The 72,089-nt window shown below is 48.0% G+C and overlaps 1 protein-coding gene across 1 annotated transcript; it reads right to left on the reverse strand.

Annotated features, from left to right (window-relative positions):
* Positions 1-8,759: 8,759 nt before the first annotated feature.
* Positions 8,760-35,032, reverse strand: LOC134958847 (fibroleukin-like). The gene is made up of 4 exons (XM_063941555.1): positions 34,483-35,032; positions 20,525-20,605; positions 17,279-17,400; positions 8,760-9,356 (listed from the first exon to the last, which is right to left on the reverse strand). The coding sequence occupies exons 1-4, from the start codon at positions 35,030-35,032 to the stop codon at positions 8,760-8,762; spliced, it is 1,350 nt and encodes a 449-aa protein (XP_063797625.1).
* Between the last annotated feature and the right edge of the window lie 37,057 nt (positions 35,033-72,089).

Here is a 72,089-nt window from a genome sequence, read left to right on the forward strand (position 1 = left end):
TGCCTTTCTCCTTCAGGATCCGGCGTTCAACCGCCATGCCGTCAAACGCAGCCGCGGTAAGTCTTGGAACAGACAGGGTCCTTGCTGGAGCAGGTCCCTTCTTAGAGGTAGAGGCCACGGATCCTCCGTGAGCATCTCTTGAAGTTCCGGTTACCAAGTCCTTCTTGGTCAATCCGGAGCCACGAATATAGTGCTTACTCCTCTCCATCTTATAATTCTCAGTACCTTGGGTATGAGAGGCAGAGGAGGGAACACATACACTGACTGGTACACCCACTGTGTTACCAGAGCGTCTACAGCTATTGCCTGAGGGTCCCTTGACCTGGCGCAATACTTGTCGAGTTTTATAAACATGTGGAAGACTTCTGGGTGAAGTCCCCACTCTCCCGGGTGGGGGTCGTGTCTGCTGAGGAAGTCTGCTTCCCAGTTGTCCACTCCCGGAATGAATACTGCTGACAGTGCTATCACATGATTTTCCGCCCAGCGAAGAATCCTTGCAGCTTCTGCCTTGCCCTCCTGCTTCTTGTGTCACCCTGTCTGTTTACGTGGGTGACTGCCGTGATGTTGTCCGAATGGATCAACTCCGGGTGACCTTGAAGCAGAGGTCATGCTGAGCTTAGAGCATTGTAAACGGCCCTTAGCTTCAGGATATTTATGTGAAGTGATGTCTCCAGGCTTGACCATAAGCTCTGGAAATTCCTTCCCTGTGTGACTGCTCCCCAGCCTCGCAGGCTGGCATCCGTGGTCACCAGGACCCAGTCCTGAATGTCGAATCTGCGGCCCTCTAGAAGATGAGCACTCTGCAACCACCACAGGAGAGACACCCTTGTGCTTGGTGACAGGGTTATCCGCTGATGCATCTGAAGATGCGACCCGGACCATTTGTCCAGCAGGTCCCACTGGAAAGTTCTTGCGTGGAATCTGCCGAATGGGATTGCTTCGTAGGAAGCCACCATTTTTCCCAGAACCCTTTCATTGATGTACTGAGACTTGGCTCGGTTATAGGAGGTTCCCGACTAGCTCGGATAACTCCCTGACTTTCTCCTCCGGGAGAAACCCCTTTTTCTGGACTGTGTCCAGGATCATCCCTCGGAACAGAAGACGAGTCGTCGGAATCAGCTGCGATTTTGGAATATTGAGAATCCAATCGTGCTGCCGCAACACTACCTGAGATAGTGCTACACCGACCTCCAACTGTTCCCTGGATCTTACCCTTATCAGGGAATCGTCCAAGTAAGGGATAACTAAAATTCCCTTCCTTCGAAAGAGTATCATCATTTCGGCCATTACCTTGGTAAAGACCCGGGGTGCCGTGGACCATCCATACGGCAGCGTCTGAAACTGATAGTGACAGTTCTGTACCACAAACCTGAGGTACCCTTGGTGAGAAGGGTAAATTGGGACATGAAGGTAAGCATCCTTGATGTCCCGAGACATCATGTAGTCCCCTTCTTCCAGGTTCGCAATCACTGCTCTGAGTGACTCAATCTTGAATTTGAACCTCCGTATGTAAGTGTTCAAGATTTTAGATTTAGAATCGGTCTCACCGAGCCGTCCGGCTTCGGTACCACAACAGTGTGGAATAATACCCCGTTCCCTGTTGCAGGAGGGGTACCTTGATTATCACCTGCTGGGAATACAGCTTGTGAATGGCTTCCAAAACTGCCTCCCTGTCAGAGGGAGACATCGGTAAAGCCGACTTTAGGAAACGGCAAGGGGGAGACGTCTCGAATTCCAATTTGTACCCCTGAGATATCACCTGAAGGATCCAGGGGTCTAATTGCGAGTGAGCCCACTGCGCGCTGAAATTCATTGAGACGGGCCCTCACCGTGCCTGATTCTGCTTGTAAAGCCCCAGCGTCATACTGAGGGCTTGGCAGAGGCGGGAGAGGGCTTCTGTTCCTGGGAACTGGCTGATTTCTGCAGCCTTTTTCCTCTCCCTCTGTCACGGGGCAGAAATGAGGAACCTTTTGCCCGCTTGCCCACGAAAGGACTGCGCCTGATAATACGGCGTCTTCTTATGTTGAGAGGCGACCTGGGGTACAAACGTGGATTTCCCAGCTGTTGCCGTGGCCACCAGGTCTGAAAGACCGACCCCAAATAACTCCTCCCCTTAATAAGGCAATACTTCCAAATGCCGTTTGGAATCCGCATCACCTGACCACTGTCGTGTCCATAACCCTCTACTGGCAGAAATGGACAACGCACTTAGACTTGATGCCAGTCGGCAAATATTCCGCTGTGCATCACGCATATATAGAAATGCATCCTTTAAAATGCTCTATAGGCAATAATATACTGTCCCTATCTAGGGTATCAATATTTTCAGTCAGGGAATCCGACCACGCCAACCCAGCACTGCACATCCAGGCTGAGGCGATTGCTGGTCGCAGTATAACACCAGTATGTGTGTAAATACATTTTAGGATACCCTCCTGCTTTCTATCAGCAGGATCCTTAAGGGCGGCCATCTCAGGAGAGGGTAGAGCCCTTGTTCTTACAAGCGTGTGAGCGCTTTATCCACCCTAGGGGGTGTTTCCCAACGCACCCTAACCTCTGGCGGGAAAGGATATAATGCCAATAACATTTTAGAAATTATCAGTTGTTATCAGGGGAAACCCACGCATCATCACACACCTCATTTAATTTCTCAGATTCAGGAAAACTACAGGTAGTTTTTCCTCACCGAACATAATACCCCTTTTTGGTGGTACTCGTATTATCAGAAATGTGTAAAACATTTTTCATTGCCTCAATCATGTAACGTGTGGCCCTACTGGAAGTCACATTTGTCTCTTCACCGTTGACACTGGAGTCAGTATCCATGTCGGCGTCTATATCTGCCATCTGAGGTAATGGGCGCTTTAGAGCCCCTGACGGCCTATGAGACGTCTGGACAGGCACAAGCTGAGTAGCCGGCTGTCTCATGTCAACCACTGTCTTTTATACAGAGCTGACACTGTCACGTAATTCCTTCCAACAGTTCATCCACTCAGGTGTCGACCCCCTAGGGGGTGACATCACTATTACAGGCAATCTGCTCCGTCTCCACATCATTTTTCTCATACATGTCGACACAAACGTACCGACACACAGCACACACACAGGGAATGCTCTGATAGAGGACAGGACCCCACTAGCCCTTTGGGGAGACAGAGGGAGAGTTTGCCAGCACACACCAGAGCGCTATATATATACAGGGATAACCTTATATAAGTGTTTTTCCCCTTATAGCTGCTGTATTTTTAATACTGCGCATAATTAGTGCCCCCCTCTCTTTTTTAACCCTTTCTGTAGTGTAGTGACTGCAGGGGAGAGCCAGGGAGCTTCCCTCCAACGGAGCTGTGAGGGAAAATGGCGCCAGTGTGCTGAGGAGATAGGCTCCGCCCCCTTCTCGGCGGCCTTATCTCCCGTTTTTCTGTGTATTCTGGCAGGGGTTAAATTCATCCATATAGCCCAGGAGCTATATGTGATGCATTTTTTGCCATCCAAGGTGTTTTTATTGCGTCTCAGGGCGCCCCCCCCCAGCGCCCTGCACCCTCAGTGACCGGAGTGTGAAGTGTGCTGAGAGCAATGGCGCACAGCTGCAGTGCTGTGCGCTACCTTGTTGAAGACAGGACGTCTTCTGCCGCCGATTTTCCGGACCTCTTCTGTCTTCTAGCTCTGTAAGGGGGCCGGCGGCGCGGCTCTGGGACCTATCCATGGCTGGGCCTGTGATCGGTCCCTCTGGAGCTAATGTCCAGTAGCCTAAGAAGCCCAATCCACTCTGCACGCAGGTGAGTTCGCTTCTTCTCCCCTTAGTCCCTCGATGCAGTGAGCCTGTTGCCAGCAGGTCTCACTGAACATAAAAAACCTAAAACTAAACTTTTCACTAAGCAGCTCAGGAGAGCCACCTAGTGTGCACCCTTCTCGTTCGGGCACAAAAATCTAACTGAGGCTTGGAGGAGGGTCATAGGGGGAGGAGCCAGTGCACACCAGGTAGTTCTAAAGCTTTACTTTTGTGCCCAGTCTCCTGCGGAGCCGCTATTCCCCATGGTCCTTACGGAGTCCCCAGCATCCACTAGGACGTCAGAGAAAACACAGTATTGCGTCTGCACACCATTCGGAGTACAGCGAGTTTGGTAAAATAATATTGCCCAGATGTCATGCTCCTATAGCCGCTTTTACCATTCGTACAGGGGGCCTGATTTAGGTCCCGTGGCTCCTGCTGCTATAGGTACTTCGAGCATCTGCAGTGCGGGTCCTGCGTGGTCAGACACACTACGGCTGCAGAACTCAAGTAATTAACAGTCTGCAGCCATTTGAGGGCGGGGAGGGGGCAGCAAGGGCAGCCGTTTCACAAACGGAGGCTCAGCGAATAATGATTGTTATCTGAAATCCAAGATCCTGCTCTGGAGTTTTCCCTAAATTACATCTGGAAGCCCAACGCCCAAACAGGTGGTAACTAGGTGGCAGTAGCCCAACTTTACATTGCTGGTATAATGTGTGTCAGGGTTATGCCGGTATTACATGTGAGGGGAGGAGACACTGCTAGTATAATGTGTGTCGGGGGTGTGCCGGTATTACATGTGAGGGGTGGGGACACTGCTGGTATAATGTGTGTCAGGGCTATGCCGGTATTACATGTGAGGGAGGGGACACTGCTGGTATAATGTGTGTCAGGGCTATGCCGGTATTACATGTGAGGGGACACTGCTGGTATAATGTGTGTCAGGGCTATGCCGGTATTACATATGAGGGGACACTGCTGGTATAATGTGTGTCAGGGTTATGCCGGTATTACATGTAAGGGAGGGGACACTGCTAGTATAATGTGTGTCAGGGCTGTGCCGGTATTACATGTGAGAGAGGGGACACTACTGGTATAATGTGTATCGGGGTTATGCCGGTATTACATGTGAGGGGAGGGGACACTGCTGGTATAATGTGTGTCAGGGTTATGCCAGTATTACATGTGAGGGGAGGGGACGCTGCTGGTATAATGTGTGTCGGGGTTATGCCAGTATTACATGTGAGGGGAGGGGACTATGCTAGTATAATGTGTGTCGGGGGTGTGACGGTATTACATGTGAAGGGAGGGGACTATGCTTCTATAATGTGTGTCGGGACTATGCCGGTATAATGTGTGTCAGGGTTATGCCGGTATTACATGTGAGGGAGGGGACGCTGCTAGTATAATGTGTGTCAGGGCTGTGCCGGTATTACATGTGAGAGAGGGGACACTACTGGTATAATGTGTATCGGGGTTATGCCGGTATTACATGTGAGGGAGGGGACACTACTGGTATAATGTGTATCGGGGTTATGCCGGTATTACATGTGAGAGAGGGGACACTACTGGTATAATGTGTATCGGGGTTATAGCCGGTATTACATGTGAGAGAGGGGACACTACTGGTATAATGTGTATCGGGACTATGCCGGTATTACATGTGAGGGGAGGGGATACTGCTGGTATAATGTGTGTCAGGGCTATGCCGGTATTACATGTGAGGGAGGGGATACTGCTGGTATAATGTGTGTCAGGGCTGTGCTGGTATTACATGTGAGGGGAGGGGACACTGCTGGTATAATGTGTGTCAGGGTTATGCCAGTATTACATGTGAGGGGAGGGGACACTGCTAGTATAATGTGTGTCGGGGGTGTGACGGTATTACATGTGAGGGGAAGGGATTATGCTGGTATAATGTGTGTCAGGGTTATGCCGGTATTACATGTGAGGGAGGGGACGCTGCTAGTATAATGTGTGTCAGGGCTATGCCAGTATTACATGTGAGGGAGGGGACACTGCTGGTATAATGTGTGAGGGGAGGGGACACTGCTGGTATAATGTGTGCGAGGGCTATGCCGGTATTACATGTGAGGGGAGGGGACACTGCTGGTATAATGTGTGTCAGGGCTGTGCCGGTATTACATGTGAGGGGAGGGGACACTGCTGGTATAATGTGTGTCAGGGCTGTGCCGGTATTACATGTGAGAGAGGGGACACTACTGGTATAATGTGTATCGGGGTTATGCCGGTATTACATGTGAGGGGAGGGGACACTGCTGGTATAATGTGTGTCAGGGTTATGCCAGTATTACATGTGAGGGGAGGGGACGCTGCTGGTATAATGTGTGTCGGGGTTATGCCAGTATTACATGTGAGGGGAGGGGACTATGCTAGTATAATGTGTGTCGGGGGTGTGACGGTATTACATGTGAAGGGAGGGGACTATGCTTCTATAATGTGTGTCGGGACTATGCCGGTATAATGTGTGTCAGGGTTATGCCGGTATTACATGTGAGGGAGGGGACGCTGCTAGTATAATGTGTGTCAGGGCTGTGCCGGTATTACATGTGAGAGAGGGGACACTACTGGTATAATGTGTATCGGGGTTATGCCGGTATTACATGTGAGGGAGGGGACACTGCTGGTATAATGTGTATCGGGGTTATGCCGGTATTACATGTGAGAGAGGGGACACTACTGGTATAATGTGTATCGGGGTTATAGCCGGTATTACATGTGAGAGAGGGGACACTACTGGTATAATGTGTATCGGGACTATGCCGGTATTACATGTGAGGGGAGGGGATACTGCTGGTATAATGTGTGTCAGGGCTATGCCGGTATTACATGTGAGGGAGGGGATACTGCTGGTATAATGTGTGTCAGGGCTGTGCTGGTATTACATGTGAGGGGAGGGGACACTGCTGGTATAATGTGTGTCAGGGTTATGCCAGTATTACATGTGAGGGGAGGGGACACTGCTAGTATAATGTGTGTCGGGGGTGTGACGGTATTACATGTGAGGGGAAGGGATTATGCTGGTATAATGTGTGTCAGGGTTATGCCGGTATTACATGTGAGGGAGGGGACGCTGCTAGTATAATGTGTGTCAGGGCTATGCCAGTATTACATGTGAGGGAGGGGACACTGCTGGTATAATGTGTGAGGGGAGGGGACACTGCTGGTACAATGTGTGCGAGGGCTATGCCGGTATTACATGTGAGGGGAGGGGACACTGCTGGTATAATGTGTGTCAGGGCTGTGCCGGTATTACATGTGAGGGGAGGGGACACTGCTGGTATAATGTGTGTCAGGGCTGTGCCGGTATTACATGTGAGAGAGGGGACACTACTGGTATAATGTGTATCGGGGTTATGCCGGTATTACATGTGAGGGGAGGGGACACTGCTGGTATAATGTGTGTCAGGGCTGTGCTGGTATTACATGTGAGGGGAGGGGACACTGCTGGTATAATGTGTGTCAGGGCTGTGCCGGTATTTAATGTGAGGGGAGGGGACACTGCTGGTATAGTGTGTGTCAGGGCTGTGCCGGTATTACATGTGAGGGGAGGTGACACTGCTGGTATAATGTGTGTCAGGGCTGTGCCGGTATTTAATGTGAGGGGAGGGGACACTGCTGGTATAATGTGTATCGGGGCTGTGCCAGTATTACACATGAGGGGAGGGGACACTGCTGGTATAATGTGTCGGGGCTGTGCCAGTATTACACATGATGGGAGGAGACACTGCTAGTATAATGTGTGTCGGGCTGTGCTGGTATTACATGTGAGGGGAGGCAACACTGCTGGTATAATGTGTGTCGGGCTGTGCCAGTATTACACATGAGGGGAGGGGACAGTGCTGGTATAATGTGTGTCGGAGCTCTGCTGATATTACATGTGAGGGGACACTGCTGGTATAATGTGTGTGAGGGCTATGCCGGTATTACATGTGAGGGGAGGGGACACTGCTGGTATAATGTGTGTCGGGCTGTGCCAGTATTACACATGAGGGGAGGGGACAGTGCTGGTATAATGTGTGTCGGAGCTCTGCTGATATTACATGTGAGGGGACACTGCTGGTATAATGTGTGCGAGGGCTATGCCGGTATTACATGTGAGGGGATGGGACACTCCTGGTATAATGTGTGTCAAGGCTGTGCCGGTATTACTTGTGAGGCGAGGGGACACTGCGGGTATAATGTGTGTCAGTGCTGTGCCGGTATACATGTGAGGGGAGGGGACACTGCTGGTATAATGTGTGTCAGGGCTGTGCCGGTATTACACGTGAGGGGAGGGGACACTGCTAGTATAATGTGTGTCAGGGCTATGCCAGAACTACATGTGAGTGTAGGGGACACTGCTGGTATAATGTGTATCGGGGCTTTTCCGGTATTACATGTGAGGGGAGGGACTATGTTGGTATAATGTGTGTCGGGTCTATGCTGGTATTACATGTGACGGAAGGGACTATTCTGGTATAATGTGTATCTGACTGTGCCGGTATTACATGTGAGGAGAGGGACTGCTGGTATAATGTGTATCAGGGCTGTGGCGGTATTACATGTGAGGAGAGGGACTATTCTGGTATAATGTGTATTGGGGCTGTGACGGTATTACATGTGAGGGGAGGGACTATGCTGGTATAATGTGTGTCGGGTCTATGCTGGTATTACATGTGACGGAAGGGACTATTCTGGTATAATGTGTATTGGGGCTGTGCCGGTATTACATGTGAGGAGAGGGACTGCTGGTATAATGTGTATCGGGGCTGTGACGGTATTAGGGGAGGGGGAACTATGCTGGTAATGTGAGGGGTATTGTCTGGCAGAAAGGGATGGTGAGCTCATTTCTGCACTCTGTATATGGTTACTGGAACATTGGTCTTTTACTCTTTGATTCTTCCTGTATTGTAGTTATTATCTGTCTGCATAATGTGGTGTAAATGTATCTCTAAACGTAAGCGAGGTCCTCAGAGAAAAGTCTGTGTCACTGAGAGTTCATTATCCTTGTTTTCATCTCAACTTTCTTGAATGAGTATTTCTGATTTGTCCTCTTGTCCGTTAGAATGTACCAAGTGCCCCAGTAAATGCCGCTAGTCACCCCGCTATATCGTCCTCTGTAGTACTTTCCATTTAAATTGGCCGCCAGACAGGTATCGAACCACCAGCCGGAACCGTAGTATGAGCCACAGTTCCCGGACGGATAATTGTCATTGTCACTGTCATGAGTTGTGAAGTATTTGTGATCGTGATTGTAGTTCCGACTGTAGCTGAGGGCATTCCCGGCGTTGCCATGGTACTCCCTGGCAGTCAGCCTGTACTTGTTTTGCTCGCTGGCGACCTTGAACTTCCTGTAGTTGGCATGCCGCTTGACGCTGTACCAGTCCTCTAGCTCGATGCGTAAGGTGTGTTGTCCCAGCCTGGTGAGGCTGTGCAGGTGTTCATTACCCAACCAGTGCTCCCCTTGAAAGCTGCCAAATCCCTGCTTATATTCTTGCCACGTGCGGTTGAAGTCTACAGTGCCGTCCTGCCTCCTCTGGAACACGGTCCAGCCGCCTCCGTCAGTGACCATATCACAGTACGCCTAAAGCCAACCAGAAACATTTTCACCACAGTATTCAAAGCTGCGTTTTCCAACAATGTACATATGGCCCTGGGATTACAGGATTGATATGAAAATAAAAATACATTCAAAATGTAACTGCTATATTAAGTAACTTAAAGGACACCTACCATGTACACAATGGATGCAGTCATCTTGTGAAATGATGCAATCTGCATGGAATTGCACCCTATAAATTCAGTAAGTGACAAAAGCTGATTGTTTGTCTTCTCTCTGCTGTTTGTAAATTATTATTTCACTGAAACCACTGCTGATTGGCTGTATTCTCATGTGCTATTTGCATACTATGACCTTCCTGACACCACAGGCACCCCGTACGCTGATTGGCTGTATTCTCATGTGCTATTTGCATACTATGACCTTCCTGACACCACAGGCACCTTGTACGCTGATTGGCTGCATTCTTATGTGCTATTTGCATACTATGACCTCCCTGACACCACCGGCACCCTATACGCTGATTGGCTGTATTCTCATGTGCAATTTGCATACTATGGCCTCCCTGACACCACCAGCACCGTTACGCTGATTGGCTGTATTCTCATGTGCTATTTGCATACTATGACCTCCCTGACACCACCGGCACCCTGTACACTGATTGGCTGTACTCTCAGATGCTATTTGCATACTATGACCTTCCTGACACCACAGGCACCCTGTACGCTGATTGGCTGCATTCTTATGTGCTATTTGCATACTATGACCTCCCTAACACCACCGGCACCCTATACGCTGATTGGCTGTATTCTCATGTGCAATTTGTATACTATGACCCCCCTGACACCACCAGCACCCTATACGCTGATTGGCTGTACTCTCAGGTGCTATTTGCATACTATGATTTTCCTCACACCACCGGCATCCTGTACACTGATTGGCTGTATTCTCATCAATATTTGCAGATTATAACCACAATGATGTCCCATGTTCTTTGTGAATTTAGCTGAGAGGTTGAACTATCATCATGGCTGGATGAGCTAATCCTTAGAGCCTTTTGGCAGGGGTGAAACTGCAATGGGTGCAGGTGGTGCAATAGCTATGGGTCGTGGTCTGTTGGTTGTGACCAGGTGTAGATGCCTATGTATGCTGTGGGGCTTAAAGATGCCCCCAGTACACGAAGGGCCATCACCGGGCTCTCTGCCCAAGAGGCCAGCTGCCTTAAGTCCGTGGTGCCTATAAAGGCACTGCTGATGGAACACACCTTTGCACTAGTAAGGCACTTTGCTCTTATGTTTCTCTGACGTCCTAGTGGATGCTGGGACTCCGTAAGGACCATGGGGAATAGCGGCTCCGCAGGAGACAGGGCACAAAATAAAAGCTTAAGGATCAGGTGGTGTGCACTGGCTCCTCCCCCTATGACCCTCCTCCAAGCCTCAGTTAGATTTTTGTGCCCGGCCGAGAAGGGTGCAATCTAGGTGGCTCTCCTGAGCTGCTTAGAATAAAAGTTTAGTTAGGTTTTTTTTTATTTTCAGTGAGTCCTGCTGGCAACAGGCTCACTGCTTCGTGGGACTAAGGGGAGAAGAAACGGACTCACCTGAGTGCAGAGTGGATCGGGTTTCTTAGGCTACTGGACACTAGCTCCAGAGGGACGATCACAGGTTCAGCCTGGATGGGTCACCGGAGCCGCGCCGCCGTCCCCCTTACAGAGCCAGAAGAGACGAAGAGGTCCGGTGAAATCGGCGGCAGAAGACATCCTGTCTTCAGACTAAGGTAGCGCACAGCACCGCAGCTGTGCGCCATTGCTCTCAGCACACTTCACACTCCGGTCACTGAGGGTGCGGGGCGCTGGGGGGGAGCGCCCTGAGACGCAATATAACAGAATACCTTAGGTGGCAAAACAGAATACATCACATATAGCTCCTGGGCTATATGGATGTATTTTAATCCCCTGCCATTTTACACAAAAAAGCGGGAGATAAGGACGTCGTGAAGGGGCGGAGCCTATCTCCTCAGCACACAAGCGCCATTTTCCCTCACAGCTCCGCTGGAAGGACGGCTCCCTGACTCTCCCCTGCAGTCCTGCTTCAGAATCAGGGTAAAAAAGAGAAGGGGGGGCACGTTTGGCAGCAAATAAATATATTAACAGCAGCTATAAGGGAGTAACACTTATATAAGGTTATCCCTGTATATATATATAGCGCTGGGTGTGTGCTGGCAGACTCTCCCTCTGTCTCTCCAAAGGGCTAAGTGGGGTCCTGTCCTCTATCAGAGCATTCCCGGTGTGTGTGCTGTGTGTCGGTACGCGTGTGTCGACATGTATGAGGAGGAAAATTATATGGAGGCGGAGCAGTTGCCTGTGTTGGTGATGTCACCCCCTAGGGAGTCGACACCTGACTGGATGATTGTATTTAAACAATTAAGTGATAATGTCAGCAATTTGCAAAAAACTGTTGACGACATGAGACAGCCGGCAAATCAATTAGTGCCTGTCCAGGCGTCTCAGACACCGTCAGGGGCGCTAAAACGCCCGTTACCTCAGTGGGTCGACACAGACCCTGACACAGATACTGAGTCTAGTGTCGACGGTGACGAGACAAACGTAATGTCCAGTAGGGCCACACGTTACATGATCACGGCAATGAAAGAGGCATTGAACCTTTCTGACACTACAAGTACCACAAAGAAGGGTATTATGTGGGGTGAGAAAAAACTACCAATATTTTTTCCTGAGTCAGAGGAAATAAATGAGGTGTGTGAAAAAGCGTGGGTTTTCCCCGATAAAAAACAGCTAATTTCTAAAAAATTATTAGCATTATATCCTTTCCCGCCAGAGGTTAGGGCGCGTTGGGAAACACCCCCTAGGGTAGATAAGGCGCTCACACGTTTATCAAAACAAGTAGCGTTACCGTCTCCTGATACGGCTACCCTCAAAGAACCAGCTGATAGAAGGCTGGAAAATATCCTAAAAAGTATATACACACATACTGGTGTTATACTGCGACCAGCAATCGCCTCAGCCTGGATGTGCAGTGCTGGAGTCGCATGGTCGGATTCCCTGACCGAGAATATTGATACCCTGGATAGGGACAATATTTTGTTAACTATAGAACATTTAAAGGATGCATTACTATATATGCGCGATGCACAGAGGGATATTTGCACCCTGGCATCAAGAGTAAGTGCTATGTCCATCTCTGCCAGAAGAGCGTTATGGACGCGACAGTGGTCAGGGGATGCGGATTCCAAACGGCACATGGAAGTATTGCCGTATAAAGGGGAGGAGTTATTTGGGGCTGGTCTATCGGACCTGGTGGCCACGGCAACGGCTGGAAAATCCACCTTTTTACCCCAGGTCACTCCACATCAGCAGAAAAAGACACCGTCTTTTCAAACTCAGTCCTTTCGTTCCCATAAGTACAAGCGAGCAAAAGGCCATTCTTTTCTGCCCCGGGGCAGAGGAAGAGGAAAAAGACTGCACCATGCAGCCGCTTCACAGGAGCAGAAGCCCTCCCCTGCTTCTGCCAAGTCTTCAGCATGACGCTGGGGCTTTACAAGCAGACTCAGATATGGTGGGGGCCCGTCTCAAGAATTTCAACGCGCAGTGGGCTCACTCGCAAGTGGATCCCTGGATTCTACAGGTAGTATCGCAGGGGTACAAACTGGAATTCGAGGCGTTTCCCCCTCGTCGTTTCCTGAAGTCTGCTTTACCAAAGTCTCCCTCCGACAGGGAGGCAGTTTTGGAAGCCATTCACAAGCTGTATTCCCAGCAGGTGATAATCAAGGTACCCCTCCTGCAACAAGGAAAGGGGTATTATTCCACGCTGTTTGTGGTACCGAAGCCGGACGGCACGGTGAGACCAATTTTAAATCTGAAATCCTTGAACACTTACATAAAAAGGTTCAAATTCAAGATGGAGTCACTCAGAGCAGTGATAGCAAACCTGGAAGAAGGGGACTATATGGTGTCTCTGGACATCAAAGATGCTTATCTCCACGTCCCGATATACCCTTCTCACCAAGGGTACCTCAGGTTTGTAGTACAAAACTGTCATTATCAGTTTCAGACGCTGCCGTTTGGATTGTCCACGGCACCTCGGGTCTTTACCAAGGTAATGGCCGAAATGATGATTCTTCTACGAAGAAAAGGCATTTTAATTATCCCTTACTTGGACGATCTCCTGATAAGGGCAAGATCCAGGGAACAGTTAGAAGTCGGAGTAGCACTATCTCAGGTAGTGTTACGTCAGCACGGGTGGATTCTAAATATTCCAAAATCGCAGCTGATTCCAACGACACGTCTACTGTTCCTAGGAATGATTCTGGACACAGTCCAGAAGAAGGTGTTTCTCCCGGAGGAGAAGGCCAGGGAGTTATCCGAGCTAGTCAGGAACCTCCTAAAACCAGGACAGGTCTCAGTGCATCAGTGCACGAGGGTCCTGGGGAAAATGGTGGCTTCTTACGAAGCGATTCCATTCGGAAGATTCCATGCAAGAACATTTCAGTGGGATCTACTGGACAAATGGTCCGGATCGCATCTGCAGATGCATCAGCGGATAACCCTGTCGCCAAGGACAAGGGTGTCTCTCCTGTGGTGGCTGCAGAGTGCTCATCTACTAGAGGGCCGCAGATTTGGCATTCAGGATTGGATCCTGGTAACCACGGATGCCAGCCTGAGAGGCTGGGGAGCAGTCACACAGGGAAGGAATTTCCAGGGCCTGTGGTCAAGCTTGGAAACGTCTCTTCATATAAACATTCTGGAACTAAGGGCCATTTACAATGCCCTAAGTCAAGCAAAACCTCTGCTTCAGGGTCAGGCGGTGCTGATCCAATCGGACAACATCACGTCAGTCGCCCACGTAAACAGACAGGGCGGCACGAGAAGCAGGAGGGCAATGGCAGAAGCTGCAAGGATTCTTCGCTGGGCGGAAAATCATGTGATAGCACTGTCAGCAGTATTCATTCCGGGAGTGGACAACTGGGAAGCAGACTTCCTCAGCAGACACGACCTTCACCCGGGAGAGTGGGGACTTCACCCAGAAGTCTTCCACCTGATTGTAATCCGTTGGGAAAAACCAAAGGTGGACATGATGGCATCACGTCTAAACTAAAAACTGGACAGATATTGCGCCAGGTCAAGGGACCCTCAGGCAATAGCAGTGGACGCTCTGGTAACGCCGTGGGTGTACCAGTCAGTGTATGTGTTCCCTCCTCTGCCTCTCATACCAAAAGTACTGAGAATCATAAGAAGGAGAGGAGTAAGAACTATACTCGTGGTTCTGGATTGGCCAAGACGGACTTGGTACCCGGAACTTCAAGAGATGCTCACGGACGAACCGTGGCCTCTACCTCTAAGAAAGGACCTGCTATTGCAGGGGCCTTGTCTGTTCCAGGACTTACCGCGGCTGCGTTTGACGGCATGGCGGTTGAACGCCGGATCCTGAGGGAAAAAGGCATTCCAGAAGAAGTCATCCCTACTCTGGTCAAAGCCAGGAAGGACGTAACCGCAAAACATTATCACCGCATTTGGCGTAAATATGTTGCGTGGTGTGAGGCCAAGAAGGCCCCTACAGAGGAATTTCAACTGGGTCGTTTCCTTCATTTCCTGCAAACAGGACTGTCTATGGGCCTAAAATTAGGGTCCATTAAGGTTCAAATTTCGGCCCTGTCGATTTTCTTCCAGAAAGAACTGGCTTCAGTACCTGAAGTTCAGACATTTGTAAAAGGGGTGCTGCACATACAGCCTCCTTTTGTGCCTCCAGTGGCACCTTGGGATCTCAATGTGGTGTTGAGTTTTCTAAAGTCACATTGGTTTGAACCACTTTCCACTGTGGACTTAAAATATCTCACATGGAAGGTGTCGATGCTGTTAGCCTTGGCTTCAGCCAGGCGTGTGTCAGAATTGGCGGCTTTATCATATAAAAGCCCTTACTTAATTTTTCATTCTGACAGGGCGGAATTGAGGACTCGTCCTCAATTTCTACCTAAGGTGGTTTCTGCATTTCACATGAACCAACCTATTGTGGTACCTGCGGCTACCAGGGACTTAGAGGACTCTAAGTTGCTTGACGTTGTCAGGGCCTTGAAAATATATGTTTCCAGGACGGCTGGAGTCAGAAAATCTGACTCGCTGTTATCCTGTATGCACCCAACAAGCTGGGTGCTCCTGCTTCTAAGCAGACGATTGCTCGTTGGATTTGTAGTACAATTCAGCTTGCTCATTCTGTGGCAGGATTGCCACAGCCAAAATCAGTAAAAGCCCATTCCACAAGGAAAGTGGGCTCATCTTGGGCGGCTGCCCGAGGGGTCTCGGCTTTACAACTTTGCCGAGCAGCTACTTGGTCAGGGGCAAACACGTTTGCTAAATTCTACAAATTTGATACCCTGGCTGAGGAGGACCTGGAGTTCTCTCATTCGGTGCTGCAGAGTCATCCGCACTCTCCCGCCCGTTTGGGAGCTTTGGTATAATCCCCATGGTCCTTACGGAGTCCCAGCATCCACTAGGACGTCAGAGAAAATAAGATTTTACTTACCGATAAATCTATTTCTCGTAGTCCGTAGTGGATGCTGGGCGCCCATCCCTAGTGCGGATTGTCTGCAATACTTGTATATAGTTATTGTTACAAAGATTCGGGTTATTATTGTTGTGAGCCATCTTTTCAGAGGCTCCTTTGCGTTTATCATACTGTTAACTGGGTTCAGATCACAAGTTGTACGGTGTGATTGGTGTGGCTGGTATGAGTCTTACCCGGGATTCAATATCCTTCCTTATTATGTACGCTCGTCCGGGCACAGTATCCTAACTGAGGCTTGGAGGAGGGTCATAGGGGGAGGAGCCAGTGCACACCACCTGATCCTTAAGCTTTTATTTTGTGCCCTGTCTCCTGCGGAGCCGCTATTCCCCATGGTCCTTACGGAGTCCCAGCATCCACTACGGACTACGAGAAATAGATTTATCGGTAAGTAAAATCTTATTTTTTTCAGGAAGCACATTTTCCTTTGTCCTAGCCTTCTGCCCGAGGCAAGGATCATTTTTTATATTCCTGGACAAAAAGCTGGGACTTATTTATTTTTTACTGGAATTTTTATTTTTTGGACCTTCACCACACCTTTTTATGTTTGATTTGTGTGTCACGTTTTTGTGGGGTTTGGGTGAGACCCTTATGGGCCGCCCTCTCTCCAAGTTACCTGAGACTCTCCTTTTGGGGAGAGCTGAGGAATCTATTCCCCAGGGAGAAGCTTTGGCCATCCCTGGAGAGAAAGGGGTACCTTCTCCATTTGGTGAAGGTTCAAAGACCCAAGCCCCAGCATAGTTTTGCACCGCACTGGGTAATTAAAGCTTGCACATTGGGCTTTAAGAAAAAAATAGCTATTGTTCCTGGTTCACGTTCAGAGCCCATCTCATCTCGCCCCAGTTCACTCCCCGGGCCTCCTTCTCTTGCTGCCCACCACCGATTGAATCACTGGAGTGATCCGCAGCTGTCTCTAGAGGCATTAGAAGGCAGGGGCTGCTGCAAAATGTTGACACGGGCCCACAAAGTTCTAGTTTAAGCCTGCCTGTTGGAACATTGACTCTGATACCCGTAGTCGTTTGAGTCCACCAGTCACACCCCTGTTGCATATAAAATTATGTGGCTTTGGTGGTTCACAAAGCAAAATGTATTGAAACAATTCAGTTACTCCCTGCACAATTCATCCCCTTCTCAGGTCAACAGTCCGTTCCCCCACTCGGTTAATTTTTTTTAGACTAAAGTGCAACAAAAGGATCTAGGTCAGGAAGATGTAGATGAAGGACACGTGAATAGATGAGGACGAGAAAGGGTACTGACAACCGGTCCTGACACACAGTTCTAGTGCCTAAATGAATGCACTAAGTAATGTCCTATCACATTTAGAATCATGTGTAAGATGTTGGGAAGTTGCTCAGTAGTTATCTATTTAGGTACCTCAAACGGATGTCTCAGCGGGATGGGCTGTATGGTGTAGATGCCGTTGTCTCGGATCCCCTGCTTGTAGATGTCTGCGCAATCTCGTGGAAACAGCCTTTCTGTTCTTTCTGAAGAGTCAACTAATAATAAAGACACAACAAAGAAGTATAATTATTACCCCACTTTAATGAGTTACGGTGGAATCCGGATCCTACACAAAACAGCAAAGTCTCAAGTAGGTACAGCCTTGGTTTACACTAATGGCCCTCATTCCGAGTTGATCGCACCAAGCAACTTTTTGCTGCTGGTGCGATCAACTAATCTCTGCCTATGGGGAGTGTATTTTAGCATAGCAGGGCTGCGATCGCTTGTGCAGCCCTGCTATGCTAAAAAGTTTCACTCAAAACAAGACCAGCCCTGGACATACTTACCCTGTGCGACGGATCCAGCGATGATGGGGCCGGCTTTGACGTCACACCTCCGCCCTCCGTCCGCCTGGACACGCCTGCGTTTTACTTACCACTCCCCAAGAACGGCAGCAAACGGTAAGTTAACGCCCTCCTGCTGTCCATCTTCTTGCGGTCGCCGCTGCGACCGCTTTCTTCTCTGCTAGTGTCATTCCTCGCCGGACAACGACGCGCGTGTGCAATGTGCACACTGCACATGCGCATTCCAGACCCGTTCGCACCACAGCGAAGAACCGATGCGTGTGAACGGGTCGGAATGACCCCCAGTGAGCGGAGAGGGTTATACGGAGAGTAGTAACCCAGCTATGTGAGCCCTGTTCAATGCCCACTCCACTAAATGCTATATACTGTAGGATAGCATTCACAATATTGGAGATTACACAAGGCCGGGGAAATGTTTCAGGGCATGGACCCTTCATCAGACAACAAAACTCGTTGCTGATAGAAACCACATATAGTATCTCAAAACCAACAGGTATTTTAGGTCACATCAAAGTAAAGGCGATGGTTTCCATTACTAGGTGTCTGGGAATAAGTGGTTCGGTTTTGATTCGTTTATGTTCAGATCTGGAAATGTCATTTTATTGGCTGTCTGGATCTATAGTGTGTTAGATATGCTGGCGTTTCCAGATCCGAACTTGCTCTAAGTTGGTGAAATGAACAGAGTCAAAACCAACCTGCTCATCTCTAGTGAGAAGCTGTAAGAGGTTCTATTTGTATACTTTGGTATGTAAGCAGTCATGGGCAGGGCCCTCCATCCTCATGTTCAACCACTAGTACTACCCATGCCACCTGTGCTCCTTGTATCCATGTCCACATTGAGCGACTCTGATACTGTGCTGGTGTAAATACCAAATTGCTTTCTAACAAATATTTAAAATGCCCGCTCTAATATATATTGTAAACGCCTGCACATCTTATTACCATGTTCCATGAATGTGCGCTATACATAGCGAAACACTGCATCCCATAAGAGAAAACAATACACCCACACATTATCTGAGTTCCAAAGCTCATTGATGTATATATTTGTTATTAAGAGGATATGGATTCAATATATCACAATGTACAGTATACACATAATTACATGATTACAATTTATACAGTAAGCAGTTAATACATACAGTTACATACAGTTACAGGCCAGCGATACAATTACCATATCTTTCAATGCATCCTCCTCTTAATCTCTCTCTCTCTCTCTCAGCAAATAAATACAGGAACTGATCTGGCAGCAACTCCATCATCGTCTGATACAAAACAGCAACTGAGAACTGTGTGTCTCTGCAATGTGTTATCTAGTTTTGGGGGTGGGAACTTTCTCATTCATGATGAGTCACTAGTCTGTTCGTATGCTAAACAGGTTCAGCCTTGAAGACATCAAAAGGGGCTGGCCTGAGCTTCCTGTCTACTGTCCTAATAAGAGTGATTTTAGCTTTCATACATTTAATCATAACTCCCTGTTACAATGTCCTACAAATTAATAACAAGTATCAAATGAATCTACACATTAATCTGCTTGCTTTAATACCAAATATGACAGGTGTATCTGGCTTTGTTCCCATAATACACATACATGACATTACTTCATTATATAATGTTAAATCATTATGATGTCTGGCGCTTGATATTATTATAATTATGTACTGTATGAAATAAGTGTTGAATCCATCTCTGTGGCATGTCCGTTTAGATGCGTGTGTTACCATATATTGCTGTGCTCGCTGCGCGTATTTGCAAGTACAGCAAATTATATGTGTGTAGAGTTTGTATGTTCTTTCTTGTAATATTTTTGACTTCGACACTGGGCACAGGCTCAGTGAGTGCTGGACTGCATTCCCCTACCTGCCATCCACCTCCGCTTCTACTTGCCACCCACCTCCGCTTCTACCTGCCACTCACCTCCGCATCTACCTGCTACCCACCTCAGCTTCTACCTGTCACCCACCTCCGCTTCTACCTGCCACTCACCTCCGCTTCTACCTGCCACTCACCTCCGCTTCTACCTGCCACCCACCTCCGCTACTACCTGCCACCCACCTCCGCTTCTACCTGCCACTCACCTCCGCTTCTACCTGCCACCCACCTCCGCTTCTACCTGCCACCCACCTCCGCTTCTACCTGCTACCCACCTCCGCTTCTACCTGCCACCTCCGCTTCTACCTGCCACTCACCTCCGCTTCTACCTGCCACCTCCGCTTCTACCTGCCACTCACCTCCACTTCTACCTGCCACTCACCTCCACTTCTACCTACCACCCACCTCCGCTTCTACCTGCCACCCACCTCCGCTTCTACCTGCCACCCACCACCGCTTCTACCTGCCACTCACCTCCACTTCTACCTGCCACTCACCTCCGCTTCTACCTGCCACTCACCTCTGCTTCTACCTGCCACCCACCTCCGCTTCTACCTGCCACCCACCTCCGCTTCTACCTACCACCCACCTCCGCTTCTACCTGCCACTCACCTCCACTTCTACCTGTCACCCACCTCCGCTTCTTGCCACCCACCTCCGCTTCTACCTGCCACCCACCTCCGCTTCTACCTGCCACCCACCTCCGCTTCTACCAGCCACTCACCTCCGCTTCTACTTGCCACCCACCTCCGCTTCTACCTGCCACTCACCTCCGCTTCTACCTGCCACCCACCTCCGCTTCTATCTGTCACTCACCTCCACTTGCCCGTCAAGATACAGTGAGTTGCATCACCCTGCCTATTGTAGTTTTATTACTGTGGCACCTAAATACAGAAATAATAATATAATGGAGGTAAAACCTAATTTCTCAGACTCTCACCTGGAGATCCCATGTTTGCCACATTCTTCACAGTCAGCGGTAGTTCTTCCTTTGTTTCAAGGGTCTTGAGTCGTCGACTTTCTACAACAAAGACTTGTTGAGTGAATGTAAAAGAAGGACAGAGTATAACTGGGTAAGCAAGACACAAATCATCACAAAACAGTTATTGCAAGTAATTGCCTGCAGAACACGAACGCTTTGTCTTCTTAATAAGTCTACACGTTTTGTAGTGTAGTTTAAACAGATCATTTGGCTTAGCCCCAGTTTCTTTAGAATTGTCCTTCCTATGTTACACTTTAAATCTAAGTGCATCGGGAAGAGTATTAGAGAACGTAAGGCGGTAACGGTGGTAAGTATCATCTGTACAGCACAGAGTAACTTGTGTGCTCTGTATAAATAGCTGTTAAGGAACACGGGGCCTGATTCAGATCCCAAAGGATCTCTTGTCCATGTAACAAAGTACTAATGTTCAGTACTTTGCGTATGCGCCGGACCCGGACTCTGCGTGTGCAGTACAGGTATTGCGTTGTAGGACGCACAGCGGCTGCAGATGTCAGTTGATTGAGTCTGCAGCTGTTTGGGGAGGGGGCGACGGCGGCAGCTGTTTCCCATAAAGGATGCGTGTCGCCTCCGTCTTTGGGGGACCGCCGAGGCCGGTATCTCTGTCTTTTGATGGAAAATTCCTGGCTCTTTTTGTAGGAGCTGCAGCAGACGGCTTCCATGACCCAATGCTCTTTCCAACCACATCTGAATCAGGGCCTAGTGAGTGTCGTTTCGGCATATGTAAGCAAAGAGTAATGTAGGCTACTTGAACAAGCTCCATTAATCTGGGCCGTCTGTACATTGCTCATATAATTTGGCCACTGTTCTGCGGCCGCAGGACCGTTATAGGAGACTGTGCAGCCCCTCTGGGGTTCCGTCTATACGGCTGCAATTAGCTCTGAAGAGGCTTCGTTGTATAGTTTCTCCTCTCACTTCATGGCAAGTTCTTTTTCTATACATCTGTCCCTCTTAATGATACTGAATTGGCAAAGGCTCAGCACCAGGCTACAGACAGAGCGTAGATTGTCTCTGGGGACCAGAGAACGTGGCCTTGTCTTTGTTGAGCAGAGGGGCTGGCAGCAGGACCGGTCACATCAGAAAGCCCATGTCCAAACGCTTCCAACTCCGGACGACGTCAGGGGCTCGTCGGAAGCATCAAAGATGAGACAACTTTAACCAAGCCGCACAATGCTCTTTTTATCTATTGGTTTATTTGTTTTGCTTCCACCTCAGTAACTCGCACATAATTAAAACGTTGCGTTCTCTTGTGCCGGCTGCCACAGTGAAAGTTTACAGCACGTTTTAAAAAACAAATGGATAATTTTCTGTAGATCGAATTTAGATCGATTTAGAACTGATCAGCATCCACAGGGTGTTTTAGGGACAAGGCCTGCTTCATATTTGTAAGCAAATCTCATTTTTAAAGTCTAATATCGGTCACTTTTTGAGAAAATTCAAATTCGACTGCAAATAGTCATAAAAATCGGCCAAAAATCACATACCACTTCCTGCTGATTTTCTATTGGACAAAGAATATCACATGCAAGAAGCTGCTGCGGTTCCTCTAATTCCGGTTTGTGTATGTCTCCGATGATGGGGCGTCTGCGATGGTTTGCGTAATCTCCGGTGGTGGGGTCCTGCGTCATCGCACGCAGTGCCCCCTGTGCTGTTTGATTAATTGACGGACGCTGTGGCAATCGCAGCTGCGAGTGTGCACACTGAGGATGTGCAAGAATATGCCTGTGTTTTTGCCACCACTCCCCCATCAACACCTACATGTGATGCCTGACTGTCAATCGGTAAGGACTGCGAGCTACATCACTATTAGACTTTGGCCCATATGCATGCGCAAAGTACTGATAATCGCTCAGTTGCACAAACATTGGCACAGCGTCCGTCGTCTCCACTTTTATAGGCATCACAATGAGGTTTCAGCCGATTGTACAGGTTTTAGAAGTAACATAGAAATGTGTCAGATTTGTCTATTCTGTTTAGTGATTTGGGCTCGATTTTGAGTCAGTTTTCAAACCGGCTGTTAGTTAATTAGCGTTTTGTATAGAAGTATTAGTTAAAGTACCGATGTTTCGGGTGATGTTCAGTTGACCGATGTTTACGCATTGCGATCCGATGGTGCGTCCTCAGGTGCAGCAGCAAATCGCAGAAGCCGGCAGGAGGCGTCTATTAAACACAAAACGCCTGCTGCAGCATCAGCATATTATCACACAGCAGCTGCGTACAGGGGTGCAGCTGCTCTGTGTACTGCATCTTTCTCTGAATCAGGTTCAGTCCCAAAAAGTGGTCTTCAGTCCTAGAAAAAGATGCCCATACCGTGTATTTGCTAAATAGCTATTGCTGCCTTTATTTTAAGCTTTCCCTGTAAATGGTACTTTAGAGCAAGGAGGTACTAGAACATTTATCTTCTATGCTAAACCTTCTACCGTTGAATGACCCAGCCCTATATATAAGAGAGATAGAGCTTTCTACGTGTCTGAAATGTATCACTTAAGGCCCATACACACTGGGCGGTTTTGAGCTGAAAGCAGTCACTTTTGGTGTTTTCAGCTGCTTTCAGCTCAAAACCGCTCAGTGTGTATGCCCTGGCGATGAGCGCTGATGCGCGCTCCCGCTTCATCGCTGGCGGCCGCCGTTCATCTGCTGGTATTACCAGCAGATGAGCGGCGGGGTGAACGGCTTTCCATAGCATCCTGCTATGGAAAGCCGCTCACCCCCGCTGACCTCGCTGGGCAGGGGGGAAAAGCTCTCAGTGTGTATGCACCTTAACAATTCAAAATTACACTCACTAGCTATTTAAAACTCCTTTCGTATGATAAATAGCGCTCCGGCCAATCAGCTGATTGGCTGGAGAACCATTTATTATACCCAACGAGTTTTAAATAGCTAAAACTCATTGATAAATGGCAGAACTGTAAATAAAACTACCTATTGCTAAACCATTATTCGCTAAAACAAATATGACATAGTATGCTTTGTGTATATTTGTACGTAGTGCGCCTGCACAGTTCCACAAGAAAAAAATAAATATATACGCGCACACATATATATATTTATTTATTTTAAACGATTAATACAGTACTGACGGCCTATGGGTGACGGGAAGAGCCCCATATTGTACAGTGAAGGGCTGGTTGTCGTTGCGAGGGAAACCCACTTGGCTTTATAGTGTATCCCCTTCCCCCACCAAGCTGGCGCTAGGTCACAGTATTACATTGGCACGGCATGCCGCAGATTTCCCTATAATAGTGTAAGCAGCCAAGCCTGCCTGCTCTGATGCCGACTTCAGCCCAAGCTGGGGGAGGACACTAATATTTTTTTTTTTACATTTGTTTAACCGTAAAATCAATCAATCAGACTGTCGTGTTGGAGACAATGATGATGATGACTTTTGCCTTGGGACTGGTCCCACTGCAACTGGTAACGCCCTACCGGTGATTAGTGCTGGAGGGGAAAATGACATAAGGACTAGTGAGACTTGTCACCTACAGTTTCAAGGTGTATGAGGATGCAAAGGAATTAAATGAAATGTAAATGAAGAAAAACAGACATTGACTTCAGATCACAAAGAGGCTGAACTGTTACATCCTCGGAGAACATTGAAAACTATATTTTAATGTTAAAGAGGAAGCGCCGACACTGTGTTCCAGCACCAGTGGCTTTTATAGTAACTAATTACGGGATACGGTCATTAGGTCGACCACTATTGGTCGACATGCATTAGGACGACATGGTCACTAGGTCGACATGCAAAAAGGTTGACCTGCATTTTTCACTTTTAAAATTTTTTTTTTTTACCTTTTTCATACTTTACGAATCACATGGACTACGAAGCAAAGCGAGCGATGCGTGGGGACACGGTGCACTAATTGGGGTTCCCCGTCGCTTTACAAAGAAAACAACACAAAAAAAGGTAAATAAACTAATGCATGTCGACCAATAGTGGTCAACCTAATGACTGTCGACCTAAGTGTACTCAACCTAGTGACCTATACCCCTAATTACTGGGTGTTGGAACTGTGCTTGGGAAATGAGAATCAGACGTAGCCCATGCTTAGTGCTTCATCATGAACTGACTCTGGGGTCCTGTATGTATCACCCCGGCTGTTGCAGAATTCTATATTCCACTACGAAGAGCCATAGGTATCCTGGTAATTGTAGTTCAGATCCATTGTTGTGCTTTCGTTCCCAGCATCTGCCACCGCCAAGTGCAAGCACTACATCTATAGATACAACACAATGGGCTTCAATGCCTGTGATAAGGGGAGTTTCCATCAATGAGGCAACGCGGGCGGCCTCTGGGAGATTCTGTTGCTGTGATTAATTATCATGAAAATCATTAGAGTGAAACATAAAAGGCTCCCCCCCCCCCCCTTCCCCCCACCAAACTCGGGCTCTTTTCTTTACACATCCCCAAATATCTGCTCGATACTTCACTTTTATCTTCATCAAGTTTAAACATGGAGTTCAATAGTTACAAGAGATATTCAGTGAAATGTTTTATGCAAATTGTTAATTGATGAGAAAATCTTGAAACTTTTTGTAATTTTTCTCTGTGTTACAGAAAGCAATCATTGCCCTTACCAGCGTGTTTGTATCACTTGTGATTACTGTAGAACCGCAACACTGTTTCCACAAAGTAAAATACACAGTAGCTACAGGACATTCAACTCCTAACTGGTGGCTAGTGTTTGGAAGAGCCCTCAGTGCGGTGGCCACTGCAAGTCAGTAACTCCAGCCTGGTGATTGCTGAATCAGGACATACAATCTGGTGGCTAGTGTAGGACATGACCTCCAATAATTGGGGCTACTCTATTACAGAACCGCTAATTTGGTGACAGTTGTATGTGGAGCCCTAAAATCTGGTGACTAGTGCAGTGGTTCCCAAACTTTTTGGAGCCACGGTACCCTAGAGTATCAGGAAAAAAATTCACGGCACCCCTAGGCCAAGAGTTTCTTACTCAGAAATTCAGAAAAAAATATGAAATTACATAAATTGTGATTATTTGTCATCCTTAGGTTCAGTTATGTGGTAAGGGACAGGATTCACTTATGTTTGTCCACATATTTTATGACTGGCAGCCCCCAGCACTGGTTTTGTCTGTTACATTGACCATAAATAATTTTAATTGGTCCTGGACCACCAACCCAGGGCACCCCTGCAAGTTTCCCGAGGCACCCCAGGGTGCCTAGGCACACAGTTTGAGAACCACTGGGCTAGTGTATGACAGGAACTATAATCTGGGCTAGTGTATGACAGGATGTACTCTATGGTGGCTACTGTGTGACTGGGTGTACAGTCTAGTGGCTAGTGTGTGACTGGATGTACAGTCTAGTGGCTAGTGTGTGACTGGATGTACTCTATGGTGGCTAGTGTGTGACTAGATGTACTCTATGGTGGCTAGTGTGTGACTAGATGTACTCTATGGTGGCTAGTGTATGACAGGATGTACTCTATGGTGGCTACTGTGTGACTGGGTGTACAGTCTAGTGGCTAGTGTGTGACTGGATGTACAGTCTAGTGGCTAGTGTGTGACTGGATGTACTCTATGGTGGCTAGTGTGTGACTTGATGTAAAGTCTGGTGGCTAGTGTGTGACTGGATGTACTCTATGGTGGCTAGAGTGTGTGACTGGGTGTACAGTCTGGTGGCTAGTGTATGACTGGATGTACAGTCTAGTGGCTAGTGTGTGACTGGGTGTACTGTCTGGTGGCTAGTGTGTGACTGGATGTACAGTCTAGTGGCTAGTGTGTGACTGGATGTACTCTTTGGTGGCTAGTGTGTGACTGGATGTACTCTATGGTGGCTAGTGTGTGACTGGATGTACAGTCTAGTGGCTAGTGTGTGACTGGATGTACTCTATGGTGGCTAGTGTGTGACTGGATGTACAGTCTGGTGGCTAGTGTGTGACTGGATTTACTCTATGGTGGCTAGTGTGTGGCTGGATGTACAGTCTGGTGGCTAGTGTGTGACTGGGTGTACAGTCTGGTTGCTAGTGTGTGACCGGATGTACAGTCTGGTGGTTAGTGTGTGACTGGATGTACAGTCTAGTGGCTAGTGTGTGACCGGATGTACAGTCTAGTGGCTAGTGTATGACAGGATGTACTCTATGGTGGCTAGTGTGTGACTGGGTGTACACTCTGGTGGCTAGTGCGTGACTGGATGTACAGTCTGGTGGCCAGTGTGTGACTGGGTGTACAGTCTGGTTGCTACTGTGTGACTGGGTGTACAGTCTGGTGGCTAGTGTGTAACCAGATGTACAGTCTAGTGGCTAGTGTGTGCCCGGATATACAGTCTAGTGGCTAGTGTGTGACTGGATGTACTCTGGTGGCTAGTGTGTGACTGGATGTACCATCTGGTGGCTAGTGTGTGACTGGAATGGCAGAACCTCCGATCTGAGGTCATTATTTTGGGGCCCTCTTAGTATTGCTTATCCATTTATTACAACATAGAAATAAGAGAGCAGGTGCACCATACAATAATTAGAATTATAATAAATGTAATTATACATCATTATCTGAGGTTTTTCGCATAAAACTGGCCAATATTATGAGCCTGCCCACCAATCGTCAAGGTAACCTCATCGGACAGGTCCCTAAAATTAAAGGGGTTCACCTCTGGGGTGCAGGGCACCCGCAAACCACCCCCATCCCTCCTAATCCATGTATTATACAGATTAGCCACTCTGTGATATCTGTATGGTTTTGGGGATGAGTAACCGACTGAATATGTTGTTCACCTGACAAGACCCAGAGTATAGTTCCAGTTTCTTTCAGTAGATGAAAGCCCTTTACTGGTCACTATTATGTCTGGCCTTTCTGCCCACTCTCTTCTTTTCCCTTCTTCTAGTTTCTCCTGACTTTGGACCCTGCCTGTGCGTTGTATAAATGCAGAGAATCCTGTTACTTGGAGTAACACGGAGTAACAATATGGGGGCATTCGGGTAATGCATCTTAGGATAAATAATCAATTAAGCTTCTCCAACGCACATCTGCATTTGGCATATTATAGATGCGCCTTTTGGAGAAGCTTAATAGATATATTCAGATTTATTCATCACTATTTTAAGAAGTGTTCAAGCAGTACTCTATGCATGCCTATGGTTCTCTGAGAGTACATAATTATTATTACAGTTTCTTATATAGCGCAGCAATTTCCGTTGCACTTTACAATGGGAAACAGTGATAACATAAAACAAAACAATCGAAAACAACAGTGAAAAAACAAAACTGTGTAATAACAGAAAGTGATGGAAGTAGGAGGGCCCTGCTCAGAAGCTTACACTCTATAGTGCGTGGCTCTGCATCCGTCCAAATCTCCACATAGGGGGGGCTGGTGCAGACTTGGTAGCAAACACACACAGATCCGTACACCTTAAGATGCTTACACATCCGCATTGGCATTATATGCGCCTAGGTAACGATAAGTCATCCTCACCAGTGTGTACTTGCATTGCCCTGGTGCAGGTGTATACACAGGTTCCTGCAGGCCTGCATGAGCGTCTTATTGCACTTGACCTATGGCAGATTGCACCTTCTCTCCCCTGATTTGCCTCCCTTGTCATAATCAGTCATTTCCAGTGACAGGTGCGTCCGTATGCTTTTAAGAGGCTTGGCCTGGCAGCGGTATACAGGGAGGAGCAGTGATGCAGGTAGAGAAAATGCCATCACAAGGGGCATGGCCAATCAAAAGGGGGGGGTGCATGACACTTTCTTTTGCAGGTACAATGCCAGCGGCTGTCTGGGACTCCGGGCACTGCTGCCTCCTCTCTCCCTCCTGCAGTTTGTGCCGTTTTATTGTCAGGCATGACAAACTGTGTCCCGTCTACTCATTTCTTAATGGTACGCCGTACTGCCTTACTTGCGCTACTGGGGAGGAGACAGAACATGTCAGTGTGGGGCCCTTTCAGCGGGTACGAGTCGTTGGGTCAACACAACTTAGGTCGACAGTCATTAGGTCGACCACTATTGGTCGACATGCATTAGGTCGACAGGGTCACTAGGTCGACATGGCTATTAGGTCGACAGGTCAAACGGTCGACATTAGTTTGTTTTTGTTTTTTGGTGTCGTTTTCTTCGTAGAGTGACCGGGAACCCCAATTGGTGCACCGCGTCCCCTCGCACGGCTCGCTTCATTCGCCATGCTTTGGGCAAGGTGCCTCGCTCCGCTACCGCTGCGCACGGCACAGGTTACCGTTCCCAATCGTAGTCCACGTGGATCATAATGTATGAAAAAGTTTTAAAAAATGGAAAAAAAGTGAAAAACTCATGTCGACCTTTTGAACTGTCGACCTAGTACATGTTGACCTAATTACCATGTTGACCTAGTGACCCTGTCGACCAATAGTAGTCGACCTAATGACTGTCGACCTAAGTGGTGTCGCCCTAACGACCGTATCCCCTTTCAGCACGGGACTAGAGATTACTGGGTGCAGCAGTTAAGGATTTGAAGGACCCCCCCCCCTCTTCCAATCCGCTCCCTTCTCCTTTTCTTTTGGTAAAGTTGTAGCACCCTCCTACAGCACGCCCAGAAATATGGCGACATGCATCCATTTTCTCCAACGCTGCCCCCGCTACACCCCCAAACATGCGGCTTGGGGTCACTGCACGTAATCTCGCAGTATGAGATCTGCAGATGCGCAGTGCGGCTTTGGAGCTTACGCAAATCTCTCACCAGCTGAGTTATATGTAAACCATTGGGTTTGCCTACAGCTGAATCAGGCCCAATGGTGGTCATTCCGAGTTGATCGCTCGCTAGCAGTTTTTAGCAGCCGTGCAAACACATTGTCGCCAACCACCGGGGAGTGTATTTTTGCTTTGCAGAAGAGCGAACGCCTGCAAACACATTTTGTGCAAAACAAGACCAGCCCTGTACTTACTCTTCGTGTGCGTTGATTCTAACGTTGGTGGGTTGGCTTTTGACGTTGCACACCCGCCCAGCGTTCGCACAGCCACGCCTGCATTTTCCCTGGCACGCCTGCGTTTTTCTTAGCACTCCCTGAAAACGTTCAGTTGACACCCAGAAACGCCCCCTTCCTGTCAATCTTCTTGCGGCCGCCAGTGCAAATTAAAACGTCACTAGAACCTGTGCAAAACCACAAAGGCCTTTGTACCCGTACGTCGCATGCGTGCATTGCGGTCCATACGCATGCGCAGAAATGCCGAATTTTAGCCTGATCGCTGCGCTGCAAACAATGGCAGCTAGCGATCAACTCGAAATGGCCCCCAATGTAAGTGCACACCTGTATTTTAGAATGGTTGATAGGAATGGCGTTACCAGAAGCTGCACATAGATGAATGGGGAAAACACGGCACCATAACATTCCCACGTTATATATCCGCACTACGGCGTGAAACCCTATTCCGGAGATATAACGTCTTCCTCTGATAATCAGGAACACATTTAGCCTTACCGCTCACTTTGGCTTTCACCTCTGTTTCACCCTTTATCTCTCCGAGATGATAAATGAAGGAAGAGGGTACACTGGCAGATGTGTACAGCCAGTGTACTGTGCGGAACATCCAGCATGGCTCTGTAACAGCAAGCTCCATCCATCTTACACATCCCGTGCCTGCTGCAATTCCGCTCCTGATTTCTAAGAGTTTGCACTTAAAAGGAATATATGCAATTGGTCTCCCTTGTGGGATAATACATAATTACGTTGTGGGGGAAAGAGATACATATTTGTTCAATAACCAGAAGTTTAGGGAATTTTTGGGCCCTCGGTAAGAACTGGGTTTGAACTGAAAACTAAATAGACTGAAATCTATAAATCATAATAAAAGGAAATTCACTGTCTATAAGGTCTGCATAGCTGGATGTACCAGAATGTATAGAATGGAGCTGATTAGCGGACAACCCACTGACCTTTCTGCCATCACCTGGGAAAGTGTGTGATTGGTCACAATAGAGATGTTGTAAGCAAAGGATTGTACAAATAAAACCAACTTCGGAGAAGGGTAACGTCACTCTATAATTATCGTCCCCGATATAGCTAACTGAAACCACGCCGATACTTGATACAGAGTTTCTGACTGAAATTACCTGTTGAAAACTCAGAAACACATAGTTGCCGCCAGTTGCCGGATTTGATGGATCGGTTGTGAATAACTGACCTTCCTTAGCGACATCTGTAATCATGAATAATAACCCGTGGACTGATTGTTTCCATGCTTGGAGATGTTGCTAAGAAAGGTCGGTTAGTCACACTTTTGGCGCAGTCTGCGTCTTTCTGCTAATTCCGATACAAAGCCCTTTCCCTGTGTGAAGGCGTGCACCTAAATGTGCAAGGACTGAGATGCCCACTTTCAGCGTCCAGGGCCGTAACTAGGTGTGGCGCACCCTGCAGCCGGTACAGCTGCCTCGAAGCGGGCAGTGCCATACACCCTGTTGCTGGCGGACCTGCCAACTCAGCGCAACGTCTTGTGCTCAGAGGGGGAGTAGCCGGCACTACATTGCCGCCTGTAGCGGAAAGACGCAAACATCAGTTGCACCATCAGTGGCGCTGGGGATGGGGGGGGGTACAAATTACCCAGGCCCGGGCTGCTGGATGGACCTGGGTTCGATACCTCCCCCCCCCCCCCCCCCCTCCCCAGTATACCTGTGCTGTTGCCGGCGTCGGTGGCGCCATCTTCCCGGTGATCTCTTCGGGAACACGGCCGGAAAGGAAGCCATAGAGTGCAGCGTGCCACAGGTTCTGTTCCCTCCCTATGGCTGCCGTGGACACCCATGAGTGGGAATAGTCCTGTGACGCCGGTATTCTTGGTGTCGGCATTGCCAGCGATCGAGATTCCGGCCTCGGGATCAGCCGGCAAATTAAACATATACCCACTAAACATATGTACTGAGCTTAATTGTAGTGATAAAATAATGGGATATAACATTATTGATACTCAACCCTCAACCATAGTAATGATAAGAATGAGGCAGAGTCAGGAATTGTCAGGAGACAATTTTTATTTCTAAAATATTTTATTTCTAATATATTTTATTAACGGAGTGTCGGCATACTTGCTAACGTTACTGGTCTGAATTGAGTCACCCCCCCAATTTTCCCCCTCAACCCCTCCCCGGCGGCCATCTTCCTTCAAAACACCCACTGGCAGCAGAATAATTGCCAGTTTGGCCACACACCTTGATAGCCAAATGACTCTCTCTGGCCCTTTGACCGAAATGCTTTCAGCTTTGCTGGGGAACATATTAGGGCGTGAGAAGATGGGTGTATCTTTCCAACCTACCCTATAGTGTCTTCCTCTCAGGTCACTGTGGGTCATTGCTCTCTCACTATGGGGGCCACACTCTCTGTGCTATTACAGCAAGACTAACTAACTGGCTTTACAACATAACCTGTTTGTAAATTGTGTATATAGGGACTTATTCAGGTTTGTTAGTAAACCAAAAACGCACACTAGTGGGCAAAACCATGTGCAGTGCAGGGGGGAGGCAGAAGTAACATGTGCAGAGAGAGTTAGATTTGGGTGGGGTGTGTTCAAACTGAAATCTAAATTGCAGTGTCAAAATAAAGCAGCCAGTATTTACCCTGCACAGAAACAATATAACCCACCCAAATCTAACTCTCTCTGCACATGTTACATCTGCCCCACCTGCAGTCAGCATGGTTTTGCAAATTAGTGTGCTTATTTGGTTTGCTTAAAAACCTGAATAACCCCCATAATGCAGGAAGACTCTGCCTTTCTGAAATACTATTGCAACAAACCGCTTATAGGGGGTGATTCCGAGTTGTTCGCTCGCTAGCTGCTTTTAGCAGCATTGCACACGCTAAGCCGCCGCCCTCTGGGAGTGTATCTTAGCATAGCAGAATTGCGAACAAAAGATTCGCTAATTTTCTCGTAACGATTACCCCGCAGTTTCTGAGTAGCTCCAGACTTACTCTGCCATTGCGACCAGCTCAGTCCTTTTCGTTCCTGGTTTGACGTCACAAACACACCCAGCGTTCGCCCAGCCACTCCCCCGTTTCTCCAGCCGCTCCCGCGTTTTTCCCTGAAACGCCTGCGTTTTTCCGCACACTCCCAGAAAACGTCCAGTTTCCGCCCAGAAACACCCACTTCCTGTCAATCACACTACGATCAGCAGAACGATGAAAAAAACTTTTTTACGCCGTGAGTAAAATACCAAACTTTTGTGCTAATTTACTTGGCGCAGGCGCACTGCGTACATTGCGCATGCGCAGTTTGCGACTAATCGCTCAGTAGCGAAAAAAAATAAGGAGCTAACAACTCGGAATGACCCCCATACTGTGTGTGTATAAGAGGCAGAACTGTCCTCAGCCACCTTCTCCCTGCACCACACAAGACGCGGCGTATGTTCGGCCGCTGCTTCATTCATTGATTTGAACTCTTGGCTCAGAGCGGCCTCGATGACGCCTCATTTTCCAGACGTTACTTCCTCCTTTCGCCTCGTCCTGTTCCCAAACCCGTAATGCTAAATCCTGCCATTCAAAGCGGTGCGGAATTCAAAGTTCACAGCAGCTGATGTCATAGAGACTCCTAAGAAACTCTGAGGGGAATCGAGGTAACAGTCCTGACTGCTGGGCCCAACAATAAAATGATTCAGTTCTACGGATGGACTTACTGAAGAGTCAGACAGTCACACAAGAATGGGTTAAGTGACTACAACAGACCACTATTGCTGTATGTATGCCTTAATGCACAGCCTTGCAAATGGCTCAGATGCCGGTCAAATAATTCCTGCAAGCAAATAAATTAGTTGCATCTGTCCCATATCTCTTAGCGTGAACCTGTGATATATTTATATATATATATGTGGCACAGGCATTACTGGTCACGTACATACTGTATTGCACATATGTATGTGTACATAGATATAATTTGTTTGGAGAACTTGGCTTTCTATATTCCAGAGCCAGTTGGTTAGATCCCAGTGCAGTGCGATGACTCTATGAAGTGCTTTGTGTACTCTCATCACAGCATTCTTTTTGATGGCCATAATTACAGTCTTGCTTTGTCACCGACTCACTTTACTAAAGCCAACATCCCCTTTAATGTAGGATTATGAAAGCCATTACAAGCAACATTACCACAAAGGAAACTGCAATCACAAAAGGGGATAACATTATATTAATTGCATTTTAAGAGGCAACGAGCCGACTGGATGGGCTCTGCAGCTGGGAAGTATGGTTTGCAGATGACTTTTGAAAACAAGTATGTTGCAAAAAAAAAATTAAAAAATTATATTATAGATAATTCCAAACATTGCAATTTTTGCAATTTCAATATATGCTCTGAAACTATAACTGATGCTTAAGTTGCAATACATGTTTTGTGTGTGTGTGTGTATATATATATATATATATATATATATATATATATATATACTTCTATTTACAGAAGTTTAACAATTAACCTACTTTCAGACAGAAGCTGGGTCTTCTGGAACACGGGTTGGATCCACGCCCCAGATCAGTACCCCCTTTCACACAAAAGATGAAAATGCTGGGGTAACATTAGGACCCAAGAATTTGCTAGGGCAGCCGGCTAATCCGGGTCCTTTCTCCGTGTCAAGGTTGAAGCCCTGGCAATTTCAGCCTGGGTAGACCCTTTCACACAGAGAAAATACCCAGGTTGACCCAGCAAATTCCTGGATCCTTTTTTCTGTCTGAAAGGGGTATTAGTGGTACATGATATCTGTGAATAGAGAAGTTGCCCAAAGAGCTGAAAATCTTTTGCTAACGTCATGACTTGATTGGCAAAGATCTATGAGTTTGCAATACCAGGTATTGCCAGTATAGTTAGTGTTTGCCTTTATTTGTATAGCACCGACATATGCTGCAGCGCTGTACAACCAGGTTTGCCATGCTTGCTAATATTACAAATGCCACAGGTCAGGTGTAACACGAATGGGTCACCTGTTCTCCCAGAACTCACCTAATGCAGAGAGTTTCTGAACAGACTCATTGCAGGGCAGCTCACAGCCAGACAAGATCCCTAAGAGAAGGACCACCAGAGAGTTGAGTCGGTCTTCTATCCTGCTCAGGTTCACCTTGCTCTCATCCTGTAAGGTATGGAGAACGGAGGTCACAGATTGGAGGTTTGACTCCAATAAATTCAATCTCTCCCCCACGCTCTTGGACTTCGGATTCTGGGGCTTGGTGTTCCCTTCACCCCCAGATTGTTTTAGAGTCTGCTTGAACTCTTGGTTTGGTTCCTGGTGAAGCTCCTTCAGCTCCTCAGGAGGAGGTTGTTCCTCTGGATGGAGGAAATGCAGCTTGCATCCCTGAGTTCCATCACAGTTAGACTCTGGAGGCGGCATGGCCACAAGCTGCTCCAAGCAAGTCTGGTCCTCTCTCCTGTCACTGCAGTCAGGGTTATCAGACACAGCTGACTCCAAATCTGGTAGAAGTAAGAGCAGTGTAATCCACAGTATCTTTCTGTAGGACCAGAACCTCATTGTCACACTTCTCCTCACAGGGGACATGCCGTGTAGGCAACCTGTGCAAACTCTCCTCACCGTTGCAGGTTGGGCACTGTCCCCTCTGTGCAAAATCCTCCAGAGTCTGGGAAATCCTCTGAGAGCTTCAAAGTGAAGGAAGATAGTGTGTGTGTGAGGCATGCACCAGGGAGGAGGGGGCTGCATGAGGGGAGAGGAGGGACTGGAAAAGTCTCCTAGAAAGAACACTTGAAACTCAGATTAGCATCTTACAGCCCATTGAAGAACAGCCTTGGTTATGTCTAGGTACATGGCCCCTGTCTCATCATTATTGTGTGTGCCGTTTGTCAGCTTGCAAAGACTTGACTGGAAGGGTGGGTTCAGGAGTAACAATTTAACAAGGGAATATTCCACACGGATGCATCATTGTAGATTTAAAGCACCAACAGGCCCCCGCAGCCCTGTGCAGAAATAGCATACAAAGCCGGAACGTGAACAGTTGCATAGCACATTGCAAATTGCTAATTTCATCATTGATTTCACTAATTAAATTTTTGCATTCACATTTCGGAGACATGGAGGGGACGAGAGCTGCGCAGACAGCACTCAGACCTACAGAAGTTCCATCCAAATACAGATTAGGTCTGTGAGTCAGATTTGGAGTTAAACTGAATCGTTCATATAGGGAGCATGATACCAAATTCTGCTGTTTTGTAATACCCTGATATACCATTATAGCTTTGAGGAGTACAATGGAGCACTTCCTGACCTCCCTCTGTCCAAAGCAGCAACAACTACTTTACAGACTTAGCAGAACCTACAAGAAGACATGAGTTTGTAGAACATGTCAGTTGCTGCGGCACTGCTTATTATGCATCTGTGTGTGAGTTCACCAATCTCAGCAGAGCACTGGCTGGTGGTTGAATGTCCAGCACTATGTTCATCTCACCTCCGGACCCTGTAGTCATTGCACACCCTGGTATAGGAAGCACGGTTCTGCCCCTGTATAGTATTCATAGTGTTAGAGCTTGTTTTTTCCATGCTCAAATATAGGCTTAGGTGTCACAAAAGCCTATCTTATAGCGTGCAAACACATGCTCTAGTAATTAAAACTAAATATTCTAAACAGGAAGAAATCAGTGGTATTATCAGTCTTTCACAAATGCGCATGCACACAAAATATTTTTATGTATCCATAGCCAGGCCATCTGGGCATATTTTGGGCTTACAACCTTCTGTGCTATAGGGCCTGGGATGGCTGACGGAGGGGGCATCTAAGCACGGGGCAAAGTTCAGTAGGAGCACTCTCATGCAAAATATGTCCATGCTGATCAACAAGCAGGCACATACACCCCAATTAGGAGGCGCAGTGGCATATCTACAACGGGTGCAGCATGTGCAGTGCACACAGGCCCCTGGAATTGCGCATGTGCAGTAGAAAAAGTAACGGGGCATACATTGAGACTGGACACAGACACCCCCCCCCCCCCCCCTCCTCTTTTAATATGCCCTTGAGAAAGCTGGATCATTTGAGAGCACTCAACCCCTGGTGCTAAATATGAACTGATGGTGGTGATTGTCAGCCGCTTCTGATTGGTTAATGCATATGCCCCCCCCCCCCCCCCTCCATGCCTACACTAATACCATAGTAATGTTAAGGGCCCTACACACTGGCAGATAACACGCACTCGTTCATCGTTGGTGCCCCGTCGCTTATGCATGCAGGCCAATATGGACAATCTTGTCCATATTAGCATGCATTGCTATGGAGCCGGGTGACGGGGGGAGTGAAGAAACTTCACTCCCCCCGTCACCTCTCCCCCGACCGCTGGGTCACCCGTCTGCCGTATCGGCCGTCGGGCAGCTCGGTGGCGGGTCGCCGAGTCTGTAGGGCCCATTACTGCTGTGATCTGTTTGCATTGTTACAGTGGTATTAGCAGTCCATCCACAGCAAGGCTGGCCAAACCGGTCCTCGAGTTCTATCAACAGGTCATGTTTTCCAGGCCTCCTGGAGATCTGTAGAATTGTCAGTTAGGAATGAATGCAGCACATCTTAATTAGTAATGACGACACCTGTGCACCAGCTAGGTGGTCTGGAAAATGTGAGCTGTTGGTAGATCTCGAGGACTGGTTTGGCCAGCCCTGGTCCACAGTCATGCAGCAGATTCCCATTTGAGCTGTAAAAGGGAAAGTGATTGAGGTTTCCATTGGTTTCAGCTTCATTTTTTATTTGTTTCTTGTTCTGATTCCCTTTTACATGGAAGATGTACCTGTATTCCCATTGTCCTATCAGGCAACTCTATGGTGGTCATTCTGAGTTGATCGCAGCCAGCAACTTTTTGCTGCTGCTGCTGCGATCAACTAGTCCACGCCTATGGGGGAGTGTATTTTATCTTAGCAGGGCTGCGATCGCTTGTGCAGTCCAGCTAAGCTAAAAAATTTCAAGCAGGTGTAGACCATCCCTATACCTACTTACCCTGTGCGACGATCTCTGCGATGCTGGAGCCGGCTTTGACGTCCGACATCCGCCCTCTGTTCTCCTGGCCACGCCTGCGTTTTCCTTACCACTCCCCGAAAATGGCAGCCAACGGTCCGGATCCGCCCTGGAACGCCTTCTTCCTGTCAATCTTCTTTGCGGTCAGCTCTGCGACCGCTTCCTTCGTTAGACGCGCCGTAACCCGGCGACCCGGCGCCTGGCAACATCGCGCACTGCGGCCACCGCACATGCTCATTCCGGACCCGTTCGCACCGCAGCGATAAACCGCTGCGTGCGAACGGGTCGGAATGACCCCCTATGTGCAAGTCAGAAACACAGCTCAGCCCTCTGAAGGTAATGCATGTAAACGGGCAGGGTGCAGATATGTATCCTGCGGAATTGCCATCAAATCACTAATTAATATGTTACTTTAGTGTTCATCCACCATTAATAAACAATAGCTATCAGTGTAATCAGAAATCCATCTGATGCAAACAGCAGGTGCCATGCGGAAGGTGTAGCATAATGCCCAGCGATGGCCAATCTCAGGGACCAGTTGTTCTGTATATATTGCTTTACTTATGGGAGGGAACAATGCTATACCGTAATACCGTGTAGAAATGCTATTACACCACTGGAAAGTGGTCACGTAGAGCCCCTGATAGACTCTGCGCCTTACGCCTGAGATATCTCTTGTGAGATATCTCAGTCAGCGACCTCCAGCCAAAGAAGCTCAGTCTGTCCCCGGTACCTGTGATCACCCTGCTTCCTCCCACACCTGATGAAGGAGCTCGGGACAGTCTCTGGGACATACCCGGCCATTGTCTGATTTGTTTCTTTCATCTTCACGGGAATCTCTTTGTGTTGAGATCTCAAGGGCTAACGAACCCTGCGGTGTGTGTAACACACACTTGGATAAATAATGCAGACCCATTAAATAGCGACTAACATAAAAGATGAGGGAACTTCACCACTTCTAACTTTGTCTTTTCTTACTGTTCGTCGACACGTTTAGATTGTAAGCTCTTCAGGTCGGGGACCTCATTTCTAATAATTTTTTTTTTCTTTATTGCAAATTTTATCTACATTTTCTATTTTTTTTTTCATTTATTTTCCATTGTAACTCTGCAAGGTGCTTGCATATACCTTATAGTGTTTTATATATATATATATATATATATATATACAGTACCAGTCAAGAGTTTGGACATACTTTCTTATTCATTTGAGGGTGACATACAAGTTGTTACATCTGAAATTAACAAAAACACCTAGCCTGAAAGGCACATTGTTAATTAAAGAATTTCAGCTGTTGAAGAAATACAATTTTTAAAGTTTTAATGGTTTTAAAACTCATGTTCTAAATAAATGCTATTAATGGTTATTCTGGTTGTAGTAAGAAATGGTCTTGTCTATATAGAAGAGAATTTGGTCAGAAACAAGTGTTACACTCAAAGTAGGCGCCCCTGTAGATAATTCTCTATGTATCTCTATTTTCTTGGCCCAATCGCGGCACAGGGCAATCTTCAGGGTTTTAGCAGCCGATTTTACCGCTCTAACTATCCTCTTAGAGTGAAAGGGGTTAAAAGTGATACAAGCGCAGTGTCGGTAACAAAAACAACTAATTAGTAATATATATATTCTACAAACACAGGGTAGTATGTGTACTATATGTCTTTTAACTGTTTTAAGAATAGCTGTATTTTCAGATCCACTATGGGACATTTATAAAAATTTGTGCACATGATGAGGTGCTGTAACCCCTGGAAACCAACCAGATTCTGTTGATGTTATTGTCCATCTAGTAATTAGTGGTAATCCAGGCGTCTATTGTTTTTAGTGCAGGGAAAAGTGACTTTTATGGGCTGTGATGTGATGTGATGTGTCATGTGATCAGTGGTTCTGGGACCAATGGGAAGGGTCTGTGGCCATCATACTGAACTCCCATGTTATCACGTGTAGGATGGAACATGGGTATCCGCTGATACTGGTGCATGCTTTACCATGTGCCCACCATTTACATAGTCAGGGATTTAAGGTCCACAGGTAGTTGAGCCAGGGGCACTACCCCGGGGCACCACTGCTGGGGAGCAAATAACTTATTCTATTTGTAGTATTTTACTGTATATGTAGCGGTGACCTGTACACTAACAAAACTATCAACAGCAGAAAATGGAAAGCTCAATTAAAATCAACAAAGTAACCCAGAGAAACTTGTTATTGTACAGTGGCTGAAATGGAACTAGAGCAATGGCCCTCATTCTGAGTTGATCGCACATAGCAACTTTTTGCAGTACATGCGATCAATTAGATGCCGCCTATGGGGGAGTGTATTTTAGCATAGCAGAGCTGCGATCACTTGTGCAGCCCTGCTATGCTAAAAAAGTTTCCTGCAAAACAAGACCAAGGTCAGACTTACTTACCCTGTGCGAAGGATTCAGCGACGAAGGTCCCGGGATTGACGTCAGACATCCGCCCTCCAAACGCCTGGATACGCCTGCGTTCAGATCTCCACGCCCGGAAAACAGTGAGTAGACGCCCTCCAGAACGCCTCGCCGCTGTCAATCTTCTTGCAATCGCGCTAGCGATCACTTTCTTCTTTATTCTGGCCGTTGCCCGGTGACGCAATGACGTGCATTCGCATTGCGGCTGCCGCGCATGCGCAGTTCTGACCCGTTCGCACCGCAGCAAAGAACCGCTGCGTGTGAACGGGTCGGAATAACCCCTAATATACCATGGTATGCCATATCGCAACTATTCCTGCTGCTCAATTATACTACCTAATTTAGAGCCTTATTCAGCTTCAGTTGCAAATTCGCAAGTCAGACGATTATTGGATTGCTGCAATTAAAAACATGGCGCCGCTACGACTGCAGCCGCATATATCCTGCGTATGCATCAGTCAACCGGAATTGTCGATGGTACTCAATTTCTGCAAATGCATGGGTGGGTGTCTTTTCCCTTTCTAGACGGCTCTTCACATGCGTTTTTTAGCGGAAGCAGTTCTGAGAAAATCACAATTTCTATCTCAATAGTGATGCAAGCTGAATGAGGCCCTTAATCCACTTTGATCACCGCATAGCGGCCCCGATTCAGCACAGTACGCTAATATGCGGAAATTGCTATTAGGCAAATTCAGGCGTGATTCAGAGGTGAACGCATTGCTGATGTTTGCGCAGTTGCCCAATGTTTTCCTTACTGCGCATGCATCAGTCGCACTGTGCACATGCGGCAATTGATTAGCGATGGCGGTCACAATGACGATTTGTACACGAAGTAATTGATAGTCAGTGTTGCGCAGGACTGCTGAGACGTTTCATATTGAGGCCGATATTGCGTATTTGTACTTTTTAGAGAAGCAGCCAGTGGGCATCTATGTACAAATCCCAGCCAATTTTGCAGTACCGCTGCCTACAAAGACGCGGACGGATTTGTTTCCACCTCTGACTCAGGCACAAAGTAACGAAGAGCGTAAAAGTCAGATCAGGTTACTAGAGAAACTACAGTCCACCTACATCTGTTACCCTGTTGTGGAGCCCGCAGAGCCATGATGCAAAGGGGGCTTCTCAGTCGTTGCACATGCAGACACACAGCGAAGGGCTTGTACTGGTATTGGCATAAAGCCGCACACGTATGGACCTCGGCAAAAGACGCATATACCAACCTTTGCACCCCTGCATATGCCATCTTGGCCCGCACATGCTAACACAAAGCATGCGATATACAGATGGGTCCACAGTTATCTTGGCTAGTTTTCTGCGCCTAGGCACAACATGGTTCATTAACATGAACCCTTCATTTATTGTTCTCAGCTGCAATATAATACAGAGAACAATACAGCAGGGGATTAAGTCCGACTGCCCAGTCTCAGTTAATCCTATTAAAGGTCAAGATAAACATGGACCCATCTGTACTAGAGTGACGCTGCAGTATTGTACTGTGCGCTACATAAACGACCCTCGCTGCTCTGCCGGCTGCCTCCATTGTGAGATAGCTGACGGGTGCGTTGTGCTGGTTACATTTCTCCTCTGATGTTCGTGCAATTTTGTATCACATTTTTTAACAGAAAGCCTCTTCTCTGAGACGAGTTTCTGCCCGCGCTCCCGATATGCTCTCTTGACCTGTCAGCACGTTCGTTTGCCTTTTAAACATGGAACAAGTAGAAAATAACCGGAGCTCGAGCTGATAGGCGATGCGAGACGAGGGCAGCTCGAAAGATTTGCCAGTTCTGAGGAAGTTTCAGCGAGATGAAAGGCGACGTCCACAAGGTGACTGACGGGGGAGAGAAGAGGCACGTGCGCTTCAAAGGCTCGTCCCAAGCCACCAGCGGCCCCATCCCAAAAACCTGGACTGAAGGACAAAGCTATCAGTTGGACTTTGAACTATTCAAGAGGGGAGCGATTCATGTCTTCCGACATCAGTGTAACCCTTCAGCTGGCTTCAGGAATAATGGTTCCTTTGGTGAGGAACAATCCCAGAGGCCATGACCCACTAGAGGTAGAATAATGAAAGGACATGGTTACATTCATAGTGAGTGTACATTTATCTGGCAGTGGCCACCAGTGGCAAACGCAGGATTTCTAGAGGGGGGTTTCCAAATGTAATCCACAGTCTACCACTCTGCAGAACATGGAATACAGTATTAATATGTAACATTATAGACGGTCTATAGTATAGACTGTATCAAACATTTAATGAATATAAATAAGCTAACTTGTCATGAAAAAGGTTAAAAATACTATAATAAATAAATACGCCAACACAATGGAACCAGTACTACACTTTCTAAGCACACATTCTTCCACCTCATGGTAAGGCTCCTGTCTCTTCTTCCTGGTAGCTACTCTCTGGTCCAGTGCACTGATTGAGTGCTCAGATCCACACACAGCAAACTTGATAGAAGAAGCTGCTACCACTGGGCACCTGTAGCAGCTCTGCTCTGTCTCTTAACTTGCATGATGTGGCAGCAGTTCTAGTAATCGTATTATACACCGTTGCTATTGTCAAAATTTGAGCCAATTGCCAAGAGTAGGAGGGGTTTCCGGGCAACCAGAACCCCCCCCCCCCCTCCCCCCCCGCATTTGCTTATGCGCTCACCTTAAAACCTGCACTGTTAGTGTGCCTTGAGAGCTGAGGTTGGAAAACACTGGATTAAATGATCGGAGATGGAAGTAATTTTTTTTATATGACAGGGTTTGGAGAAATATTTTAAAATAGCGGTCAATCAATGACCCTTTCTGGTTAAAACTTTTCTTCTTTATCCAAAGGGAAACATCCTATATAAAATATAAAAGCGTAACGCTGCTCCTCACCTCTATGGGGGGGAATTCAAGTGTTTTGCGCATCAGCAGCCACTAGATGGCGCCCAATAGATCAATTCAAGTGTTGTTCTATATGGACACGCACAGTCGCTGGCACCGACATTTCTGCTATGTTGTTCCGTCATTTTAACAAGCTAATAACTAGTTATTATTAATGACTCAGATATATATTTTAACGTCATCTTTAATCCAGATTTCAATTTTCTGTATCCTAAGTAACATGCAAATATTTACCAGAAATGTCGTTTTACCATAATTTGTGATTTATTTATTAATTATAGCTTAATTTTTTTCTGTAAAAGCAAGTGTTATACAAATACAACACAGACCAAAAAATAGAACAATACCAAACACTTATAAGGCATAGATTCAGGGAAAAATCAGTGGCAAACGCAGGATTTGCATGGGGGGGTTTCCAGAACTGGGCGGAGCCAATCACGGGGGTGGGGACTGAGGTGACCCAGTATATGCTGGGTCCGTAAAACTAGTGTGTGTGTGTGTGTGTGTGTGTGTGTGTGTGTGTGTGTGTGTGTATATATATATATATATATATATCTACATATATATATATATCTACACACACACATATATATATATATATATATATACATACACACACACATACATATACACGGGTGGTCTTCAGTATGCCGGCGGTCGGGGTCCTGGCGACCAGCATACCGGCGCCGGGAGCCTGACCGCCGGCATACCGACACTTATTCTCCCTCGTGGGGGTCCACGACCCCCCTGGAGGGAGAATAGAATAGTGTGGCGTGCGTAGCGAGCCCGCAAGGTGCTCATTTGCGTTTGCCACACTGTTGGTAAGCCGGCGGCCGGCCTCCCGGCGCCGGTATGCTGGTTGCCGGGAGGCCGGCCGCCGGGAGTTCGTAGTGAACCCATATATACATATACATAGCATATTAAACATGCATACTTATATATATATATACACACACATACAGTACACATATATATACACATGTATATATATATATATATATATATATATATCATATGTGTGTGTGTGTGTTTATATGTATGTATGTATGTATGTATGTATATACATGTGTATATATGTAGGCACATGGATATATATGTACTATAATTAAAATAAAGTAAACTTTTATTGCACTTGCAAGTGCCACCAGGAAGACAGCAGGCTGCAGAGGACGCTAGACAGTCATTAATAATACTCATGCAGCTAAAAAAAAAAAAAAATTTTTTTTTTTTTTTTTTTTTTTTAGTGGAGGGGGGTTTCTGGGTACTCGGAAACCCCCCCCTGGGTGCGCCACTGGTGGCCACCGCTCTTCTGCTGAGTAAGATGCACAGGGGTGTAAATACAGGAGACAATGGGAGGCAGCTGCCTCTTGTCGCCAGCCCTGAAGGGGGCACCCTAACCTCCACCATTTGCTCCAGGTTCTGCTTTATGTGCCCCAGAGCAGGAATAATCAGGGAGCCCAGGGATGGCCATCGACCATCGATGATTTAAAACCATTGATGGTCTATGGCTGCGGTCCTCCCTCTAACAAGCCTGGGCCACGGTATTTAGTAACCCCAGGGGCGGATTTAGGGGTGAGGGTGCCCCTAGGCACCACAGTAACGGCCCACCCTACACTTAATTTTATTATTTTCATTGATTGCTTATAAGCTCCCATTTGAGATTGATTTAAAAAAAAAAAGCCACTATGACATTTTATTTTACTTAGTATGACCACTTACAGGGGCGGTATGTGCAAGTCCTACCCGTTTACACTCCATGCAAGATGGCATATGGTACAGTACAGTGGAACCAACATGAACATCCAAGTGCCGCCCCCCAACAAGTGCCGCCCGTAGGCACATGCCTAATGAGAAATTCACCACTGAGTAACCCCCATCTCCCCCCTCCCAGGAAAGAGGGTGTGTCTAGGTGCTGCCGGGACAGGGTGTTGGTAGTGTGGTAGTAAATGAGAACGTCAGGGGGACTGGACCAGCAACTATCTTGCCTCTGGGCTCCTGGTATGAACTGACACCCCCTGGAGGTGCAAATCCCTTAGTGCAGAAAAGTTATTATAAGGTTAGCAGTCCTTTATTTATAAGAGATGCCAAAATCATGCAGCGATTCTGACCGCCCATTTGGATGTCTGCATCTAACTGGCTGCAAATCTCTGCGTGTATGAGCCTAACGTTACCTCTGATTACAGCCAACGTCTAGGATGTATTTGATGTCCATCAAAACTTACACTAAGGGGTATATTTACTCAAATGCTGGTTTTTACAAGTGGAGATATTGCCATAGCAACCTATCAGATTCTACTTATCATTTGTCTAGCACAGTCTAGAGGATAATAGCTAGAATCTGATTGGTTGCTGTGGGTAACATCTCCACCTCTAAAAACCTGCACTTTAGTAAATATACCCTTAAATCTGTTCAATGACCTAGCTCTGACCATGTGCGCTCACTCATTTTTCCGATAGGATGCAACTTGTTCAGCTAGTACTGACTAGTAATAATTAGCTTGATTCAATTTGACCACACATGTGTGGCCCAAGTGGGCATAGATCCTGCGTCTTAGGTCTAGTGACTGAGTCCATCATCACTTCAATGATAGAGTAACAAGCAGGGCCGTTTCTTAACAATTTGGCTCCCAGTGCGTACAGTAAAAAAATCCCTGGCAACGAGCATGACACCCAGCGCATGAAATCCCTGGCAACCAAACATGACACTCAGCGAATGAAACCCCTGGCAACGATCATGACACCCAGCACATGAAACCCCTGGCAACCAAACATGACATCATATTATGTCACACACCGCAATGCCCGTGATACATTATGCCCTACAGGAAAGCTTCTAATTACTTTTAAATTACCTACTCGTTGCCAGGAATTTCATGTGCTGGGTGTCATGCTGGTTGCCAGGGGTTTCATGTGCTGGGTGTCATGCTGGTTGCCAGGGGTTTCATGCGCTGGGTGTCATGCTCGTTGCCAGGGATTTCATGTGCTGGGTGTCATGCTCGTTGCCAGGGATTTCATGTGCTGGGTGTCATGCTCGTTGCCAGGGGTTTCATGTGCTTGGTGTCATGCTTGTTGCCAGGGGTTTCATGTGCTGGGTGTCATGCTCGTTGCCAGGGATTTCATGTGCTGGGTGTCATGCTCGTTGCCAGGGATTTCATGTGCTGGGTGTCATGCTCGTTGCCTGGGGTTTCATGTGCTGGGTGTCATGCTCGTTGCCAGGGGTTTCATGCGCTTGGTATCATGCTCGTTGCCAGGGGTTTTATGCGCTGGGTGTAATGCTCGTTGCCAGGGGTTTCATGTGCTGGGTGTCATGCTGGTTGCCAGGGGTTTCATGTGCTTGGTGTCATGCTCGTTGCCAGGGGTTTCATGCGCTGGGTGTCATGCTCATTGCCAGGGGTTTCATGCGCTGAGTGTCATGCTCGTTGCCAGGGGTTTCATGCGCTGGGTGTCATGCTCGTTGCCTGGGATTTCATGCGCTGGGTGTCATGCTCGTTGCCAGGGGTTTCATGCGCTGGGTGTCATGCTCGTAGCCAGGGGTTTCATGCGCTGGGTGTCATGCTCATTGCCAGGGGTTTCATGCACTGGTTGTCATGCTCGTTGCCAGGGGTTTCATGCGCTGGTTTTCATGCTCGTTGCCAGGAGTTTCATGCACTGGTTGTCATGCTCGTTGCCAGGGGTTATATGCGCTGGGTGTCATGCTCGTTGCCAGGTATTTCTCTAACGTCCTAAGTGGATGCTGGGGACTCCGTAAGGACCATGGGGAATAGCGGCTCCGCAGGAAACTGGGCACATCTAAAGAAAGCTTTAGGACTATCTGGTGTGCACTGGCTCCTCCCCCCATGACCCTCCTCCAAGCCTCAGTTAGATCTCTGTGCCCGAACAAGAAGGGTGCACACTAGGGGCTCTCCTGAGCTTCTTAGTGAAAGTTTTAGATTAGGTTTTTTATTTTCAGTGAGACCTGCTGGCAACAGGCTCACTGCATCGAGGGACTAAGGGGAGAAAAAGCGAACTCACCTGCGTGCAGAGTGGATTGGGCTTCTTAGGCTACTGGACATTAGCTCCAGAGGGACGATCACAGGCCCAGCTTGGATGGGTCCCAGAGCCGCGCCGCCGGCCCCCTTACAGAGCCAGAAGGCAGAAAAGGTCCGGAAAATCGGCGGCAGAAGACGTCCTGTCTTCAACAAGGTAGCGCACAGCATTGCAGCTGTGCGCCATTGCTCTCAGCACACTTCACACTTCGGTCACTGAGGGTGCAGGGCGCTGGGGGGGGGGGCGCCCTGAGACGCAATAAAAACACCTTGGATGGCAAAAAAATGCATCACATATAGCTCCTGGGCTATATGGATGCATTTAACCCCTGCCAGAATCCATAAAAAAGCAGGTGAAAAGTCCGCGAAAAAGGGGCGGAGCCTATCTCCTCAGCACACTGGCGCCATTTTCCCTCACAGCTCCGTTGGAGGGAAGCTCCCTGTCTCTCCCCTGCAGTCACTACACTACAGAAAGGGTTAAAAAAAGAGAGGGGGGCACTAATTGGGCGCAGTATTAACTATACAGCAGCTATAAGGGGAAAAACACTTATATAAGGTTATCCCTGTATATATATAGCGCTCTGGTGTGTGCTGGCAAACTCTCCCTCTGTCTCCCCAAAGGGCTAGTGGGGTCCTGTCCTCTATCAGAGCATTCCCTGTGTGTGTGCTGTATGTCGGTACTTTTGTGTCGACATGTATGAGGAGAAAAATGATGTGGAGACGGAGCAGATTGCCTGTAATAGTGATGTCACCCCCTAGGGGGTCGACACCTGAGTGGATGAACTGTTGGAAGGAATTACGTGACAGTGTCAGCTCTGTATAAAAGACAGTGGTTGACATGAGACAGCCGGCTACTCAGCTTGTGCCTGTCCAGACGTCTCATAGGCCGTCAGGGGGCTCTAAAGCGCCCGTTACCTCAGATGGCAGATATAGACGCCGACACGGATACTGACTCCAGTGTCGACGGTGAAGAGACGAATGTGACTTCCAGTAGGGCCACACGTTACATGATTGAGGCAATGAAAAATGTTTTACACATTTCTGATAATACGAGTTCCACCAAAAAAAAAGGGGTATTATGTTCGGTGAGGAAAAACTACCTGTAGTTTTCCTGAATCTGAGAAATTAAATGAGGTGTGTGATGATGCGTGGTTTTCCCCCGATAACAACGGATAATTTCTAAAATGTTATTGGCATTATATCCTTTCCCGCCAGAGGTTAGGGTGCGTTGGGAAACACCCCCTAGGGGGGATAAAGCGCTCACACGCTTGTAAGGGCTCTACCTTCGCCTGAGATGGCCGCCCTTAAGGATCCTGCTGATAGAAAGCAGGAGGGTATCCTAAAAGGTATTTACACACATACTGGTGTTATACTGCGACCAGCAATCGCCTCAGCCTGGATGTGCAGTGCTGGGTTGGCGTGGTCGGATTCCCTGACTGAAAATATTGATACCCTAGATAGGGACAGTATATTTTTGCCTATAGAGCATTTAAAAGATGCATTTTATATGCGTGATGCACAGCGGAATATTTGCCGACTGGCATCAAGTCTAAGTGCGTTGTCCATTTCTACCAGTAGAGGGTTATGGACACGTCAGTGGTCAGGTGATGCGTATTCCAAACGGCATTTGGAAGTATTGCTTTATTAAGGGAGGAGTTATTTGGGGTCGGTCTTTCAGACCTGGTGGCCACGGCAACAGCTGGGAATTCCACGTTTGTACCCCAGGTCGCCTCTCAACATGAGAAGACGCCGTATTATCAGGCGCAGTCTTTTCGTGGACAAGCGGGCAAAAGGTTCCTCATTTCTGCCCCGTGACAGAGGGAGAGGAAAAAGGCTGCAGAAATCAGCCAGTTCCCAGGAACAGAAACCCTCTCCCGCCTCTGCCAAGCCCTCAGTATACGCTGGGGCTTTACAAGCAGAATCAGGCACGGTGGGGGGCCCGTCTCAACGAATTTCAGCGCGCAGTGGGCTCACTCGCAAGTAGACCCCTGGATCCTTCAGGTGATATCTCAGGGGTACAAATTAGAATTCGAGACGTCTCCCCCTCGCCGTTTCCTAAAGTCGGCTTTACCGATGTCTCCTTCTGACAGGGAGACAGTTTTGGAAGCCATTCACAAGCTGTATTCCCAGCAGGTGATAATCAAGATACCCCTCCTGCAACAGGGAACGGGGTATTATTCCACACTGTTGTGGTACCGAAGCCGGATGGCTCGGTGAGACCGATTCTAAATCTAAAATCTTTGAACACTTACGTACAGAGGTTCAAATTCAAGATTGAGTCACTCAGAGCAGTGATTGCGAACCTGGAAGAAGGGGGACTACATGATGTCTCGGGACATCAAGGATGCTTACCTTCATGTCAAAATTTACCCTTCTCACCAAGGGTACCTCAGGTTTATGGTACAGAACTGTCACTATCAGTTCAGACGCTGCCGTATGGATGGTACACGGCACCCCGGGTCTTTACCAAGGTAATGGCCGAAATGATGATATTCCTTCGAAGGAAGTGAATTTTAGTTATCCCTTCCTTGGACAATTCCCTGATAAGGGTAAGATCCTGGGAACAGTTGGAGGTCGGTGTAGCACTATCTCAGGTAGTGTTTCAGCAGCACGATTGGATTCTCAATATTCCAAAATCGCACCTGGTTCCGACGACGTGTCTTCTGTTCCTAGGGATGATCCTGGACACAGTCCAGAAAAAGGTGTTTCTCCCGGAGGAGAAAGCCAGGGAGTTATCCGAGCTAGTCAGGAACCTCCTAAAACCGAGCCAAGTCTCAGTGCATCAATGCACAAGGGTTCTGGGTAAAATGGTGGCTTCCTACGAAGCAATCCCATTCGGCAGATTCCACGCAAGAACTTTCCAGTGGGACCTGCTGGACAAATGGTCCGGATCGCATCTTCAGATGCATCAGCGGATAACCCTGTCACCAAGGACAAGGGTGTCCCTCCTGTGGTGGTTGCAGAGTGCTCATCTTCTAGAGGGCCGCAGATTCGACATTCAGGACTGGGTCCTGGTGACCACGGATGCCAGCCTGCGAGGCTGGGGAGCAGTCACACAGGGAAGGAATATCCAGGGCTTATGGTCAAGCCTGGAGACATCACTTCACATAAATATCCTGAAGCTAAGGGCCATTTACAATGCTCTAAGCTTAGCAAGACCTCTGCTTCAAGGTCAGCCGGTGTTGATCCAGTCGGACAACATCACGGCAGTCACCCACGTAAACAGACAGGGTGGCACAAGAAGCAGGAGGGCAATGGCAGAAGCTGCAAGGATTCTTCGCTGGGCGGAAAATCATGTGATAGCACTGTCAGCAGTATTCATTCCGGGAGTGGACAACTGGGAAGCAGACTTCCTCAGCACGACCTCCACCCGGGAGAGTGGGGACTTCACCCAGAAGTCTTCCACATGATTAAAAACTCGACAGGTATTGCGCCAGGTCCAGGGACCCTCAGGCAATAAGCTGTAGACGCTCTGGTAACACCGTGGGTGTACCAGTCAGGGTATGTGTTCCCTCCTCTGCCTCTCATACCCAAGGTACTGAGATTGATAAGATGGAGAGGAGAAAGCACTATATTCGTGGTTCCGGATTGGCCAAGAAGGACTTGGTAACCGGAACTTCAAGAGATGCTCACGGAGGATCCGTGGCCTCTACCTCTAAAAAGGGACCTGCTCCAGCAAGGACCCTGTCTGTTCCAAGACTTACCGCGGCTGCGTTTGACGGCATGGCGGTTGAACGCCGGATCCTGAAGGAAAAAAGGCATTCCGGATGAAGTCATCCCTATCCTGATCAAAGCCAGGAAGGATGTAACCGCAAAAACATTATCACCGCAATTGGCGAAAATATGTTGCGTGGTGCGAGGCCAGTAAGGCCCGACGGAGGAAATTCAACTGGGTCGATTCCTACATTTCCTGCAAACAGGAGTGTCTATGGGCCTGAAATTGGGGTCCATTAAGGTTCAAATTTCGGCCCTGTCAATTTTCTTCCAAAAAGAACTAGCTTCAGTCCCTGAAGTTCAGACGTTTGTAAAAGGGGTACTGCATATACAGCCTCCTTTTGTGCCTCCAGTGGCACTTTGGGATCTCAATGTAGTTTTTGGTTCCAAAAGTCACATTGGTTTGAACCACTTAAATCTGTGGAGTTAAAATATCTCACATGAAAAGTGGTCATGCTGTTGGCCCTGGCCTGGGCCAGGCGCGTGTCAGAATTGGCGGCTTTATCCTGAAAAAGCCCTTATCTGATTTTCCATTCGGACAGGGCGGAATTGAGGACTCGTCCTCAGTTTCTCCCCAAGGTGGTTTCAGCGTCTCACCTGAACCAACCTATTGGTGGTGCCTGCGGCTACTAGGGACTTGGAGGCCTCCAAGTTGCTAGACGTTGTCAGTGCCCTGAAAATATATGTTTCCAGGACGGCTGGAGTCAGGAAATCTGACTCGCTGTTTATCCTGTGTGCACCCAACAAGCTGGGTGCTCCTGTTTCTAAGCAGACTATTGCTTGTTGGATTTGTAGTACAATTCAGCTTGCACATTCTGTGGCAGGCCTGCCACAGCCAAAAATCTGTAAATGCCCACTCCACAAGGAAGGTGGGCTCATCTTGGGCGGCTGCCCGAGGGGTGTCGGCTTTACAACTTTGCCGAGCAGCTACTTGGTCAGGAGCAAATACGTTTGTAAAATTCTACAAAATTGATATCCTGGCTGAGGAGGACCTGGAGTTCTCTCATTTGGTGCTGCAGAGTCATCTGCACTCTCCCGCCCGTTTGGGAGCTTTGGTATAATCCCCATGGTCCTTACGGAGTCCCCAGCATCCACTTAGGACGTTAGAGAAAATAAGAATTTACTTACCGATAATTCTATTTCTCATAGTCCGTAGTGGATGCTGGGCGCCCATCCCAAGTGCGGATTGTCTGCAATACTTGTACATAGTTATTGTTACAAAAATCGGGTTATTATTGTTGTGAGCCATCTTTCAGAGGCTCCTCTGTTATCATGCTGTTAACTGGGTTCAGATCACAGGTTATACGGTGTGATTGGTGTGGCTGGTATGAGTCTTACCCGGGATTCAAAATCCTTCCTTATTGTGTACGCTCGTCCGGGCACAGTATCCTAACTGAGGCTTGGAGGAGGGTCATGGGGGGAGGAGCCAGTGCACACCAGATAGTCCTAAAGCTTTCTTTAGATGTGCCCAGTTTCCTGCGGAGCCGCTATTCCCCATGGTCCTTACGGAGTCCCCAGCATCCACTACGGACTATGAGAAATAGAATTATCGGTAAGTAAATTCTTATTTTCATGTGCTGGGTGTCATGCTCGTTGCCATGGGTTTCATGCGCTGGGTGTCATGCTTGTTGCCAGGGGTTTCATGCGCTGGGTGTCATGCTCGTTGCCAGGGGTTTCATGCACTGGTTGTCATGCTTGTTGCCAGGGGTTTCATGCACTGGTTGTCATGCTCGTTGCCAGGGGTTTCATGCACTGGTTGTCATGCTTGTAGGCCAGGAATTTCATGCGCTGAGTGTCATGCTCTTTGCCAGGGGTTTCATGCGCTGGGTGTCACGCTCGTTGCCAGGGGTCTCATGTGCTGGATGTCATGCTCGTTGCCAGGGGTTTCATGCACTGGGTGTCATGCTCATTGCCAAGGGTTTCATGCGCTGGGTGTCATGATCGTTGCCAGGGGTTTCATTTGCTGAGTGTCATGTTTGGTTGCCAGGAGTTTCATGTGCTGGGTGTCATGATCGTTGCCAGGGGTTTCAATCGCTGAGTGTCATGTTTGGTTGCCAGGGATTTCATGCGATGGGTGTCATGCTCGTTGCCAGGGGTTTCATGCGCTGGGTGTCACGCTCGTTGCCAGGGGTCTCATGTGCTGGGTGTCATGCTCGTTGCCAGGGGTTTCATGCACTGGGTGTCATGCTCATTGCCAAGGGTTTCATGCGCTGGGTGTCATGATCGTTGCCAGGGGTTTCATTTGCTGAGTGTCATGTTTGGTTGCCAGGGGTTTCATGTGCTGGGTGTCATGATCGTTGCCAGGGGTTTCAATCGCTGAGTGTCATGTTTGGTTGCCAGGGATTTCATGCGCTGGGTGTCATGCTCGTTGCCAGTGGTTTCATGCTCGTTGCCAGGGATATCATGCACCAGGTGTCATACTCATTGCCAGGGGTTTCATGTGCTGGGTGTCATGCTCGTTGCCATGGGTTTCATGCGCTGGGTGTCATGCTCGTTGCCAGGGGTTTCATGCGCTGGGTGTCATGCTCGTTGCCAGGGGTTTCATGCGCTGGGTGTAATGCTTGTTGCCAGGGGTTTCATGTGCTGGGTGTCATGCTGGTTGCCAAGGGTTTCATGCGCTGGGTGTCATGCTCGTTGCCAGGGGTTTCATGCGCTTGGTGTCATGCTCGTTGCCAGGGGTTTCATGTGCTGGGTGTCATACTCATTGCCAGGGGTTTCATGCGCTGGGTGTCATGCTCGTTGCCATGGGTTTCATGCGCTGGGTGTCATGCTTGTTGCCAGGGGTTTCATGCGCTGGTTGTCATGCTCGTTGCCAGGGGTTTCATGCACTGGTTGTCATGCTCATTGCCAGGGGTTTCATGCGCTGGTTGTCATGCTCGTTGCCAGGGGTTTCATGCACTGGTTGTCATGCTTGTAGGCCAGGAATTTCATGCGCTGAGTGTCATGCTCTTTGCCAGGGGTTTCATGCGCTGGGTATCACGCTCGTTGCCAGGGGTCTCATGTGCTGGGTGTCATGCTCGTTGCCAGGGGTTTCATGCACTGGGTGTCATGCTCATTGCCAAGGGTTTCATGCTCTGGGTGTCATGATCGTTGCCAGGGGTTTCATTTGCTGAGTGTCATGTTTGGTTGCCAGGGATTTCATGCGCTGGGTGTCATGCTCGTTGCCAGTGGTTTCATGCTCGTTGCCAGGGATATCATGCACCGGGTGTCATACTCATTGCCAGGGGTTTCATATGCTGGGTGTCATGCTCGTTGCCATGGGTTTCATGCGCTGGGTGTCATGCTCGTTGCCAGGGGTTTCATGCGCTGGGTGTCATGCTCGTTGCCAGGGGTTTCATGCGCTGGGTGTAATGCTTGTTGCCAGGGGTTTCATGTGCTGGGTGTCATGCTGGTTGCCAAGGGTTTCATGCGCTGGGTGTCATGCTCGTTGCCAGGGGTTTCATGCGCTTGGTGTCATGCTCGTTGCCAGGGGTTTCATGTGCTGGGTGTCATACTCATTGCCAGGGGTTTCATGTGCTGGGTGTCATGCTCGTTGCCAGGGGTTATATGCGCTGGGTGTCATGCTCGTTGCCAGGTATTTCATGCGCTGGGTGTCATGCTCGTTGCCAGGGGTTTCATGCGCTGGGTGTCATGCTTGTTGCCAGGGATTTCATGCACTGGGTGTCATACTCATTGCCAGGGGTTTCATGCGCTGGGTGTCATGCTCGTTGCCAGGGGTTATATGCACTGGGTGTCATGCTCGTTGCCAGGGGTTTAATGCGCTGGGTGTCATGCTCGTTGCCAGGTATTTCATGCGCTGAGTGTCATGCTCGTTGCCAGGGGTTATATGCACTGGGTGTCATGCTCGTTGCCAGGGGTTTCATGCACTGGGTGTCATGCTCGTTGCCAGGGGTTTCATGCGCTGGGTGTCATGCTTGTTGCCACGGGTTTCATGCGCTGGGTGTCATGCTCGTTGCCACGGGTTTCATGCACTGGGTGTCATGCTTCTTGCCAGAGATTTCATGCGCTGGGTGTCATGCTCGTTGCCAGGGGTTTCATGCGCTGGGTGTCACGCTCGTTGCCAGGGGTCTCATGTGCTGGGTGTCATGCTCATTGCCAGGGGTCTCATGTGCTGGGTGTCATGCTGTTTGCCAAGGGTTTCATGCTCTGGGATCTAAACTCATTGCCAAGGGGTGTATAAAGAATATTTGCACTGATATCACGCTCACTCTCCTCCCTCCTCTTCCCTAGAACTCCGTTCAAGGTGTGTCACTTTGTTAAGTAGGAGTAGCCAAAGTCAGTGTCAGCATCTGGCGACTCAGATTTGCTGACCACGGCTGCGGACCTGAGATGGAAATCTGAAGATTACTCAGATGACCAATGGCTGCGTGATCTGATGGTGCATCGTCATACGAAACAGCAGATCATGGAAGCAGACAGGAGACGTCTATTACACCAGGCGCCTCCTGCTGCATTAGCATATTAGCTGTACGGTATTGCACACCCACTTCCCTGTGCTTCCTGCGACTGTGCAATATCGTACATCAGGCCCTATATTGTGTACTATGATGTTCATCACAAACAATGTCGAGTCACATCACATGGAGTAACCCAGGCGCCTATACTACCGTTCTCTCCTGGTGTAACCCAGGCGCATATACTGCTGTTCTCTCCTGGTGTAACCCAGGCTCATATACTACTGTTCTCTCCTGGTGTAACCCAGGCGCATATACTGCTGTTCTCTCCCAGTGTAACCCAGGCACATATACTACTGTTCTCTCCCGGTGTAACCCAGGCACATATACTACTGTTCTCTCCTGGTGTAACCCAGGCACATATACTACTGTTCTCTCCTGGTGTAACCCAGGCACATATACTACTGTTCTCTCCTGCTGTAACCCAGGCACATATACTACTGTTCTCTCCTGGTGTATCCCAGGCGCATATACTGCTGTTCTCTCCCAGTGTAACCCAGGCACATATACTACTGTTCTCTCCTGCTGTAACCCAGGCACATATACTACTGTTCTCTCCTGGTGTAACCCAGGCACATATACTACTGTTCTCTCCTGGTGTAACCCAGGCACATATACTACTGTTCTCTCCTGGTGTAACCCAGGCACATATACTACTGTTCTCTCCTGCTGTAACCCAGGCACATATACTACTGTTCTCTCCTGGTGTATCCCAGGCGCATATACTGCTGTTCTCTCCCAGTGTAACCCAGGCACATATACTACTGTTCTCTCCTGGTGTAACCCAGGCACATATACTACTGTTCTCTCCTGGTGTAACCCAGGCACATATACTACTGTTCTCTCCTGGTGTAACCCAGGCACATATACTACTGCTTTATCCTGGTGTAACCCAGTCACATATACTACTGTTCTCTCCTAGTGTAACCCAGGCACATATACTACTGTTCTCTCCCGGTGTAACCCAGGCACATATACTACTATTCTCTCCTGGTGTAACCCAGGCACATATACTACTGTTCTCTCCTGGTGTAACCCAGGCACATATACTACTGTTCTCTCCCGGTGTAACCCAGGCACATTTACTGCTGTTCTCTCCTCGTATAACCCAGGCGTATATACTACTGCACTCTCTGCGATGCAACGTTTAGTGGGCGCAGTCCGTACAACGCAGGCGTGTTTGGACCACTTTGGTGGGGCCTGCGTGACATCACGCGCAGCTGCTCTGAGAAAAAAAACTGTCGCTGGACTACCTGCCTGCGCAAGTAATGGTCATCCTGTCATTGGTGCATTTGCAATTAAATTGTGAACGCATCACGGAGCGTCGCTACACACATGCTGGTCGGCCCTTCTCTGTGCTGGGCGTCCCCCAGCATGTGAGTATATGCGGCTGCAAGATCTGCGCCCATCTCTGAACAGCCCCCTATGTTGCTTTTTACAGTCTTGCTCTTGGGTTATCTGCTAGAAGTTATTTGTTCCTTTTGTTTAGTGATAAGAATTTCCTTAAAGCATTTGAGTCATTGTTCAGTTCCCTGGGATTTGCAGTGTGATAAATAATAATTGCTACCTTTTGGATGTAAGCCCCTGTGATATCTGCAAACAGAAGTATGTGAATGTAGATAGCTTATGTTGTGTTTGCAGTGTTTCAGGAGTCTTCAATTACTAAGTAATCAGCGTAACCAATGATTGCAGAGATATTAGAGCCATGGTGTATATAGACTAGCTTGTGTGTAGCCCACATCTAGCAGCTGCATCCAAGGTGGATTCTGGGGAAAGTAGAAGCAGGGTGTATATTTATGTGTAGCAAAGGCCAGTGTACTAGTGCGGTCAGTGGCCCTGCTACTGTGCACCACCCCTCTCCTTGTCTAGAGAGGCCCCAGGCATGGTGGCAGGCCCGGATCCGGAGGGATCCTGGATCCGTTCTATGCAGCGGGTTCCGGCTATGGGACCAGGCAGCGCTGGGGACCTGGACCTTGTCTGGTCCAGTCACCACCTGCCCCCATACCAGCAGAGTTTGGCAGCGCCCATGGAGGCAGTGGTGGATTGCCACCGTCGATCCACGTGTGTAATGGTGGCGGATCTGAATCTGCAAGGATTCAGGTCCTGACAATCACGGCGCCGCTCACGCTGGCAGCCAATCAGCAAGGGTAGTGGCGAGCTAATCATGGCGAGCCACATCATAGCCCCGCTCCCTGGCACTGGCTTATACTAGCCGGCGCAGAAGCTCAGTTTGTCGGCTGGAAGAGCTCCTGAAGAGAAAAGGCAGAAGACGCCGGAAGCCTTGGAGAGCGGCAGCCATTGTAAAAGATCTTAAACAAGTCGGGTGAAGATCAAAGAGCCTACACCTGTCAGTAAAGACGTTGGAAGCCCTGAGGCGACGTAAAGAGCTAGCACTTGAAGGCTTCAGAAAGTCCAGAGGTGGCGGGAGTTTTTACCGCATGGTAAGGCCGTGGCTGTGGTAAGTTGGTGCTAGGCCATGGCATTGTATGTTCCGGCGCTAGGCGGCAGGAACAGTCCGGCGCCAGGCACAGGTATTTGGTAAGCAGTCAGGCCCCCATTAAAGGTAGGCTGCAGTAAGTCCTTGGATTCCCCACAGTCAGGCCCTCATGAAAGGTAGGCTGGGTGTAAGGTACCTGCTGGTGAGCATCGTAGGATTTGGAACTGCATAATCGCATTCGGGAGGCAGTCAATTTGCCAGTTGTCGGGATCTCGGCTGTCAGAAGACCGACGCTGGAATCCCGACAGCCGGTGAAATACTGGTGGTCGGAAATCCCAACAGTTGGCCGAAATCCTCACTCGGGTGGTGATCCTCGCTACCACCCGAGGGGGAATAAAACCCTTTGGCGACCGAAGGTCGCCACCAGCCCTGAAGTGTGGCGAGCTCGCAAGGGGACACGCTCCACTCGCTGCCGATATGCCGGCTGTTGGGATCCTGACATCTGTCTCCTGACTGCCGAGATCCCGACAGTTGGGCTATCATACTGTTCCCGTGCATTCTGTTGTAACCTTTGCATTGTGTTTCCCATTGTGTTGTCTGTGCCGATTTCCTGATAGGGATGATAGGAGACGCGTAGTAGCCCCATGTCGTTGGGCTGCGTCTTTGTGTTCTATTGCAGGTACCAGAAGAAGGACTAGTCGTCCGGCAGGAGAACGAGATAACATCTGGTGAGAATATTCATGTTTCACGCATAATCTGTGTGTATGTTGCCACATCCCCCCTCGTCCCCTTTTTGGGGGCGTTTACGTTCAGGGTTGCAACAACGGGCACCCAGTCTGAGGGGACAAGTGCCAATGATGACCATTCACTGAGACCAGTGGAAGTCGTCCCTGCGTATCATGTTTTCCTTGCTTTACAGGATACAACAGGAAGTGCCAACCGCGTCCAAACTGTGCTCCAGTACCGTGTCGGTTGCATCGACGGATTGAAGGTGGGAATGAGTGGTTGGAGGTGCCCAACCATACCTTCACTGCAGCAGGCTCGCGCACCACTCTATTGCCCCTCCCACATATGGATAGGATATATGGGTTGGGTACAAAATCCCAGCAGTCAGAAGATGGATCCCGGGAAGTATTTTAATAGCACCCCTAACTCACCCCTCCCGCAGCCTATCCCTAATCGTCCCCTCCCACAGAATAACCCTAACAGCTCCACTCCTAACACCCTTCAAGCCCCCCCCCCCCCCCGCCACCCAACCGTGTCTAACCCTAGCCCTACCTCTACTGCCTAACTCCAACCCCGGTACTTACTGGTGTGATCTGTCTGCATTTTGTCCATCAGGATTCTGCTGTCTGTCTTTCCGCTTCTCCGTGGAGTTCAGGTTCACCATCTCAGGATGCTTCCCTGCTGTCTGCCCGGGACCCAGCGCTAGCTCCACCCTCCTGACCTCCCAACAACCACTGCGGCCTACCGGGCGATCAACAGGTGGTGCATGCACAGAGGGACCCGCCGGCTGACTCCGGACATCGCAGGAGGGGACCACCGGAGGAGACAGCATCGTAGGAGCCCTGGACACCTGGAGAGGTGAGTATACGTGAATTGCTACTTATCCCAGCTATACATCACATCGAACCGATGCGATGTATAAGATAAGTAACAATTCGTTTTTCATTTTCTTTATGAATAGACCCCATAGCCTCAAGAAGTTGGAGAATCCGAAGCAAAATATGATCACAGTGACGTGGTTGATAGGCACTGCATGACGTGAGTTTAATTATACATACAGCACGCATCTTGTCCTATTATCTATATTATCTTTCAAAATATGTAGAGCACTGAATTGTAGTTTATCTCAGTGGTTCTCAAGCTGGGTGCCTCAGACCACTTGCAGGTGTTCCCTGGGTTGGTGCTCCAGGATCAATTCAAATTATTAATGATCAATATAACAGGCAAAACAGGATGCGTTCGGCAACCCGACACTGGAATCCCAACACCACTTGAAAGGCCGGCGCCGGAATGCCGCAGGGAGTATCGGGGTTAGGGCCCGGTGGGGAGGGTTATGGTTAGGCACTGGGGTGGGGGGGAGGGGTGTTAGGATTAGGCACTAGGGAGGTGGTTAGCCGTAGCCGCCACTCCCCGAGGGTTAGTCCTCAGGAGTTAGGGGGCCTAATTCAGACTGAATCGCTGCAACGGCAGCGATCACAGTCTGATTCCCTATGTGGGGTGCGTACACGCAGCGGGCGCACTGCGCATGCAAACCCGGGAGCACAGTGAGATGCTAAAAGCATCTCAGGGATGCGATCGCCTCTGCCTGATTGACAGGCAGACGCAGGAGGGGGCGTGCCAATGGCGTTAGAATGCCATTGGCGTGGCGCGGTCCGGACAATGCAGGCGTGTCCGCACCATTGCGGGGGCGGGCCTCAGCAGCTGTGTGATGTCACGCGCAGCCGCTGCAACCCGGGACGCAGTGGGTATCTGCCTGCCAGCGCAGTTAGGCTGCGCAGGCAGGGAGCTACTCGCCGGGTGCAAAAACATCGCCGCTGTGCGATGCTTTTGCACCCGTGCGATGGGTCAGAGCCAGACATGCGGGACGGACTAGCCCTGTGCTGGGCGTCCTCCCCACATGTAGCACATCTACGATCAGATCTGAATTACCCCCAGGGTCGGGGCAGGAGAGGGGTAAAATACTTACCCGTGTCCGATGTCGGGGATCCTCACTGTTGGGATGCTGTGGTCGCTCATGTGACCCCCCCGCATCCTGTCCGGCAGTATTTCATACCCAACCCGGCAAAACCAGCGCTCGTGGCTTCCAGTCATAAAATTTGTGAACAAACAGAAGTGAATTCTGCCCCTCACCACATAACTGAGAATAAGGATGATATATAAACACTGTTTACTTCATGTAATATTGTTTCTGAATTTCTCCATAAGAAACTTTTTGCCTTAGGGGTGCCGTGAAGAAAATCCTGATTCCCTCGGACACCGTGATTCAAAAAAGTTTGGGAACCACCGGTTTATCTTGAAAAAGCCCCATAGTGCCATCTACTGGGCACCATGAGGCCTCTATTATTATTCAGGTTTACTTGCACCACCTCATTGCCTGTACACAAACTCCATATTTAGATAATTTTACTATAATCCAGGATTTGGGATTAGAAATAAATGATGGATATATGAAGGTTTATGATCTCTGATTAACCTGTTCATTCACAGTTGCTAGTAATTCTGTTTTTCTATACATCATTTCTAGATGTAAAAAGCTTGATGGTTTCATAGCAGAACGATAGGACCATGAGTAATGGTCTTACAACATACGGTATTGCTATGCAATGACCATACAACTATACAATTGTTTAGATTTAAGAAAAATAGCCACATTAGGGCATTCTCTAGGTCAACTAGGAAGAGCTGCTCACCAGTTAAAATATGGAAATAAGTCATGCATATTCATGGGAACAGACTTCTGGGAAATGGCATTTAAATGCCCAATGAGGTCATGTTTTACCCATTCAGATATAAACTCCTGCCCACAACGGTGGGTGGTTGAGTAGAGAGTGTGAGTAGAATGTGTGTACATTTAGGCTGTACTGTGCCTGTATAGAAAAGGAGGATGTTGTGGTTCCTATTTGTATAACGTTTAGGTGGGCAGATGCCAGTTTGGCCATTTCTTATGTGCCACATTGGGCGTAGCGTTACACAAGCTGTGCCTAACTCATTGTTCAGTAATAAGACCTGTTTGTGCTCTCTGATAGGTGGACTCAGTCTACTGAATAGACAGTGTCATGGTTACACATTGCCTATTATAGGTTTAAGTTTCTGTTACCTGAGAGATGGTATCTCAGAAGTGACTTTGCCTGCACCCCTGGACTCTGCCGGCCCTGACCTTTTGCGTATCATGGCCTTGGCTTCTCCAGATGATGTGGTTAGTGTGATCTCTAATTGCTGACCCTAGATAGGGTGACCTTCCTCTTCCATTCATTAGTAGTCTGTGTAAAAGCCCTGGGGGCAACTGAGTGCCGGTGAAAGTATCTAATCCTATGGGGGTAGGAGTTGGTGTAGGTAGAGAGTAGGGTGTAGCCGGTTATTGGCCTGCTTTGAAAATGTGTTGAGAAAAGATGACACAATTATGTCCCAGAACAATAAATAAGATAAAACTGGGAATGTCATAGCGAGTCTGTATAAGGGAGAAGATATAGATGATGTTTTTTTGGGGTGTATCGGGAAGATCTATCTATAGGCACCATGAGTGGTTCACTTATACAACACAGAGATAATTGTATAATGTTTGGATCTACAATACGTTTAAGACACTTTTCCCATTTCAGTCATGTACAAATTATGCAAGATGACCCAACTGAAGAGGAGCAGCCACTTGTGAGCAGGGACCCTTGTTAGCGAGAGTTTTTCAAAGTCTAAGTTGGGGAAAGACCCTTCCCCTCTTCCATTTTGACCTGGAGAAGCCACAGTCACTCAGGCCACCTAGCATGCTATCCACCCCAAACTAGGCAGTGTTCCACCTTTCCGATGCCACCCCCTGCTCTAGCCTCAGTGATCTACATTAGGGAGGGGGCTGACATGGACCTATGGATCGGAGGGAAGGGATGGTACACTGCAGTGAGAATCTGTGTGCACTTCTAATAACTCACCCCAGACAAGTGTCCTCTACAAGCTTGTGGCTTACAGGTGTTATTTTTAATAAAAAATACCCTATTCAGTATGTCCGTAATCACAAGTATTGATTGCAAGGTTGCATTGAAGACCTCCATACTGTTATGTGATAATATAAACATTCCTTCTTCTTTTACCCATCATCCATACACATCATAGGCAGCTATTTTCATGTATGAACCAAAAATATGCCTCTACTATCTACCTCGCGGCTCAGTAGTGTCACTGGCACCTAGGGGATTGAGGCATTCTAATTATTACTGGCTCAGTCTGCAAAAGACCTCTGATCCATACTTCCAAATACACATCGGATGCTTTAAGTTTGCACCCCGCTAATATTTCCTACAGTGAGAATAAGCAGGACCAGCCTTGAAGACTATTTCACATTGTCGCGCAGTATCGTGAGTCCTACTGTAGAGGGCGACATGGTGCAGCTAAAGGGAAGAAATGTTGGTTTGTGTCTGTCACCATAAATATGGACCCATCACCAGGCTACAGAATAAGTCAGAATTAATGCGAAATCCCAGAACATCTTTATGTGCAATACAATAACTTCTCCACTCCTGCAAGAAATAAATAATAAAAGAAATGACATGGTAGATTTTTTTTCAGTCCCATTTGTCTTCAAGGTTGACACCAAAGAAAACCCCAAGTTGTCGTCCACACGTGTACAGTTTCACCACAGTATCCTGGCAAAGCATCTGCTATCATGCTGATAGAGAAATGTGAACCAAGACCTGAGTCTCCGGAAATGTGCGGCTGCAAGCGGTGGAAGATCTGACACGCACAGTCTGTTCTAGTGACAGCGTTGCACAGGAAACTTCAGGAGGCCTGGAGAAGTTATAGCCGCTTTCATCACTTGCTAAGTAGAAAAATAACATATTACTAATTAGCGGAAGGAAAAATATCCATTTCAAGGCGGTAAATCGGGCAAAATACTGAAGAGGCCTCAGTGATCCTATAAAGCAGGTCTGAAATAGCACACCGTTCGTGGTGCTGTTGAAGGATACGATACAAGGTGTTGCTAGACTAAAGGGTCCATGACCATGGCAAATCCCCAAACAGGTACACACAACAAGTAAATAGAAGACAGAACCTTTACAAAGCACTCAAGTTGTCTTAGTAATCATCTGTCCGTCGGATCAGAAAAATACTTGAAATATCCGGCTTCTCTACCATGGTCAGACACAAAGGGAACATCTTGCTTTACAACACTGCGGCCCTAACACCAAACCGTCATCTTCTCTTCAATCTTAGAGGACTCCACTATCATGTTTAATCAGTAGTGATCCTCCCCTGATCAGGATGATGTCCTAAGGTTACATCTTATATCTAGCCATACCAATGGGATTTTACTTCATTTCACACCAAGTCTGGGGCTACCAGGTATTTATGAACCGATCTCAACAAACAATACTCGGTATGAATAATTCGTCATGGCTCATGGACAGCGCCTTGTACTAAGGAGGCATGCTGAGTGGCACCCAAAACATCTCTCTAAGGATTCTCTAGTGGATGCTGTCAGTCGGGATGACATGTCCCGCAGGTTTAGCACCATTGGGGCTGGGATAGACCAATGGGGCATACTACAGTCCCAGAGCATCTTGGGCATGGTAGATTTGGTCTGGCCTCCACACACTAATCTCTCATTCCTCTTCCCCCATGTCTCAGGTACCCTGCAGACATACAGTTGAACACAGTCTGCAGTTTTGGTAGGGCCTCAGCCTTGGCCTCTGGCTCCATGACAGCTTGCTCAGTTCTGGTCACTGGTGTATCCTCCTCTGCACGCTAATGCCTGGCATGAAGTAACCTCAACCTCCTATGCAAGCTCCTCTTTGGTGGTAACTGCCTCATTGATTGATGGGCTTCCCATATTCTCATTAGGACAGCCTGATGGTAGGAACATTCTCACCGGTTCTTTTTGCCCTCTTCTTCCTTGGGCAACTGTATACAGTTTTGCTTATCTACCACCTGCAACTGATGGACTTCTAGCACTGAACTCCAACCACAGGCAGTCCTCTTGGTTCCCATTAATCCCAGCAGCACAATTGTATTAAGAGTATCCATCACGGCGGGGCGTGGCTTGGCTGTATCCCTGAGCAGACGTGCTACTCCAGGGCTCCAGGGAATACAGCTTAAAAAACTATTTTGCTGCAGGCAGATCCGGTCTAGATCACCCCTAAGCGGGGTACTGAGGCCAGGGAGTGCTAGCCGTGAGACATCGGGACGCTGCGGGACACCGCGGGCCGCTCCGGTGCCGCGGCCTACATCAGCCACTGAAGCCGGGGCCTTGAGTTTGGCGGCGGCCCGGCGGGAAGCTCCGGACGGGCGCACGGCCGCAGCGGGACCCAGACGGCGCTCCACAGACACTCCTGGAGCTCCCTGACCACCTGGGGACCTGTCACAGACCCTTCAGGTCCACCACAATAAAGGGGAAATCTGCCAGAAGCCCACAGACGCCACACACAGACCTGCTCCCTCCAGCCTGTCACAGCAGCGGCGGCCATTTTGGAGTGTAAAACACAGTGCACACAAGCACACAGAGAAAGGGGCTCCTTTACTCATTCCTCCTCACCGGAAAAAAGGTAATACAGGCCTGATATTCCATATTACATACTATAGTGCACTGATCCCCTGCGAATATTGGGTCCCTGCCTCCCTTGGGGATGCCACACAGTCGTTAGACTCTGCTGCTTCCACATCTGGTCGGCCCCCAGGAGCGAAGTGCACACCTGAGACGGAGCGGTGCCCGACGGCTCACAGGTGCCTCGTGCCTCATACCTCATACCTACGAACCGGCAGGACTAAGCCCTGATATCGCACAGTGACGATCAGCTCCTGTCGCTGTCCATAATCTACACACGTCACTGACATTCCCAACCCCTACCGACACATATACCATACCTATCATTTACAGTAAATTTCTAAACCCGACCGCAGATTCCCTTGCAAATATGGGAAGACCCCTGGACACTCCTTGGAAGATGTGTCTGCTCGACTGATGCCGCCTTGAAGCCACGTGGGGGGCTACTGCATGGCGAGGGCCCGCGCTTTGTTATATTGCCGGGGACATGTGAAAGTATAATACTACTCCAACCTTATTACAGACCGATCTCATGGTGGGAGGCACGAAGAAACAAAAGGCAAAAACCAAGCCAGACGAAACTCCAAAATACGTGACGCGTCATTCATCGGACCTGCGTCAGTTTCTCACTCCATCAACCGCGGGCCATACTTCCACCCCAGCGACAGCGGATTCCTCGATTCTTCATATACCAAAGGGCGACATGTCGGTCTCCAAAGACGCACATTCCCCATGGACTTCCTCCTCATCTGCAGAAATTAGTGAAATTCTGTCTCACGTCAAGTCGCTTCCTACCAAACAAGACTTCTCCGCGCTAGAGACACGCTTACGCTCTACTATTAAACAGGAGGTGGCAACTCTCCAACAGGACATATCTCAAGTCGCGGCCCGGGTAGATATATTGGAACGCCACGAGACATCTGGCTTGGACACTCTAACTAAATTTCAAGAGGTGCTTACCCATCAGAGGAATGATATTGCCTTTCTTAGGTCACGTATCGAAGATATGGATAACCGCGGGAGGCGGAACAATATTAGGGTCAGAGGCCTCCCTGAGAGTGTCCAACAGACAGATCTGACGTCTGCCCTAACCTCAATATTTGGAGAGCTTATAGATCTGGATTCGAATGAGACAATCATGTTTGACAGGGCACATCGAGCCCTCCGTCCTCGCGGTATACCATCAGACAAGCCACGGGATGTGATTTGCAGGCTCCACTATTATGCCCAAAAGGAGGAGATAATGAGGAAGGCCCGTCAATTGAATGATATCGATTTCCAGGGGGAAAAGATTCAACTATTTCCGGATCTCGCATGGTCGACATTGCAACAACGCCGTGCCTTAAAGCCTCTTACCGATTCCCTCCGGAAACAAGAGGTGAAATATAGATGGGGCTTCCCTTTTTCTCTCCAGGTCACCCACAATGGCAGATCGATTATCCTCTCCAGACCTTCAGAGTTACCAGCTTTCCTCTTGACCGTGGGTTTGCAGCCAATATTGTTACCTGATTGGGACTCTTTTCACCACCAACCTGAAATACCAGAGGTGACTCCTCCAGATGATAGATGGCAACAAGTGCGATCCCCGCAGCCGCGAGAGACTGGGACTGGGAGCGCACGATCTTCCGAGCCTCCATGATGGCGTTGTCTTATTCTTTTGAGGCATAAAAGTTTTTGTTATTGCAGCCGCATAATTGGTTTCTTTTGCTCCTATGTGCCGCAATGCGCTATTGATATATATAATCGGTTCTGTAATGGTTCTTCTAAATGATTGTTATGTTTTAGTTAGCTTGCGTTTTGATTATGTCTAGACTGCATTTTTGCTAACGAGGCTAATACTTTCTTCATTCCTTAGTAATTTTTTGAGTACTGTATAGATTCCTAGACCCGTGGGCGGTCGCCTTCAGTGGCCCCCTGTAGGACCCCCTACATGCTGCACCCCCTACCTCTTCGGGCTGGGAGCTGGCAGGACCCCGCTCCTGTCCCTATTGCAGCAACCTTTATTCTACCACTACGGTTAGCTATGTTTGATATTATAGCACTTTGTGCTGTGGTTTTCCATGCTACATTCTTTTTTATTCTTCTTGGCTATATTCGGACTTTCTTCTTTTTTTTCCTTGCTGTCCTTTTTTCTTCTTCTCCCTCTACTATGGTTGAGATGATTGATATACATCTGGTCAGGTTTAGGCTATAATGAGTCACGGTGATTTACATGTTACTTCCCTCAATGTTAAGGGCTTAAATATCCCTGAGAAAAGGTCCAAACTTCTCAAATGGCTCAGAGATGAGAAAGTGGACGTTGCCTTTATCCAGGAAACTAATTTTAAGATTGGCCATGTACCATCACTTAAATGTCATTATTATCCCCAGGTCTTCATGACTAATAATCCCTCTGGTAAGACATTAGGTGTAGCTATTCTGTTTGCTCGTCACTTGCCTGTTCAAAATGTCACTTCTCATAGACTAGTGGAGGGCAGGGGGTTGCTGGTAAAGTGCGATATCCATAATCAACGCTTTTCCTTTTTGACTGTATATGCTCCCAATATTAAGCAGCCTTCCTTCCTGACCTCGGTTCTGGAACTCGCCGAGCCTCTGTTGGAGGGAGTGGTGGTGATGGGAGGCGACCTGAACTGGACTCTTGACCCTCTCCATGACTCATCTAAAAAGGTATCTCATAAACCGGAGAAGGAGTATAGGAGGATGAGACGTGCTTTGCTTGACCACCAGCTGATCGACACGTGGAGGCTGACACACCCTTCAGAGGTAGACTACTCTTTTTTTTCCCATCCCCATCAGACATATTCTAGGATTGACTACCTGTTTCTAAGCCACAGACACCTACACCTGATTTCTGACACCTCTATAGGACAGATAGTATGGTCCGATCATGCCCCTGTTAATCTCACGATACGCCTTCCTTCAAGTCCACAGCGTCAATGGTCATGGCGTTTCAACGACACACTTTTACAAGATGAGATATGTCGCTCTCAAATAGGAGCGGCTATAGACTCCTATATTGGCGATAATGACCTAGACGATATATCTAAACTTTCGGTGTGGGAGGCACATAAATGTGTCCTGCGTGGGGTTTGCATTCAGATAGGCTCTCGACGCAAGAAGCAGAGAGAACAGCTCAGAGAGGATCTACTATCTAAAATAAAATCCTTAGAACTCTTACATAAGAAGTCCCACACTCCTCAACACTATGCAGATCTCGAGACAGCTAGGGCAGATTTGAATAGACTGCTTTCCGATAGAGTCAAGTTCTCCTACCGGAAATGCCGAAGCAGATATTATCAATGGGGCAATAAACCGGGGAAATTGCTAGCCAGGGCTCTTCGTGAACAACGTGCTACTACTTTTATTCATTGCATTAAGGATGGTCGGGGGAAACCCCTCCACGAGACTCCCCACATAGCTAAAGCCTTCCAGGCTTATTACTCAGCCCTGTACAATCTTTCTGGGCCATCTGGGAGGGCAGACAAGATTTCACACCAAACAGCCATAGCAGACTATTTAAATAGCATAGATTACCCTACTTTGTCAAGAGAAGATGCAGAGGGTTTAGATGCACCCTTCTCTCCTGAGGAGGTTTTAAAAGTCATCGAATCCTCCCCCAATGGCAAAAGTCCGGGCCCCGACGGGTACACTATTGCTTACTATAAGGCCTTTAAGGAGAAATTAACCCCTATTCTCACAAGAGCTTTTAACACCGTGTCGGAAAAATCACAGTTAGCTTCACAATCCCTAGAGGCACATATCACTGTTTTACCCAAAGAGGGGAAGGACCCCAGCCTCTGCTCTAGTTACCGGCCGATCTCACTACTAAATTTAGATATAAAACTCTTCGCAAAGCTGATTGCAAATCGCCTTAAATTGCTGCTACCAGATTTAATTCATGGAGACCAGGCGGGGTTTGTCTTGGGTCGGGAAGCCAGGGATAATACCTCTAAGGTGCTTAATATGATTTATTATGCCAACCAGGCCACATCCCCCTCAATTATATTGTCAACTGATGCTGAAAAAGCGTTTGATAGGGTGGATTGGGACTTTATGTCCGGCATCCTGAGGCACCTGGGACTTGGCAACGCTTGTCTCCATAGAATCCTATCCCTCTACTCTACGCCATTTGCCAAAATTAAGATTAATGGCTCCTTATCAGACCCCTTTACCATTTCCAATGGCACGCGACAGGGATGCCCGTTATCCCCTCTACTTTTTGTCTTAAGCATGGAAGCTTTAGCGAGAAGCATTAGGGCTAACCGAAATATCTCTGGGTTATTAGTAAGAGGACGCGAATACAAATTAGCTTTGTATGCTGATGATTTGCTGGCCCTAATTTCAAACCCGGTGACTTCTCTCCCAAATTTGATGCTAGAATTTGATAGGTTCGGAGCCCTTTCTAATTTTAAGATAAATTATTCTAAATCCATAGCAATGAACCTAACTACTTCCCCTGGTGTCCTGACCGGCCTGAAGGGCTCTTTCCCCTTTACCTGGCACGAACATAGAGTTAAGTACTTGGGGGTAATGCTATCTAACGATTTATCTAAAATATTTCCCTTAAATTTCGGCCCTTTGTTGAAAACACTCCGTTTAGACTTCCAGAAATGGAAGAAATTGCGTTTATCTTGGTTTGGTAGGATTAACGTGGTTAAAATGAACGCTCTCCCCAGGATTCTATTCTTTCTTCAAACCCTCCCTATATTCATCCCCCCTCTGTGGTTCAGGGACGTTCAGAACCTCATTCGCACGTTTGTCTGGGGAGGTAGAGCTCCCAGATTTAAACATGACATTCTATTCCGGAGGGGACATCAAGGGGGACAACAACTCCCTCATATTCCCAGCTACTACCATGCGGTACAATTAAATAGAGTTTTGGAATGGACAAGGGCTAAAGACTGTAAACAATGGGTGCTTTTGGAAGAAGGATGTCTCCCACATTACATAGAAATAGTCCCGTGGCTGCCCTCCCTCCCGAAAATCGCTCACCCTACGGTCACCCCCACGCTTAAAGTATGGCACAAGCTCAGGTTAAAGACACACATCTCCTCTAAGTGGTCCCCCTTGACTTCCTTTCTTCATAACCCCGAATTTGGTCCTGGACTCCACAGCCTGGCATTTGCTTCTTGGGCGAAGGCGGGGCTTTTCAGGGTCGGTCAGCTGGTGAGTTCGGGTAGAGTGCGCTCATTCTCAGATGTTCAGTCCCTCTGGAAAATATCAAGCGTCGATTTTTGGAAGTTCCTCCAGGTTCATCATTTTCTAGCGTCCTCCAAAAATCTCTCTGACATAACCAGAGGTCTCACTAACTTCGAAAAACTATGCGTTTCCACCCGTTCCCCTACACATACCATCTCCCAAATTTATGTGCTTATTGTGGAGGACCTGTTTTCCCAACCCCCTGCCTTCATGACTTCTTGGGAAAGGGAAATGCGAGGGATAAACTCTCAGGGCGATTGGGACACTATATTTCGTAATGCTCAGGCAAGCTCTCTATGTTTGTCAACGAGGGAAACGGTATATAAGCTTATATATAGATGGTACAGGACTCCCCGTGTCCTTAATAAAATGTTTCCTACCTTGTCGAATCTCTGCTGGAGGTGTAAGGGGGCACCAGGGAGTTTTTTACACATCTGGTGGGACTGCCCTATTATAATTCCTTTCTGGAAGGACGTTTTTAGATGCTCCGAGCTGATAGTGGGAGATGAGATACCCGAGGGGCCTGAGTTTTGGCTCTTTAATCTTACCTCAGCAAGCACACATTCTTATAAATGCTCACTTCTGAGACACCTTAGCAACGCTGCAAGGGCCGTGATACCGGCTCTTTGGAGATCCACCTCCCCACCCTCGATCAAACAATGGTTTAATAAGATTACATACTTTTTAGACATGGAAGACCTTATATCCTTCTCGATGGGAAGAACCACTGACTTTACCACTACCTGGTTTCCGTGGTTTGACTTCATGGAGTCTCCGATATACAGGTCCTATATGGTAACCTAATCATACCCGTATAAATCTCTAGACAAAAAAAAAACTTCATCTCAACTGACTTCTTTTATATTCTCTTCCTTTTCATATTTCTCACTTTCTTTCTGTTTCTACTCTCTTTTTCCTTTCCTACATTTCTTATAATTAATGCTTTATAATGTCTGTATTCCTTTATATATATTTTGATGGAAGAACAGTCAACTTTTCTATCTGTGCTATTATGTTTAAAACAAAGTTACTAAGACGGTACGACCAGATATGTTTTCCTTTGTGTACTTTGGATTCTATTGTTTGAAAATGTTGTACTACTGTTACATCTACAGCATTAATAAAAACAGATTAAACAAAAAAAAAAAAGAGTATCCATCACACGGAACGTCTATCTGTCACACAAGGTGGCTGTGTTAAGTCATAACTGAAGCTTTCTCCAGGGATAAAAGAGCTTGTTTAATAACTGAGTAGGTATTGCTCACCTCTGCCCTTAACTGCAGAACTGTTATTCTCACTCCAGAGGCAATTCTCTTCTTCTTTACTTTGGGTGGGAATACCCCCTTCTTGGCCAAGATGATTCAACGCTTAGGACTCCACTCCTTCCTCCTCTTTAAAATGGTGCCACTCAGAGCATAGATACTAAGCAGATGGCCCTCAACATGTTCATTCTTCCTCCCTTCCAACTTTTCCTCGCTTAGCATCCCACTCTCCATACCTATCCCCTTGCTCCATAAAATTACCCTCCCCGTCCCAAACAAATGTGAAACTGACTTTTCCTTATTCATAACTTATAATAAGATTAGTACTCATGGCAGGATCATCTGAGATCCCAAAGGCTCACCCCAGCCAGGATCACACTAACCCCTTTTTTTATTTTCTTGGGGGGGTGGGGGAGGGGGGGGGGTCTCTTTTCGGGGTGATATATAGTGAGGCTTTCCCTCACACTGCTGTGGTCCCAGGTTCTGAGATTTACAGTGAGGTGGGCTAGCGAGGTCCCGGGGCAAACTTAGAAGAGGCCAAACCCAGACGTTGCTGTGTTGATCCATGCTTCTCTTTCCTTCTCTGTTCCCCTCTTACCTCCTTTCATTGTCACTGCAGCCCTCCGCTCTGTGCACATGGGTCATGCGGGGACCCCATGGGAGGCCGGCAGAGGATTCTACCTCCTGCATCATTCATGAAATAGTTTGTGAAGTGAAGGGTTAATATACTGTGCAGGCGGTATTAATGTTATGTGGGTCCTGTGTGGGGGAGGTATTCATTTTATGTGGTGTTTGAATGTGGGAGTTGGTGGAGGGTATTTAGGTTAAGTTGCTGCTCTATAATAAACGTGGGAGATATTAATGTAGTAAAGTTGGTGGGGCCATGCATATATTATAGGGGCTATTAATGTGGCAGCATCATGTGCTGAGCTCCTCCAATCAGAACTCAGCACAGTCCCATCCGA

The sequence above is a fragment of the Pseudophryne corroboree genome, chromosome 9 (assembly GCF_028390025.1).
Source record: "Pseudophryne corroboree isolate aPseCor3 chromosome 9, aPseCor3.hap2, whole genome shotgun sequence".
In the NCBI taxonomy this organism is placed as follows: domain Eukaryota; kingdom Metazoa; phylum Chordata; class Amphibia; order Anura; family Myobatrachidae; genus Pseudophryne; species Pseudophryne corroboree.

Excerpts from the sequence above, each read along its gene's own strand:
- LOC134958847 (XM_063941555.1), bottom strand. The coding sequence starts at position 35,032 with ATGTCCCCTGTGAGGAGAAGTGTGACAATGAGGTTCTGGTCCTACAGA. Across the intron at positions 20,606-34,482 it reads TCAGAAACTCTCTGCATTAG|AAAGTCGACGACTCAAGACC; the intron begins GTGAGTTCTGGG and ends TCTTTGTTGTAG. Across the intron at positions 9,357-17,278 it reads CGCTGAGACATCCGTTTGAG|GCGTACTGTGATATGGTCAC; the intron begins GTACCTAAATAG and ends GGTTGGCTTTAG.